General features: G+C 40.4%; 3 protein-coding genes across 4 annotated transcripts; 2 read left to right on the top strand and 1 right to left on the bottom strand.

Annotated features, from left to right (window-relative positions):
• The first annotated feature begins 12493 nt into the window (after nucleotides 1-12493).
• LOC139447099 (uncharacterized) lies at nucleotides 12494-27046 on the top strand. The gene is made up of 2 exons (XM_071228259.1): nucleotides 12494-12520; nucleotides 24037-27046. The coding sequence occupies exon 2, from the start codon at nucleotides 24047-24049 to the stop codon at nucleotides 27044-27046; it is 3000 nt and encodes a 999-aa protein (XP_071084360.1). The 5' UTR covers nucleotides 12494-12520; nucleotides 24037-24046.
• Nucleotides 27047-28585: 1539 nt separating this feature from the next.
• LOC139448175 (peroxynitrite isomerase THAP4-like) lies at nucleotides 28586-39460 on the bottom strand. The gene is made up of 6 exons (XM_071229696.1): nucleotides 39387-39460; nucleotides 37752-37793; nucleotides 33661-33814; nucleotides 31808-31917; nucleotides 29466-29569; nucleotides 28586-28870 (listed from the first exon to the last, which is right to left on the bottom strand). The coding sequence occupies exons 2-6, from the start codon at nucleotides 37762-37764 to the stop codon at nucleotides 28760-28762; spliced, it is 492 nt and encodes a 163-aa protein (XP_071085797.1). The 5' UTR covers nucleotides 37765-37793; nucleotides 39387-39460; the 3' UTR covers nucleotides 28586-28759.
• Nucleotides 39461-39763: 303 nt separating this feature from the next.
• On the top strand, nucleotides 39764-64714 carry LOC139447566 (cysteine protease ATG4B-like). Of its 2 annotated transcripts, XM_071228969.1 has the most exons (12): nucleotides 39764-39831; nucleotides 43642-43740; nucleotides 50445-50516; nucleotides 50870-50968; nucleotides 51272-51370; nucleotides 53093-53165; nucleotides 54134-54213; nucleotides 56064-56368; nucleotides 57593-57671; nucleotides 58691-58830; nucleotides 62829-62994; nucleotides 63622-64714. In XM_071228969.1, exons 1-12 carry the CDS (start codon nucleotides 39819-39821, stop codon nucleotides 63690-63692), a joined length of 1296 nt encoding a protein of 431 aa, XP_071085070.1. In that variant the 5' UTR covers nucleotides 39764-39818; the 3' UTR covers nucleotides 63693-64714. The 2 variants fall into 2 exon arrangements, with proteins under 2 accessions (XP_071085070.1, XP_071085071.1); XM_071228970.1 differs by lacking the exons at nucleotides 39764-39831; nucleotides 43642-43740 and adding an exon at nucleotides 49258-49273.
• Nucleotides 64715-72089: the final 7375 nt, after the last annotated feature.

Below are 72089 nucleotides of genomic sequence, written 5' to 3'. Positions count from 1 at the left end.
GTATCATCAAAATATTGTGAAGTAACCCTGCGTATTCGATTAGCAAATCAGCAACGTATTTTGAAATTATAAACGGGCATTCCGTCAACCTTGCCAAACACGATGACAGTTACATCATGATCATTTGCCATCACACTTTCTTGTGGAAGTATCGCGGTATGTTTGAGTCCTATAAAGCTCTCGAACCCACACGACACCAGTTTGCAGGGACTAGATGAATAGTGTTTTTAAATATTGAACTTATGAATAGTCAAGATAGAATTACTGATACCAAATGATTTTAAAATGCATGGGTAAAATACCCACAACACCAAAAGCTTATCTAGAGCTCTGCTGGTTGTAGGTAAATATGGCCGGGGTGTCTTAAAAAATATTGACAGGTGCAAGGTGGAAGTGATGAATGAGTACGCCTGTAGGTATGGTATGTGTGTGTGTGTGTGTGTGCGTGTGCGTGTGTGCTTATGATATGGTATGTATGTGTGTGCATGTTTATATTAAGTGTGTATATATTATCATATAGCCGTACGATCAGTGTGTCTTAGAGGCTACCAGTGACCCCGTGTTTTGTACATGGTGTATGCTGTATGACAAATGTCCGGGGCGGTCGGGTAGCCTAGTGGTTAAAGCGTTAGCTCGTCACGCCGAAGACCCGGGTTCGATTGCCGACATGGGTACAATGTGTGAAGCCCATTTATGGTGTGTGTCCCCCGCCGTGATATTGCTGGAATGTTGCTAAAAGCGGCGTAAAACCATAGCCACTGACTCATAAATGTCCTGTGGCCTTTCAAATAATCTGGTTTTATTTATTATGAGTTATTGGAATTCGCTCACATGACGTTGTTTTGTTCCAGGAATCTACTTCTCTGCCCCATGGTGCCCGCCATGCTGGGGCTTCACACCGCCTGACTCGGTTCTAGAACACAATGACGGACAGCGGCCGATTGGAGATTGTCTTCGTCAGCTCGGACAAGGATCAAGATGGCTTCGATAACTACTATCGAGAAATGCCATGGCTCGTACTATCATTCGAGGATAGAGAATAATAATAATAATTATAATAATCATCATCATCACCATCAATGTGGGAGTGGACTAGGATCATGATCGGGGCTTATTTGGGTTGCGAAAAGCTGATCATATCAAGACAGAATCAGCCTTAGAAATTGTGGAGAATTGTCAATAGAAGTTGTATAGCTATTCCTGCTTGACGAGACCAACTATTTGCTAGGTTTTCATTTTCTGTCAGTTTTATTTGGTTCCCGTTTGTAGAAAAAAAAACTAAGCATTGAGAACTGGTGCAAAATAATAGCTCTCAAACGCTACCAGTCAATGAGGACTACAACCACTTGTCCAACGCACAATTTGGTAGTCTCGGGCTAACGGGGAGCGGATTAGCGCAAATTTCGAAGGCTACCAAGGGACGCAATTCTGTTCAATGAATTGCGGGACCTTACACTCGGCAACCAGAGCAAGTAACTCCTCTGTCAGTTATTCAGATATAACCGCAACCAGCCACGTTTAACTGTTGCTTCCCGAGCGTATCACCGATAGTTTGAAGTAATATAGATGACTAATGTTTTCAATTTCTTCTGGAGGAAAAACTGAGCGAGAAATTTGACGCGACAGGGATGCCCTGCTTCGTGTTGTTGGACGGCAGCACAGGGAAACTAATCACTAAGGAAGGTCGTTAGCGTGTGGCGGAAGACCCGGAAGGTGCTGACTTCCCATGGAAACAGTAGCTAACTGTATACAGTGTCACTCCTGTTACTTTAAAGGAAGATGAGACATACACTTCTTTAACATTTTAATGGGCTTTACATATAGATCCTATTCACAAAAGAGGGAGCTGGGATTTTGCATGGAGACTATTTTATTCAGCTACAGCTGCAAAAGCAGATATATTTTTTTCAATTACGCCGAAAAATGTCGTTTTTCTTATTAAAAAAACCTTTAGAACTTTGTTTTAAAAAAAACACATCTTGCAACAATGTATTTTTGTGTGTCAGATAATTTCTTTTTTTCAGCCGTCTGAAGCATAATTGTTTTCAAGCATCAACTTGGACATTTTTTTTTCTATAAAGTACAACCCCCCCCCCCCCCCCCCCCCCCCCCCCCTTTTTTTTTTATAGTCTGCACATTGATGGCGGCTTTGCTGGTGGATGTATCGTTAAAAAGAATATGTACATTTACTTTACACATTTTACAATTGTTACTAATTCTGTGCATGTATCATTTTGTCTGAATTCGGTGTTTAAAAAATAACAGTTACCTATACCCTCTTTGAACTTTGGGGTAGCCTAGTGGTTAAAGCGGTTGCTCGTCACGCCGGCGAAGACCCGGGTTCAATTCCCGACGTGGTTACAATGTGTGAAGCCCATTTCTGGTGTCCCCCGCCATGATATTGCTGGAATAGTGCTAGAAGCGGCGTACAGCCATACTCACTCACTCTTTGAATTTTTGTACATTTTATACTTTATGTACATTTCTTGATACTCAACTTATAAACAGATACATTCTTATGTTTTAAAGATGTAACTTTAATAAAATTTGAAAATGTTTGGTTCGTCGTACTGTATTTTTGAATAAATATATATTCCATGCGGTGAATATAATAAGACATAAACAATGGCCTAGCTCTATTGCAGCTACATGTCTATCCTAATAGCCAACAAACCGGATGGGCGACATATTGAGCAACAATCCATCCACAGATACAGTGACACATTGACGGCCATGGAATATTGAGGAGTGCCAAGTTAAACAAACAATTACCTTAACACGTGACATGGGTTCGGACTTAAGATTCGCTCCGATTATGTTTCTTGGTTTGCCAGCACCGTACCGATAGGTATTACCGTTGTGGTAACATCTGCGACGTCTCTTTGAACTTTCGCCTCTGGCTGACATGTCGCCAAATACTGATCAAAATAGTGTTAAACACAACTCACTTTATTTAGATGAAATTGGCGAATTTACATAGCCCATAACCTAAACCTTGCTTAGCGAGAACTAAGATCTGATTTTAATGAGATTGAAGGTCGCGAGTTCGCGTCCGACGGATTCTCACCAAAACTGGTTGCTTGTCTTTGAGACATGTGACCTACAGCAGAGACCGTCCTCACGAGAAGTTGTGGTACTGTATTCTAAAGGTGCTCCATGACATGGTATTTAATAATTCCCGATGACCCCTGGCGTCACAGGGGATTGTTTCGCCGGGGTAACTGGCCACAAAATACTTCAAATTACGTCATAGAGTATTGTCACGTGTTTGAAAAGTTGGTGGTGCTGTATTCTAAAGGTAGGCCCTCGGTTTCACAAACCTTGTTGTATACTCACGTACAAGGGCTGTCAGTTTGTCAAGTCAGTATATGAGTAAATACTGCATTGAGCTAGGAACTCGACCTGGTTTACTTACTATGATGGCTACCACCACTCTTCAAATCTGAGGGTCTCCCGCGGTCATCCGCGGGACGACCAGCTTGAACCTTTCCGAGGACCTCCGGAAAGCTACGATCACTACACCATTATCTGACCATATACATAGCCCAGTTCAGTTGATTCCCGTTTCGTAATCATTGTTACGATAAGGTATTTGCAGCTAAATATTTACTCGTGCTTTCATTGCCTTTAATTTGTTTCATGTGGGAATTATCAAAACTATTCAAAACAAATTCTAGATTTTATTTCGGTCAAAATTCAGTTTCGTGTGTTATCATTGACATTTTGGCTGTGTCATGTAATAGCCTAGGAATTACATTTTCGTACTACCAGACACAATGACAAGCATATGAATTATGAATATAAGTGCATATGTAATGGTCCATGCAACTGATAGTTCACAACACAGCATTTTCATACAGAATTTCTCAGAAACTTAAATTTTCTTGCGTAAGTTGGTTGGTTTGTTCGTTGTTTTACGCCACACTCAGCAATGTTCCAGCTATATATCACGGCGGTCTGTAAATAATCGAGTCTAGACCAGACAATCCAGTGATTGATATCATGATCATCGATCCACGCATTTGGGATCGATGACCTGGATCAACCAAGTCAGCGAGCCTGACCACCCTATCCCGTTAGTCGCCTTTTACGGCAAGCATGGGTTGCTGAAAACCTATTCTACCCCGGATCTTCACGGGTCCTGATAATCTGTTCAGAAGGTAAATTCATAAGAGATTCATTGTCCTCCATTTAAACAAAAACACTGCCGTGTCAATATATGCACGAAATTAGTCAAAGAATACATTGACATCCCATAGACGTTATCTTGGTACAAATTTTCCAGAGCTCACTAGCTTCGCCCAATGCGTTTTGACAGCCGCCATCTTGTAGCAGACGATGTTTCATGGTGGGCGATACCGGTCCTTTCATTGGAAAGCGGAGCAAGAGGAGCGACACCAAGCGGAGGATCCGGGAACCAGTCTAGGAACTAAGCTGGTTCCCGGCTCCCTGTGCGCATCGTTAACTTGCGCCAAGCTAGGAGCCGGTACAGGTCAAAATTAAAAACACTCAGCGTGTTTATTTGACGTCACATCCGCCAAGCTAACACGAAAATATTATAAAAACATCCCTAAAACATTTCACGGAATGTTCTGGAAATGTTTAAAAAAATGTTTTAATCACGTGAATTTGTATGGTTCCAAAAACGTTTAAGAAACTTTTTCCGGAAACATTTGATTATAACGTAAGCTGTTGTTGTAAAATATTCCAGAAATGTTTTTAAATAACGTTTTATTCACGTGATTTTGTATGGTTCCCGAAATGTTTTAGCAACATTCTTTAAAACATTTGATTTTAACGTTCATAAAATGTTTTTGCTAAACATTTTGGAAGTGTTTGTTAAAATGTTTTATTCACGTGATTTTGTATGGTTCCAGAAATGTTTCAGAAACATTTTGTTATGCTGTTTTGAAAGCATCTTCATAAAACGAATATGATCAATGTTATAATGTTATGAAATGGTGATCCTAAAATGGTTTGAAAACATTATTACCATCTAGTTATAAATATTTTATGAACACAATTATAACAGGTTAACAACGAAAATTTACACCCATATGAAGACATTTGATTAAACCAGCCCATTGCTAAATACTGGCTGCCAATGTTTAAATACAGAACACAAACTAACTGTGACCCTTTGTCATGTTAACAGTGGTCCTTCCCTGTACAAAACCAGCAGATGTGGTGCACAGGCATAGCATTATGCCATGAGCAAGGGTTCAAATCCCAGATTGCCCTGATTGTGATTTATAACAGTGCTTGGTTTCTGTGTGTCACCTGCATCACTTTCTTCTTTCCTCCCTACGGTACATTAGTGTGATACCCCATTATCTTCTAGCAATATACGGGGCGGTCGGGTAGCCTAGTGGTTAAAGCGTTAGCTCGTCACGCCGAAGACCCGGGTTCGATTGCCGACATGGGTACAATGTGTGAAGCCCATTTATGGTGTGTGTCCCCCGCCGTGATATTGCTGGAATGTTGCTAAAAGCGGCGTAAAACCATAGCCACTGACTCATAAATGTCCTGTGGCCTTTCAAATAATCTGGTTTTATTTATTATGAGTTATTGGAATTCGCTCACATGACGTTGTTTTGTTCCAGGAATCTACTTCTCTGCCCCATGGTGCCCGCCATGCTGGGGCTTCACACCGCCTGACTCGGTTCTAGAACACAATGACGGACAGCGGCCGATTGGAGATTGTCTTCGTCAGCTCGGACAAGGATCAAGATGGCTTCGATAACTACTATCGAGAAATGCCATGGCTCGTACTATCATTCGAGGATAGAGAATAATAATAATAATTATAATAATCATCATCATCACCATCAATGTGGGAGTGGACTAGGATCATGATCGGGGCTTATTTGGGTTGCGAAAAGCTGATCATATCAAGACAGAATCAGCCTTAGAAATTGTGGAGAATTGTCAATAGAAGTTGTATAGCTATTCCTGCTTGACGAGACCAACTATTTGCTAGGTTTTCATTTTCTGTCAGTTTTATTTGGTTCCCGTTTGTAGAAAAAAAAACTAAGCATTGAGAACTGGTGCAAAATAATAGCTCTCAAACGCTACCAGTCAATGAGGACTACAACCACTTGTCCAACGCACAATTTGGTAGTCTCGGGCTAACGGGGAGCGGATTAGCGCAAATTTCGAAGGCTACCAAGGGACGCAATTCTGTTCAATGAATTGCGGGACCTTACACTCGGCAACCAGAGCAAGTAACTCCTCTGTCAGTTATTCAGATATAACCGCAACCAGCCACGTTTAACTGTTGCTTCCCGAGCGTATCACCGATAGTTTGAAGTAATATAGATGACTAATGTTTTCAATTTCTTCTGGAGGAAAAACTGAGCGAGAAATTTGACGCGACAGGGATGCCCTGCTTCGTGTTGTTGGACGGCAGCACAGGGAAACTAATCACTAAGGAAGGTCGTTAGCGTGTGGCGGAAGACCCGGAAGGTGCTGACTTCCCATGGAAACAGTAGCTAACTGTATACAGTGTCACTCCTGTTACTTTAAAGGAAGATGAGACATACACTTCTTTAACATTTTAATGGGCTTTACATATAGATCCTATTCACAAAAGAGGGAGCTGGGATTTTGCATGGAGACTATTTTATTCAGCTACAGCTGCAAAAGCAGATATATTTTTTTCAATTACGCCGAAAAATGTCGTTTTTCTTATTAAAAAAACCTTTAGAACTTTGTTTTAAAAAAAACACATCTTGCAACAATGTATTTTTGTGTGTCAGATAATTTCTTTTTTTCAGCCGTCTGAAGCATAATTGTTTTCAAGCATCAACTTGGACATTTTTTTTTCTATAAAGTACAACCCCCCCCCCCCCCCCCCCCCCCCCCCCCTTTTTTTTTTATAGTCTGCACATTGATGGCGGCTTTGCTGGTGGATGTATCGTTAAAAAGAATATGTACATTTACTTTACACATTTTACAATTGTTACTAATTCTGTGCATGTATCATTTTGTCTGAATTCGGTGTTTAAAAAATAACAGTTACCTATACCCTCTTTGAACTTTGGGGTAGCCTAGTGGTTAAAGCGGTTGCTCGTCACGCCGGCGAAGACCCGGGTTCAATTCCCGACGTGGTTACAATGTGTGAAGCCCATTTCTGGTGTCCCCCGCCATGATATTGCTGGAATAGTGCTAGAAGCGGCGTACAGCCATACTCACTCACTCTTTGAATTTTTGTACATTTTATACTTTATGTACATTTCTTGATACTCAACTTATAAACAGATACATTCTTATGTTTTAAAGATGTAACTTTAATAAAATTTGAAAATGTTTGGTTCGTCGTACTGTATTTTTGAATAAATATATATTCCATGCGGTGAATATAATAAGACATAAACAATGGCCTAGCTCTATTGCAGCTACATGTCTATCCTAATAGCCAACAAACCGGATGGGCGACATATTGAGCAACAATCCATCCACAGATACAGTGACACATTGACGGCCATGGAATATTGAGGAGTGCCAAGTTAAACAAACAATTACCTTAACACGTGACATGGGTTCGGACTTAAGATTCGCTCCGATTATGTTTCTTGGTTTGCCAGCACCGTACCGATAGGTATTACCGTTGTGGTAACATCTGCGACGTCTCTTTGAACTTTCGCCTCTGGCTGACATGTCGCCAAATACTGATCAAAATAGTGTTAAACACAACTCACTTTATTTAGATGAAATTGGCGAATTTACATAGCCCATAACCTAAACCTTGCTTAGCGAGAACTAAGATCTGATTTTAATGAGATTGAAGGTCGCGAGTTCGCGTCCGACGGATTCTCACCAAAACTGGTTGCTTGTCTTTGAGACATGTGACCTACAGCAGAGACCGTCCTCACGAGAAGTTGTGGTACTGTATTCTAAAGGTGCTCCATGACATGGTATTTAATAATTCCCGATGACCCCTGGCGTCACAGGGGATTGTTTCGCCGGGGTAACTGGCCACAAAATACTTCAAATTACGTCATAGAGTATTGTCACGTGTTTGAAAAGTTGGTGGTGCTGTATTCTAAAGGTAGGCCCTCGGTTTCACAAACCTTGTTGTATACTCACGTACAAGGGCTGTCAGTTTGTCAAGTCAGTATATGAGTAAATACTGCATTGAGCTAGGAACTCGACCTGGTTTACTTACTATGATGGCTACCACCACTCTTCAAATCTGAGGGTCTCCCGCGGTCATCCGCGGGACGACCAGCTTGAACCTTTCCGAGGACCTCCGGAAAGCTACGATCACTACACCATTATCTGACCATATACATAGCCCAGTTCAGTTGATTCCCGTTTCGTAATCATTGTTACGATAAGGTATTTGCAGCTAAATATTTACTCGTGCTTTCATTGCCTTTAATTTGTTTCATGTGGGAATTATCAAAACTATTCAAAACAAATTCTAGATTTTATTTCGGTCAAAATTCAGTTTCGTGTGTTATCATTGACATTTTGGCTGTGTCATGTAATAGCCTAGGAATTACATTTTCGTACTACCAGACACAATGACAAGCATATGAATTATGAATATAAGTGCATATGTAATGGTCCATGCAACTGATAGTTCACAACACAGCATTTTCATACAGAATTTCTCAGAAACTTAAATTTTCTTGCGTAAGTTGGTTGGTTTGTTCGTTGTTTTACGCCACACTCAGCAATGTTCCAGCTATATATCACGGCGGTCTGTAAATAATCGAGTCTAGACCAGACAATCCAGTGATTGATATCATGATCATCGATCCACGCATTTGGGATCGATGACCTGGATCAACCAAGTCAGCGAGCCTGACCACCCTATCCCGTTAGTCGCCTTTTACGGCAAGCATGGGTTGCTGAAAACCTATTCTACCCCGGATCTTCACGGGTCCTGATAATCTGTTCAGAAGGTAAATTCATAAGAGATTCATTGTCCTCCATTTAAACAAAAACACTGCCGTGTCAATATATGCACGAAATTAGTCAAAGAATACATTGACATCCCATAGACGTTATCTTGGTACAAATTTTCCAGAGCTCACTAGCTTCGCCCAATGCGTTTTGACAGCCGCCATCTTGTAGCAGACGATGTTTCATGGTGGGCGATACCGGTCCTTTCATTGGAAAGCGGAGCAAGAGGAGCGACACCAAGCGGAGGATCCGGGAACCAGTCTAGGAACTAAGCTGGTTCCCGGCTCCCTGTGCGCATCGTTAACTTGCGCCAAGCTAGGAGCCGGTACAGGTCAAAATTAAAAACACTCAGCGTGTTTATTTGACGTCACATCCGCCAAGCTAACACGAAAATATTATAAAAACATCCCTAAAACATTTCACGGAATGTTCTGGAAATGTTTAAAAAAATGTTTTAATCACGTGAATTTGTATGGTTCCAAAAACGTTTAAGAAACTTTTTCCGGAAACATTTGATTATAACGTAAGCTGTTGTTGTAAAATATTCCAGAAATGTTTTTAAATAACGTTTTATTCACGTGATTTTGTATGGTTCCCGAAATGTTTTAGCAACATTCTTTAAAACATTTGATTTTAACGTTCATAAAATGTTTTTGCTAAACATTTTGGAAGTGTTTGTTAAAATGTTTTATTCACGTGATTTTGTATGGTTCCAGAAATGTTTCAGAAACATTTTGTTATGCTGTTTTGAAAGCATCTTCATAAAACGAATATGATCAATGTTATAATGTTATGAAATGGTGATCCTAAAATGGTTTGAAAACATTATTACCATCTAGTTATAAATATTTTATGAACACAATTATAACAGGTTAACAACGAAAATTTACACCCATATGAAGACATTTGATTAAACCAGCCCATTGCTAAATACTGGCTGCCAATGTTTAAATACAGAACACAAACTAACTGTGACCCTTTGTCATGTTAACAGTGGTCCTTCCCTGTACAAAACCAGCAGATGTGGTGCACAGGCATAGCATTATGCCATGAGCAAGGGTTCAAATCCCAGATTGCCCTGATTGTGATTTATAACAGTGCTTGGTTTCTGTGTGTCACCTGCATCACTTTCTTCTTTCCTCCCTACGGTACATTAGTGTGATACCCCATTATCTTCTAGCAATATACGGGGCGGTCGGGTAGCCTAGTGGTTAAAGCGTTAGCTCGTCACGCCGAAAACCCGGGTTCGATTCCCGACATGGGTACAATGTGTGAAGCCCATTTCTGGTGTCCCCCGCCGTGATATTGCTGGAATATTGCTAAAAGCGTCGTAAAACCAAACTCACTCTCTCACTCTAGCAATATACAATCTATTTGTTTGTGCATACACCAGACTAAGAAAGGAAGACGTCATCAAGAGTCATTTAAAAATTCAACAGCACAAAATTCAAGACATAATTCAGTGAAGATTTTTAAAATATTTTTTTTAATATATATTTGATTTTAACTTTAGAATTATTCAGAGTCTTCGTCTTGTTGGTTCATCTGTTGGCGTTGTCCATGTTTCTGAAAGGAAAAAATGTAGATTAATTCTCTAAAGTTATTATAATGTCATTTGATTCTGCATGTTTTTTTGTGTGTGTTCATGATTAAGTAAGCAGTCTCTGGAGTATTTCATTGTTGCCGTATGTATTTATGAGAATAAATTCTTAATTTATGCACACTGTAACTGGAGGGGTGGGTGGAGCGGCATAAAATATATGGCACACTCAAATTTATTCTAAATATAGTTATAAATTTGAACATTATGCATAATACTGAAGTAAATTGTCAAAAATTTGTTGTGTTCAAGACAAAAATCCATCATCCATGTTCAGAGAATAAAAAATTCAATTAATTTTTTTTTTAAAAAGGCTGACCAGTATACCGACAGCTGGACTTTTGAGCTTACCTTCACATGGTTGCTGCCACCTGGCTTGTTGGGTGCATTACGCAAGACCTCTAGCATTTCAGCTCTGATCTCCCGAAATGCTAGGGTCTTGCGAGATGCCTTCCTTGCTGCTAAAACAAAAATGTTAAATATTGTAAGTATGTGAAAAAACAAAACATTATGGAATTCGTACACTCAAATAAAATATACTTTGGGACAGGTCATTTATTATGGTGGCCTGGGAGGGTGACTTGAAAAAAAAGAAAATGCGAAAGATGAGTTTGGGTGCAAATCTTCTCACTTAAGGATTGAAGTTGTATTTGTTTAGGTTCATCGGCTGAAGAAGACAGTGATTCAAGAAGACAGTAAGACAAATTCCATGATTCACTAATGAACGTCAACAAATACAACTTCAATCCTTATACTGACAGATACATAAATAAAAACAAACCAATCCAAGGCCTAGTATATAGAGGTAATCACGCGAGTGTGTGGGGGGATGGTAAATATCCTGCATTAGGAATAAACATTGTATTTAGCGAGCCTTGGCGAGCTAAATACATAGAGGTTATCACGCGAGTATGTTTGGGAATGGTAAATATCATGCATTAGGAATAAACATTGTATTTAGCGAGCCTTGGCGAGCTAAATACATATTGTTTATTCCTAGAAAAAGTTTCAAGCCGCAGGTCTACAAGCACAGATATGGCTACTGATCCCGCTTGGCTAGGCCTAGTGCCCTCGCAAAATTGTTTCGATAATTATATCTCCAAAGTTGCCAAAACTTATAAAATGCCTTAGCCACGCCACAGCTAGAAACTGATTTTAAGTATATAAGACTGTTTATTTGATAATGATAGCAGTTATCTCTGTAGTTTATCCAGATTCCCGATGGTTAATTCTGACTTCTGATTGCCGAATGACGACGCCATGTTTGTTTATAAACACTGAAAGTAGTCCCTACTTCACCTTTGATATCCGCATATGACCCCAACGGATATCGTTTTAATCCGTTGGCTTTATCCTGCTGAGAAACCTACCCATTATATGATAAAGCCGGTTCCTCGGTATGCACATTTGCAAACAACTAAAATTGATTTGTGGAATACGACTTAGATTTGGGGATTGTTAAGTTGGGCATTAGGATAATCTAGCGTTTTCCCACACGCAAAACAATCCGGTACGATCACCCTACCACGGAAACAATGTACTGTCATTGCTGGGTGACAGTCATGTAGGGTCAAAAAGGACCAGGAGCAGTGCTCTCAGCCAGATCAGACTAAAACTGATTCGTGCAAGTGGAATACAACATACAACAGGGGATTGTAAAGTAAAGACAATCTGTGTAAGTACAAATGCTCTGTGCAAGTGGGCTGAATATATTTACCAAAGTCTTGATGGCAGCTCAGTAACATTGTTGCAGAAAAATGACAATAAAAATAACCCTCACCCATAAATTAAAAACATTTGAAATAAAACATAAGCGTACGCCTTGTTTAAAATCATTCATAAAGTCAAGCTTACACATGATAATCTTACAGATGGGCTTGTCGATGAATGCCAGTTTCCCTTTTTGGCCAGTGCCGCTGTAGCCGCTCATCAGATTGTTCGTCATCAGTGCACGCATGGTTGTGCGGCATATCATGCCAGCATCACTGCCACCTTACATTGATGCAAGTGAGTTGATCTGAAAAAACAAGTACATTTTTGATACATAGATTACTGAAGGGCTTATCCCATAATGCATTTGAATCATTCTGCGCGATAGAGAATCTCACCCGAGTGTCTTTTGATATCAAATATATCAACACGAGTTGATAAAAGTGGAAAAACTCCGAGGCTTGCCGACTTTTTCCAATTTTATCAACGAGTGATATTTTATTTTTCATCCAAAACTGGCTCCCACAGGAGATACACTACACTGTAGATATCGCTGCAATGAAATTACATTAAATTTGCAGACCATTGTGACATCACTGGTTACCATGACGTCACAATCAAATGACATCACTAATGGCTCTGCTACTGAAGCTGTTAGCAGTACGTTTTACACTGAAGACACTGCTAATTACAAATTGAAAAAGTTGGAAGAATGATGTTGGATGATAAATAAAATCTTACCCTCGTGTCTTTTGATATCAAATATATCAACACTCGTTGATAAAAGTGGCAAATATCCTCGGCAAGCCTCGGAATATTTCCACTTTTATCAACTTGATATCAAAAGACACTCGGGTGAGATTCTCTATTTATCATCCAACATCATTCTTCCAACATTTTCAGTTTATAGACAGTAATAAGCAGTGTCTTAGTGCAAAAAGTACTGCTAACAGCTTCAGTAGCAGAGCCATTAGTGATGTCATTTGATTGCGACGTCATTGTAACTAATGATGTCACAATGGTCTGCAAAGTGAGTGAGTTTGGTTTTACGCCGCTTTTAGCAATATTCCAGCAATATCACAGTGGGGGACACCAGAAATGGGCTTTACACATTGTACCCATGTCGGGAATCGAACCCTGGTCTTCGGCGTGACGAGCAAACGCTTTAACCACTAGGCTACCCGACCGCCCCGTAATTTCTTTGAGGTGAAGGCCCTTGAACAATGCTGAATGAAAGCACACACGATCAATGTATCCAACTTTTTACATTTATAATTATTATGTAGATTTTGCATATCTTTCATACATTTTTTTACACATTTAATTTCACTTTGGATATTTGTCAATGTTCGATATGATATCATACGTAGATCTAGGCCACAACATGTATGAATCTTTGATAATCTTCTGTTTGTTTTAACATTGATTTCATAAGAAATTGATAAGTTTATAGTGTCGTATACGACATTTTTTTATCAACATAATCACTTAACACAGGTTTGATTTAGCATTGTGATGAAATTTCATTGCAGCTATACCTACAATGTAGATATCACTTGATCTCACCCGAGCATATCTCCTGTGGGAGCCAGTTTTGGATGATAAACGTAGTTACTGCAATCCTTGTTATTTGAATCTAAACATATATTTCACTCAATTGTTACTTTGTTTTAAAGTAAGACTTCAACAAGAGGCCCATAGGGCCTGTATCGCTTACCTGGATATTTACGCAATGAGGACAAAATATAAAATTTGCATTGAACATGTATATAATGCTGCAAATATTTCGAAATTTTGACTGTCAGCAAAAGTTGTGGATGGCAAATCTGACAGCATGAACGTGTACTTCTCTAGATACAAATGTAATATAAAGATATGAATCGTTTCCATGTTATGATGTGTGTGTGTTGGGGGGTGGGGGGCGGCCCCTCCATTTCTCCAATTTGAATCCCCACCATTGCTTCCAACCCACCAAATTACCCCTATTTGGCCCTGCCCCTCAGCCCCTGGGGGGTCAGCCCCACCATTTGTACAATTGTTAATCCCAACCACCCATGGATGCTTCCAGTCAAATTTCCTTAATTTCCAATTAGTGGTTCGACCCGTGAAGATTCCGGGGTAGAATAGGTCTTCAGCCACCCATACTTGCCGTAAAAGGCGACTATGCTTTTCGTAAAAGGCGACTAACGGGATCGGGTGGTCAGGCTCGCTGAGTTGGTTGATACATGTCATCGGTCCCAATTGCGTGGATCGATGCTCTTGATGTCAATCACTGGATTGTCTGGAATAGCTGGAATATTGCTGAGTGCGGAGTTAAACAACAAACAAACAAACAAACAAACAACAAATTAGAGGTTCGGAAGAAGTCGTTTGAAAAATTGTTGACATACAGACGATGGATGGACGCCATGGTATGGCATAAGTTAAGTCGTTAAGTACACAGAATTAAAATAATAAAATCGTTACCTTCATTTTTCAATGTCTTCATCCTCAGGTGTCTCACTGTCACTTGCAAACCTTTGGGGTCTTTTTCTCTTCCTTTAATTTTCATCATTTTCTGTATCGAGGTTTGAGGTTTCCTCAGCTCGTTTGCAGTGCTTGCGGGCTTTCGTGTAATCAGCATACTCTGTAAGGTAATCCAGTAACTATGATTTACAGTTGCATGGCTTGAGATATTATTCATATAAGGGTAACGCTATTTTTCAGGGCTTCTGCAAATGATAATGCTCTGAAAAATAGTGTTACCGTTATTATGGCTAAAATGGATTCAATTTGTTATCAAATAAAAAGAAACAACAATATCGGTTTTGAAACATTTACTGCAATCAACATATTCAACACGAATGACACTGACCCATTTTTACAAATATGGAAACGTCATAGAACAAACCAGATGACGTCACTATTCAACGTGACGTCACTTACCCCTATCCTATGACGTCACCTAACAACGGGCGTAATGATGGCCCATCGTCAAGCAATATGAGGGCATTATCAAGTTACAGTGGCTCGCTGACATCAGGGTAACGCTATTTTTCAGGGCATTATCATTTGCAGAAGCCCGAGGTCTTCCATTAACTGCCCGACGAAGGAGGGCAGTTGAAAAGACCGAGGGCTTCTGCAAATGATAATGCCCTGAAAAGTAGCGTTACCGTTATTATAGCTAAAATGGATGGAACTTGTTATCAAATAAATAGAAACAACAATATCGGTTTTCGAACATTTACTGCAATCCACACGAATGTCACTGACCCACTTTTACAAATATAGAAACGTCATAGAACAAAGCAGATGACGTCACTATTGAACGTTGCGTCACCTATTCCTATCCTATGACGTCACCTAACAACAGGCGTGATAATGGCCCGTGGTCAAGTAATATGAGGGCATTATCAAGTTACAGTTACCCGCTCATTTCTGATTACATGCGGGCGTTGTTATGATAATTCTATCCATTTCAGCTATAATTTCTGAACACATGCGGGCGGTTTAATGATAATTCTATCCATTTTAGCTATAATACAAAAAAGACGCCAGAAAATTCTTCTGGTCGTCATGTTATAACATGTCTGCCAGTTAATTTAGAAAACATCAACCAAATGTGTCAAATGCAATTGCAGTCTGTGCCAGCTAGTCTACGAGCCCAACCTTGTCTCTTGACATCATATTCAGTAGATATAAGTGTCATTGTATGGACTTTAAATAGAAAACATTACTTGACTGAAAGAAGTTTTGCCAGACTCAGGCTATGGACTGGTGGCTAAAATCACAGACATTAAGTAAGAGACAATTGGAGAGTTTTATACCATTAACATTGTTTAATGAATCTTATGTTGATATTATGACTTGATCATTTTAATCAAATACAGGATTGCTTCTTAAATCACAATAAACCCCCTCTGATTGAAACAGCTGGTTTGACGGCCGCATCACCGCGGAAGCTAATATTCATAGAATAGTACTATTTTCAGTCATTGTCGGTAGGCATTTTTAAATAATTATATCTACTATTACAGGTTACAAAATGCACAGATGCGGTTACTACAATATTCAAAGGATGTGTGGCAATACATTTCGTGTAGAAAAACACGACAGAAATCAACAAAGGGAATGTATTTAAGTTTTGAGACAACAGAGAACTTGGAATTTTGGCGCTTTTCTATATACGACTGTGACGTCATATTTTTTGCGTCACAGTGAGCGATATGACGTCATAATGGTGACGTGCGATGTAGAGCGAAAGCCTTGCAAAGCTTGCTTTGTTTTCTTTACGGATGCCCACCTCATATTAGCTTACCAAGTTGCCGTGCTTGTATGCTTTCAATGCCTGTCATATGTTCGAGTGAAGTATAACGCGCTGAAGTTGAAGTATAGTCGAGTGAAGTATAACCGCGCTAAATGTATCATTTGAAACCTCACGCTGCGCGTTCGGTTCCAAATTCAATTTAGCGGGGTTAAATCTACAGGTAACCTAGCACTACATTGAAAAAACAGTATGTTTATCTCCTACGCCAAGCGCTGTGGAGAGTTTTGAATATTTGTTTACTGAATATAGCCTGCGGCGGCGCATTTTATAGCAAGCGCTAGTTTACGAAAGCACTTTTACTTTTTTTATATTTTTTATTTCGTTTTTCTCGTAATTCAAGTGGCTAAAAGGGTTATAAATGGGAACTTATATACATATATTATTTTTTCGGTGCATTAATTTTCATTATTATGCACAAGAATGTAGTTTATTACGGATATTATATCGGCGCTGAACACGCTAGTGTTTGGGTAGGTTACCCCGAACTCTATCCTTAGCCCTTGATTCCCCTTCACGATCAATCACCCCATTTCGATCATTAGGGTTAGGTACCCGTTTAGTGGCTATTAGATTACCCGAACTCTGTCCTTAGCCCTTGGATCCCCTTTACGGTCAATCATCCCTTCACGATCATTAGGATTCGGTAAATCTACCCGTTTAGTTTCTATTATAGATTCGATCTATATAGCGGCTCCTAATATTCTTCACACAAAGACATCGAGTAAAAAGAATGAAATGGTTTTGTGTCGAATACTTTGGCAGCTGGAAACTGTCCTGGAACATTCACATAAGCCACTTTCGACCGCTACATTTATTCAGTACTGATTCAAAAGCGAACTCACCGTTGTGTCGTCACTAGCCATGCACATGCCTCCCTCGTTCCTTACTATTATCCACATCATCCTTACAGTGTTCCCTACCACACTTTTCTGTCACAAAAAACACCCAACGAATTATTAAATACCATGTCATTCATGCGTACTCGCGAGTTCGACGTCTGACGTCTGACGCCTTGACCGGTTTTCAGTTCGTGCCATATCGGATCATTCCTCGCCACTCGGTATCTTGTAGATTACGGAATGGGACGAGTGTGCCAAATGACATCGGCATCATTCGTAAGTGTCGATAGACTAAAGTCACGAGACACCATGCCTACCCGTAACCTTCGTAAGGGTCCGTCACCTATTCGACCCTTTTCGTTCAGTTCCGTAACGTCGTAGGCATGACTTGGTAAATTTGCGCTTTGTGTCACAGTGTGGACGTAGCTCAGTCGGTTAGCTGACGGGCTAACAATCCTAAGGTCGATAGTTCGCGTCCGACGGTTTCTCTCAAAACCTGGCTGCTTGTCTTTGAGACATGTCGCCTTCGTCAGAGACCGTCCTCACGAGAAGTGTCCCATTAAAGCATATACGATCCCTGATTAAACGAAGTCCCCTCGTAAAATCCCGCGTACTGTTGACAGTAAAGACGCCATTTTGTAAAAGTTGGTCGATCACCGGTAGTGATGTCATACTCCAACATTGTTCTACATATTTGGTAATTTCTTTGAGTGAGTTTGGTTTTACGTCGCTTTTAGCAATATTCAAGCAATATCACGGTGGGGGACACCAGAAATGGGCTTCACACATTGTACCCATGTAGGAAATCGAATCCGGGTCTTCGGCGTGACGAGCTAACGCTTTAACCACTAGGCTACCCGACCGCCCCGTAATTTCTTTGAGGTGAAGGCCCTTGAACAATGCTGAATGAAAGCACACACGATCAATGTATCCAACTTTTTACAGTTATAATTATTATGTAGATTTTGCATATCTTTCATACATTTTTTTACACATTTAATTTCACTTTGGATATTTGTCAATGTTCGATATGATATCATACGTAGATCTATACCACAACATGTATGAATCTTTGATAATCTTCTGTTTGTTTGAACGTTGTTTTCATAAGAAATTGTTAAGTTTATAGTGTCGTATACAACATTTGTTTATTAACATAATCACTTAACACACTTAATTTATGTAAATGGTTACTAAATACCATCCATGTTTAAAAGGCCCGTGAAGATTCCGGGGTAGAATAGGTCTTCAGCAACCCGTGCTTGCCGTAAAAGGTGACTCTGCTTGTCGTAAAAGGCGACTAACGGGATCAGCTGGTCAGGCTCGCTGACTTGGTTGATGCATGTCATCGATCCCAATGTGCGTGGATCGATGCTCATGATATTAATCACTGGATTATCCAGACTCGATTATTTACAGACCGCCGTCATATAGCTGGAATATTGTTGAGTTCGGCGTTAAACAACCAACCAACTAAAAGAAAATTGACACCTGACCGCACCCAGGTACAATCTTAGACTACATTACTACTATTGTACTATTTGTAACACTTTGAAAAGGAATGTCACCTTCATACTGCTGTCACTCAGCTACAACGTTGTACGAAGTGATGGCTGGGTGAATGAATAGAAACCATCCATTATGATTCTGCCCATGTGTTGAGTAACGGACATTGACTTATTTCGTTGGTATTAATAATTGTATTGTATTTGAATCTTGTTTAACAAAATATACCTAGAAAATATCAACATCGGCCATGGTTTAAATCTATTCTATTCCAATTTCAAGGTTTCGATTTTTCATTTTAAACGTAATCATCCTATAAATACATTGCAACCACATGCGAGTCGTACAACACATATCTATTTTTTCAGAAGAGTCACTTCATATATATCACGAGTTATGGGAGTGTATTCGAAAACCTGCGAAATGTCCATGCAAAGAATACGCAAGACTATGTTTACTATCATTTCTCTTACATATTGATATCATGTACGTAAAATGTATAAAGACAATAATTTTGGAAATTTAACTTCTTACAATTAAGTACAATTTAAAGTTTGAAGGCCCCAGATGGTGGCACACCTAACAAAATGACTTAAAGTAGTTTGTGACGTTTCTCAGTGAAGCTTTTGTAGAACGGCAGTGCGTCGTCTAAAAATAGCGACCAATGAAAATTACATAACATAGTGTATGTTTAATATTTCGAATGCGCTCACAGCCATCGTCTCATTGGCCTGTACCGGCTCATATATTCATTCGTCACCACTCGCCCCTTTCCGTAAACTGCTATTCGGCTTGTCCCGGAATAACACGAGTTGGTCACGAATGCTCGTATATTGTGATATTAGAGACGGGCCCAGCTTATCTAGGAACCAGCTTAACTTCATCACTGCGCGTAGTGTGTAAGATCGCTTTTGAAGAACGGGACCCTACGCCCGTTCTATGATTTACATGGCAACATCACAGCTGACGTCATGATATGTAACATGATGACGTCATCATTACAGCGAACAATGTGACGCCGTCATGATTGAACTTTCCGAGCTCACTTGTCGGAATTCAAACTCAGGCAGTTTTGGATTTATGTGGTAAGTATATTAATGTATTTGAAAGGACACATTAACTTGCTGAGCCTGTTCTTTTATATGCATGAAAATTACGATAATTTTATCGGGGGTTTTTATCACACAGTCATTGTAAATACTCATGATGACGGCTTGTTTTTAAGAGAAAATTGTCTTTTATTAGTGAATGAGATATTTTACAGTTGCTCATGTGATAGGAGAGAAAACTACGAATTTAAGCGTCCGAAAACCTAAAACACGGAGATAACGTCTTACAGTAAAATGCACTCGTTACAGCGCGAATATCCGGGGTATTCAGTAGCCCATGCTTGCCGTAATTAAGAGGCGACTAACGGGATCAGGTGGTCAGACTCACTGACTTGGTTGATGCATGTCATCATATCCCAATTGCGTGGATCTATGCTCATGATATCAACCACTGGATTGTCTGGTCCAGACTCGATTATTTACAGACTGTCGACATATAGCTTTAATATTTCTGAGTTCGGCGTTAATCAACAAACCAACACACGATATTGCATACTGTTGATGAAATCCCACACGGCTGGGTCCCGAATACCCTCTAAATAGACCCCCGAATCCCGCTTACCCAAAGGAGGTAGGCAGTCTCAAACCTTGGAATGGACAATATTAGTCACCTTCAAAGACGGACGCAACTAGGTTAACTTTATGTGTAAGCAAAACCAATGTTATAGGAGGGCCCGCTAGTTGGGTTTGGAGGCATGCTTGCCCCAATTTGTTAAAAAATAGAGGCTCTGAAACGCAATTTCCTGTTTTGGGGACCTTGTATGTTAGATTTTATTTTATATACGTAATATGTTTTACGGGTTCATTCGTAGTGATGTGATGGTTATTCATTTTTTCATATTTTAACGCGAGTGTTTGTGCAAAAACGTCCGTAAAAGGTATTATCTATAATTTAATTAATCTAAATTCAAAATAATGAGCGTAAATAATCACGAGTGCATCCATATTGAGGAAATATTTTGGCCCTTGGGTGTATAATAGCGGTGTGGTTTTAGCCGCTTTCAGCGAAATGGGCTTGGTGAACAAAAGACACAATTTATCAGTTGCCTTCTTTAACAAATGCATGACATAACTTTGTAATATTATTTTGGCCCCGTTCCACAAAGCGATCGTAGCGCTAAGACGATCGTAACTCCCATTCTTTAACATTAGCTTACGACTGTCGTAGGGCTACGATCACTTTGTGGAACGTGGCTGGCTTGTATTGCACTGCGAGTCTGCTGCATATCGAACGCAGTGAAGTGTGAGTGCGAGTTTTAATCAATTGCAGGCGTTTTTACAATGTATTTCAAACATTTCCATGAAACTTTTAAAGAATCAGGAAAAACTGAACCTACTGGCTGACTAAACATTGACGTCAGTCTTTCTTTTGTCTTTTTTTATGGAGGTATAAACCTCCAATGGACTGAGACGAGTCCAAATTTACCAACCGGGTACCCGACCCCCTATTACCCGACCCTACCCGGGTACCCACTGTAGGTCTCAAGAGTAAGGAACATATTGTCTGTTTGGGAATTGTTTTACCGCAGTCCTGGCAAAAACTATTCAAATACATGTATGAAACTATCAGATCATGCGTACACTGAAGTTGACTGAAGTTTTATCTTTACTCAAACATATACAGGTCAAAAGGAATGTTGGCATTGTCAGAAAGAAATGCGAACATTAGCGTGTTTTTGCCATTAAACAATATATCACATGACTAACGACGGGTCCGTTAGTACTGTGGGTACCTGGGTCCTACTCGGGACCCACCCGACCTGGATGAGTACCCGAGGTACCCGTCCCGGCCCTGGTATAAACACGTGACACATGGGAGCACAGTTTCAGTGTCTTAATTAGTACCTGGCTCGGCCGTTTAGCCGCGCAATTTGCATTATTTGTTTGTTTGTTTGTTGTTTAACGCCGCACTCTGCAATATTCCAGCTATATGACGCGCGTTCTGTAAAAAATCGCGTCTGGACCAGACAATCCAGTGATTAATATCATGAGCATCGATCCACGCAATTGGGATACGATGACATGCATCAACCAAGTCAGTGGGCCTGACCATCCGATCCCGTTTGTGGCCTCTGACAAGCATTGGTCGACACCACAATGAAAGCAATGGTAATGACTTACGCAATCGCGTTTCACCGCGTAAGGGTACCAGGTTCCATAGCTCCTTCTTTCAGACAAAGGGATGGCCTGGTCCAGATTTAATTACCACGCAATTGGGATACGATGACATGCATCAACCAAGTCAGCGAGCCTGACCACCCGACCCTGTTTGTCGCCTCCTACGACAAGCATAGTCGTCTTTAACGGCAAGCATGGGTTGCTGAAGACCTATTCTGACCGGAATATTCACGGTGGATTCGCATTAATTCTCTGCTATGAGTTTAGCCATAATTGCAAACGTGTCTGGCCTGTGTCCTTTCAGGTTTTACTCCCACTTAAGATAACCTTTTTTAAATTGACCGGAAGCCCTGACACGCAAGTACTATTAGCACACCATGTAGGGATTCCTGGTTAGAACAGGTTCCCATTACTTCAAGCTGAAATGGGGATCGTGTGGTCAGGCTCTGACTCATCTTCCCGAGGCAAGAGAGTTAACTGACTTTAAAAGTCCAGTTTTCCCCCTTGCCGAACTTGGCTGGAATCGATGGTAGCGCCACCAGCGATTATTATGAGTTATGTCCCTACTGAGCCTCTCCTCTGGACCAATCCGATTCCATCACTTGCATTTGTTTCAAACAAAATGGTGGCGCCCAGTCAAGATGATCTGATCGATAATCAAGATATATTATGTGATAAAACGGGTCTTACATCGCGAAGTGAATCAAATCACGTGAGCACCTTGATTAAAAACGTGAAAAGGTTCGGAAAATATATGTTGTCAACGAGTTGGTGGTGCACATGCTTTGCAAATCCTGCAATCGACCTAAATCTGCACGGTAGTTTACGAACCGGATTTCGATTTCGTTGCGAGATTTTGATTGGACTGTGCATAGACTCGTTAGTCCAGCCAAAATGTAACTCCATTATACCATCCTAGTTCGGCAAGGGTGGAAACTGGACTTTTATAGTCAGTTAACTCTCTTGCCTTGGGAAGATGGCTCTGACTTGTCTGATTGTGTTTCACTGTACTTACAAGGCGTGGACCGTTGGTCATTAATCAAAAGCTGGTTTGCTTGGCCCAGTATATACCTTACATATTACTGAATGCAGTAATGAAATAAATAAAACAAACTAAGGATACACACGCTAAAAACCAGAGAACAGAACACAACCATGACAAGTCAATCCCAGACATCCAGAGCAGGATAAATCTCCATAATGTCATGCTTGTCATAAAACTGAAACCGAAATTGGGATTGGTTGGTTAAAATGTGTGACCTGACCGATGGTGGATTATTAACCTCCATGGTTGCATTGTTTGCTCTATGACTCAGAGTCCCTGTGATCTTGCCAGCTACATTGATTCACTGACTTCTTGCATTCATTCAGTCCACACGAAATATTCAATTATGGGTAATGCTGATTTTACCAGTCAACAATTGATTCAGGCTTTATCATGTCGGCCTGTACATAACCATAGACTAAACCAGGCAGTTGGGGCACAGGTGCACCAGTCGTCTTAGGCGCTGCAATTTGCTGTGCAGAGTTGTGTCCCTTGAGCACGCCAGAAAACTATGATTGTGGTTTCGAATCCCGGTTCGCCCTGATTATGTTTCTAGGTTTGTCAGCACCATACCCGTGCTTGTGGGTTTCACCGAAGAAGTAAACGTCTCAGACTTGCATCACTTTGGCTATCCTCCCACATTCAGCCGTGATATAACTGGAATACTGTTATAAGCAGTGTTAAGTTAAACCCAACTCACACACTCACTCACTAAATCAGGCAAATCAATGGTAGATGGAATGAACAGCAAAACAATGCCATTGGAGAGCTTGACACATACTTATTCAGATTCCCATTAGTTTGTTATTATGCAAAGCATAGTTTATTATTACACAAAGCATGGGATATTTGGGGCCCATTTCAATTTTAATTTCTATCTTTTGTTCCAGAAACAGCGCAATGACCTCCGCAGAGAAACCCATCTGTTCTCCCATCACCATAGCAAGACAGGATCTAATATGTCCTCTCTGTAGGCTAGAATTCCTTGAGCCCAAAATGCTCCCATGTTGTCACACATTTTGTCGCATGTGCATCGCGACTGAGTGTGCCGTGCTTTACATGGACCACTACGTCTTCTGGTGCCCAACCTGCTATGATGAAAGCGAGGCCTATGATGTCACAGGATTCACTCTTCCACCAAACATATACATCACAGGGCTCCAAGAAGTGCAAGCCTGTCGAAAAGCTGACAAAGAATACTGTCTAGTTTGCTCTGTCAAAAAAAGGAAGTCATCAGCTGCCTATAAATGTCTGGACTGTGGTGATAAGCTTTGCCAAACTTGCAGTAGGGGTCACAACTCCTCCACGACCACTTCAAATCACTTCCTTGCTTGCCTAAGTGATTTGAGTAAAGGTCGCCACGATATGCAGATCATGAGCAGACAGAGAATTGCCTGTTTAATTCACAGAGAGAATTACAAATTGTATTGCACTACCTGTTCAATTCTAATCTGCGAACACTGTGCCCTTGAAGAACACAGAACACACCTTCACAAATCAATAGAAGAAGCTGTGCAGGAAAGAAAGACTGCTTTGGAAAAAGTGGTGCCCAAGAACTTCTCAGTCAGCCAAATTAAGAAAAGATTAAGCAACTTAGATAAGGAAGAAAAGCAATTTGATAAGAAGCTGATGGAGGAAACAACAGCCTGTGTGCAGCAAATTCAAATGGAAAGCAAACAGATGCGGAAAAAGTGTCACGAGTTCTTCCAAAAAGAGCGTGCGATGCTTAGTAATCACCTCAGCAGTTTGTCCACAGGGGTCTTCGGAATGTACAACAAGGTCATGGAGTGTGGGGGGTTGCAGGTGCTTGTTATGGGGGATGCCTTAGAGGCAGGTATGAAGTCTCTGCCAGACGATGTAGTGAACAATCCTTTGCTCCACCACAAGAAACTCAGGCTAAATATTGCAGGGTATTCTCCGGGGTCAGATGTGTTATCATGTACAGAAGAACTGGATGAAGAAGAGGTGGATTTAGCCGTATCCAGTGCTGGTCAGAATGGAGTTTTCTCATTCATAGCTCCGAAAGTCAGTGTTGGAAACAGCAGCAAGACAGGAAGTGTTGTGGTTCTGTCAAGGTTTGATTCCACAAAAGCTCTTAAACAAACTAAAGGTAGAAAAACAGTATGTGTTGATGGTAAGACTAATGATGAAGAAAGCGACATGATCGGAGATGTAATAGTGGCTGATACGAAGAAAGACCCTGTCGATAACATCATGATTGACAAGGCTATAGGCATGGTTGATGTCACAACTGAAGATACAGAAAATGGCAAGGCTAGAGATCCAGAAGATGACAAGGATACAGACATACTTGATGCCAAGGTCAACGACAAAGTTGATATTATGCCTGAAGACAGAGCTAATGCCCAGGCCAAAATCACAGATGATGTCAAGGCTGAAGATGATGTTGCCAAGGCTGATGTTGATGTCAAGGGAAAAGATACAGTTGTTGCCATGAGCGATGACATGGTGAAAAATAATGACGAGGACATGCCTGCTACAGTCTCAGAAGCAAATTCATCCGATGATGGAGATGGAGAGGATTGTACGACACATATTGATATGCCAGAAAGAAACGCAGGATGTGCAGTGAAGCCTTCCAAAAGTATCACAGACAACTTATCAGAACTTCACAATGAAAAAGTTTCACCTTCAGATGGAACAGGCACAAGACAATTTCTTCAGAAAGATATGCCACATGATGATAAAGTTGCTGAAAAAACATGTTTATCTAAAGACATCAAGAAGAGCGGCTTAGCCACCAAGAGTACAGTCGGAGACACAGAAAAGGGCGATTCTGAATTGCAATTGGTCCTTGAAGATGATAAACAAGAAAGTCTATGTGTGAAAGACATCCAACATAAGGAAGATATGGCACTAGGGACCAACATAAAATCAGGTAAAACCAAGAAAAAGGATGATGAAGCAGACTGCCTTAAAGATGAAGTGGAAACTGCATCCATGGCAACCTGTAAATCCAGTTCAAGCCAAGGTTCCTGTTGCAGTACAGATGTTGAGAACGGTGGAAAAACTGTTGCAGAGAGAGAGCGAAGGACAGCACAGACAAATACGAGGAGATGTAGGCAGACGATCAAAACACTGATCTACATACACCACTTCTTCACACGACTGCACAGTGACTGGAACATCCCCAACATCACCTGCATGGTGTTCGGCAGGGACGACAGCATATACTTCATCGATGAAAACAACTATAAGATCGAGATGGTGAACAAAATGGGAGATTTTCTGGCAGGTGCTAGAAAAAACGAAACCACTTTTTTCAACCATATGACAGCATATTACAAAGGATTTGCTGCAGTGCACGGCAATGTCCTGTTGTACTACAACTATGACATGATTGTCACCCAAACAGCCAGTCTGTCTAAAGACACGACACCCATTACGTCATTTCCAGTCGTCTCAAACTTTCAAGACGGGATCCTCATCGGCAACTTGCCGCGGAATGAAATGAAGCTGTTCAATATATATGGAAGCTTGAAGCGATGTTGGACAAGTAGGGTACCAGGTCCGGTCATGTCCATGAAGTATGTTCACAGTGACAGGGTCATCATGGCCACGTGGGCCAATAATGGAGCTGTGTACATCGAGTCAGAGTCTCAGGGTATAGTGCTGGAGATATACCGACAGTTCTCCTCGGGGGACAACGTAGTTGGGTGGCACCCCTGGGACGCCTGTGTCACAGTGGATGGGCGTGTCATTGTGTCCGATAGTCTACGGAATGAGATATCCATCTTTGATCAAGAGGGCAATTTGTTGTATTCACGGAACACTGCAGAGCGTCATCTTCTGGAGCCAAGATGCCTACTGGTGGACAAAACTAACAGAGTGTTCGTGTCTGGAAAACATGGAACCATACTTCAGTATGGTTTTATATAGAAATACATTAATTAACTTCATGTGTTGTCATATTATTACTTATGGAGCAGGGCGTGGAGTCATCCCACAGATGACATCCTTACCTTGTCAGCTTGCTGACAGGGTTAACCTCTTTGGTCATGTGGACAAGGCGTCCGACCTCTGATCATAAGGTCCGTGGTTCGAATCCCATCACGGTACTCGGAAATTTTATGGCCGCTACACAAACAAATGTGCTGTTTCACTTTACATTTTCAGGACCAGAGTATAGGAAACGCTGACTAAATTATTTCAAACATTGTCTTCTCATGGGAAAAGAACACTTTCAATATAAAAAGAAATCTTTCTTGAAAAATAAAGTAAATTATATTTCCTTTTTTGCCTATTCGCTGAAGTCAAACAGAAGATGAGATATTCAGAAGTTTGTTTATTATAAACATGTTCAAATCAGATATTTTTCATCCATCCGACTACAGTACAGACTGTTTTTAAAAAAAAATACTTTTGGGCTTTCCTTTTCCAAATCATGTAGATCCTTTTTCATGATCCATTCCATGAGACAACGCATTTGTAACATGCAAACTGAACAATATTATGTAAAATATATCAGCAAAATAACCATTCTTATATTTTCATAAGGCTCCCCAATATTGTGTACCATTTAGGTGAAGAATTATGTTTTTTTCCAGATTTGCAGTTAATGAATATTCAGTGCCAAGAATGGGTGCTGCATGGAATATACAAAAACATCGGGAAAATATGTAAATGCATCAAGTTGATGACTTTGTAACAACTAAAGTTACATGTAATTATCTGTAGAATTCTCTTTCTACAAACAGTGAGACTTACACTAGGTCATTCTAAAATGCCATGATATTATGATACTACGGTTGGCATAAAAACTGAACCAGGGTGTGGTTCAAAATCACATATAACAAAAGTTTGAACCAATGAGATTGCGGGACACATGCTCATTTGTATCAGAGTGAGTGAATATGGTTTTACGCCGCTTTTAGCAATATTCCATCAATATCACGGCGGAGGACACCAGAAATGGGCTTCACACATTGTACCCATGTCGGGAATCAAACCCTGGTCTTCGTCGTGAAGAGCAAATGCTTTAACCACTAGGCTACCCGACCGCCCACATTTGTATCAGAACTCGAGCTGCTGCGTTTCAACGTGTCATGCTTTAATATGCACCTCTTCGTTCATCTCCAGTCCGACACGTGAAGATCCGGGTTAGAAATGGTCTTTACCAACCCAATCCTTGTCGTAAGACCCTACACACGATCTGGGCCCACTTGCACAAAGCGATCTTAACACTACAACTATAGTAAGCCTATGTTAAAGTATGGGATATACGATCATCTTAGCGCAAGATTGCTTTGTGCAAGTGGGCCCTTGTGGTCAGACTCGCTGACTTGGTTGATGCACGTCATCACATCGCAACTGTTTATTATTATATTTTATTTTTTTTATCTTTCAACTTGTTGTTTTCAGAGTTGTAAATAGAATTTGGCAGTGTTTAACAAAAACAGAACAATCAGTTACCCAATATTGATTTTATTAAGTTTATAAGGCCAGTCTGAATGCAAAAGCAAAAAATCTACAAAAAGATATAAAATAAGAAACCAATGCCACTTTTTTGTCTATAGAAATACTTTGTTCTGAATAAATTGTAAATCAAACACATACCCGCATGAATAAATCAGAATGCGAATTAATTACTCCTTAAATCTTCTTGTACTCTATACGCAGGTGCTCTGTCATAGCAGTCTTTTCTGTTGCCATGGAAACAACTTGTACAAGGCTGTCACCAGATCTTTTGAATTCTCTTATTATCTGAAAAAGATTACAGAGTTTATCCAAAGTCAAACACTGCACCTATTAAAAGCATTGTAGAGTTTTTGTTGGTTTAGGAAGGAGAGAGTGAAAGCAAGTGAAAATCCCGTGTAGAATAGGTCATCATCAACCCATGCTTGCCTTAAAAGGTGACTATGCTTGTCGTAAGAGGCCACTAACAGAATCGGGTGGTCAGGCTCGCTGACTTGGTTGATGCATGTCATCATATCCCAACTGCGAGGATCGATGCTCATGATGTCAATCACTGGATTGTCTGGTCCAGACTCAATTATTTACAGACCGCCGTCATAAAGCTCGAAAATTGCTGAGTGCAACGTTAAACAATAAACAAACAACAAATTTGAAGTAGAATTATTGCAATGTAAATCTGCTCATACACATTCAACTTATTAAAACAAAATCGGATTTAAATGAGATTGAATGTTACTCAATGTTTGCTAATAATCATCTTTAGACAAAGATGTGGTCTATTTGAGTCGCATAATACTGTCATGTTTCATTTTTCCAGACATATATTGTACCTAGACAGCAATTTGAAATTTAAATTACACATTTCTATGTTGAAGGTTCTCACCTGTTTTGTCTGGGGTGGCTTCCCAAATGTCAGTCTTCCTAGAGTATGTGAGGTTGTCTTCAGAGATTCCCCAGTTACCTCCCCTTCTTCAATCTCACACAGTCCTGGCAGTAAAGATATAGTTACGTTATTAATCATTCTAAAAAGTGTCTACATTGCAGATTGTAATATACCAATCTCATTAAAATCAGATCTTAGTTCTCGCTACCGCTAAACAAAGATCTGAGGACATACCATTACGGGTCACTTCAGACCTTGCGCGAACTTTGACCAACCAATGGAATGACCAACCAGAAGGCAGCTTTCTCGTGCTTTACGGCACTAATTTCAAATTGGTGACTACGCTTCGAAACATATTATGACAAATTCTCGATTACATATTTGAAACCTGAACAAAAAAACATTCTGGAATGACTAATAGATGGTCCAGATTGTAAGGATTCAGTCGTTAAACCCGCAACTATCCTTCGGAATACCCCATGTTAAAGTTTTCGATATTGCATGATTAGAAATCACATTCCGACTGTCACTTTCATGATCTGGTAAGCGACGCACTGATTGGTCGGATGAAAGGTCGTATTGACGTGACCCCTAATGGGATGTAATCAGATCTTTGTTTAGCGGTAGCGAGAACTATTATGAGATTGTAATATAGAGCCTTCAGACCATCTCCAATGTAATCAATGTATTCAAGTCTGTGTTGTGAGTACTTTTAGAAGAGTCATCACAAATCCAGTCAAATTCATATTTTATAATGCAAACATATCGTGGAAAGTTATCTTAATCTGTTGAAAAATGGCCACATGCTTTTTTTTTCGAAATAATAACTTTCCAGAATTTGCAGGCTTCAATCTCTGCGTTCCTTTTGGTACGTTGAAATGATATGATGGAAGTATATGAATTGATAAAATTAAGTCATCAGAACAACAGACACACTTCAGTGATAGATTCTTTGCAGGTTTGACATTTTGTCCACAATTCCTCATTTTTGGATGACATGACAATATGTAATACTATAAGGGTAACGCTATTTTTCAGGGCATTATCATTTGCCGAAGCCTGAGGTCTTCCATTAACTGCCCGATGAAGGAGGCAGCTGGAGGAAGAGGGCTTCTGCAAATGATAATGCACTGAAAAAGAGCATTACCGTTATTATAGCTAAAATAGATGGAATTTGTTATCAAATAAAAAGAAACAACAATATCGGTTCTGAAACATTTACTGCAATCAACACGAATGACACTGACCCACTTTTACAAATATGGAAAGGTCATAGAACAAACCAGATGACGTCACCTATCCCTAACCTATGACGTCACCGAACAACGGGCTTGATAATGGCCCGTCGTCAAGCAATATGAGGGCATTATCAAATTACTGTTGCCCGCTGATTTCTGATAACATGCGGGCGGTTTACTGATAATTCTATCCTTTTTAGCTACAATGCAGAATAACCAACTTGAGACACAAAACTACGGACTGTTAAACCCCCTTGAATGAATAGGGTAATACCCCGTCCACATGCACAACATTTACTAACGTAAGTAATTTTACCCATGTGTAACTATACATACACTTTGTATATGTAAATTTACTATGTGTTCACATGAAAAGCATCTTAGCTGTGTAAATAAAGTATGTAAATTGTGTAAGGCACACATATTCGTCAGTCTGTTCACGGCTTTCAACACAAAACAGGTTGTTTTCCAATCAAAGTTGAATGAGAAGAGAGTTACTTCACCAAAAATATTCGTATGAAGCAACATTTGTTTGATTTGAGGCACACGTGAGCGGGGTATAAGTCCCTCACCCCTCTCCAAAAGCTTGGTACTTATAATCCATTACTAAGGACAGAAAACCTACAATCCCTCACAGCTCGTTGGTTATTTTCTAAATACAGTCGTGCCTCGTTTATACGGACACTTGCGTCATTTCACAATTCGTCCGTATAAACGAATTTCCGTATAACTGAAACCAGCTTCTTACTGGAAGAGTTACTTCCCTTCAATTATGAAACTCATGACAGATGAGAGAGCAAACAGATACATCCACTCAATCTTTATTCATACACGTTTCAAAAAGTCTGTAATGGAAGTTTGAACTGTCACCAATTGTCCATTTTCCTATGGTATGTCCGGATAAGTGAGACAATTTTGTGTGCATTTCAGTGTTTTGTGTATGAAAATGACCGTCTGGTTCCGGAAACTGAATTTCCGGATATACGGGTAAATTTATATAGTAATTATTTCGTTTTGAATGAAAATCGTCGGGGAACCAAGGTTTCCATATATCTGAAGTCCGTATAAGCGGGGCATGACTGTACATGTTTATTATGCACTCACCTATATTTTGAGCAAGTACAAAGGCCACTTGGTTTGTGCCGGGCTTGATACGAACAAATCCAAGTTCTCTATGGAGAGGCTGCTTGGTTTCTGAATGCCAAGAGTAGGCACTGAAGATGAAAGACGTTGACTACAACACTCGTAGGTCTTGTATACATACAATTATAACAGGACACAAGCGTATCAACAAACGTAACAAGAACTTTAGATTCATATTCATTAATAACAGGGTGGGGTGGGTCAGAGGAAATATGGGGAGAGTCACCCCAAAAATATGACAGTTTTAGGACAGGGTCATAAAAAATAATACCGTATTTTCTTGAGTATAGTGCACTTTTTTTTCCAAAAAAAGGGGGTGCGCATTATACACGAAATAATGAGTTTTGATGTTTTCCCCCCATGGAAAGACATTACTGTGAGCACGTAACACCGGAAAAACCATGTCAACAAATCCATACTGAAGTATGCAAATTAATCATGAAAAAACACTGTCTGGCTATACAAAGTGTTCTTATCTTATCTGGACTTATGTTTGTAACTTATTTCATTAATTTTATTCAAAATTTCTTTTAATATTGTTTTAATTAATTTTGGCGAAATCGTGTGTGAAGCGATTGGAAGATCGCACAACTCACCGTTATGAACAGCAACCACGGTCAGATTACCGCTATTGACGCCTTAAAACAAACTTAAGTTGACAGAGAACGGATACATGTATCATAAATGCCATACTTTGACTCATTAAAAGTCATATTTGTTATTGTTTGACGACTCTATGTCAACACGTAGTTCACACTTATTTGGGCAGGGTCCTGCAACAATGAGCATGATATAATAAAATATGAAATGCAATTGCCTTTTTGGGAAGGGTCATTATTTTAAGTAATTTAGTTACGCCACTGTATAAGAAACAGGTTTCAGTAATTACTATACTGGCTTCTGTCACTGTCCGACTGACACATCAGTTACCCTCTGACGTGTTATATATTAATGCACACTTTCCAAGAAAACTTGCAATGTGTAGGTAATGTTTGTAAGAATTGAAGAATGACATTATATGATAAATAGATTATCCCGCTTGTGTGTTTGGGGATGGTAAATATCCTGTATTGGGAATAAACACTATGTATTAAGCTTGTCAAATCTCATTAAATACAATGTTTTTGTTCTAATAAAGGCTATTTACTATCTCCAACACACCTGTGTGATAACCTCTATATATTACTCAAAAAAAGTTAGGGGCCAGCCATTCTTTCATATTACTATAGTTAATCTGCACAACAGATTATCTATAGTAATATGAAAAATCACGTGGTCGGTATCATACCTGCGACACATATCGCGATATATTGGGAGTTAAAGTGTTGAACACTGATTGAACATGCAGATACCATTTTCTACATACTAAACATTCAAAAGTCAATATTACGATGTCAAAGTCAGCACGGATAGCTACCGGTGAGAGAGAAAAATTATTTCGGCATTTCAGAAATTTTGTTTTTCAATTTTGAAGACAAACATCATTTGTGAATACATTTCTGTGTACATTCTATGTTAATTAATACAAATAATAATACCCAATATATCGAAACACAGAAAAAATAATGCAATACGTATCGTTTGAAAAGTGTATTGCAGTATACCGATAGTGAGTGAGTGAGTGAGTATGGTTTTACGCCGCTTTTAGCAATATTCCAGCAATATCACGGCGGGGGACACCAGAAATGGGCTTCACACATTGTACCCATTTTGGGAATCGAACCCTGGTCTTCGGCATGACGAGCAAACGCCTTAATCACTAGGCTACCCGACCGCCCCCATACCGATATTGACGTGCAGTCCTATAACTATACCTGAACTGTAAATTTGGTTGTCCAACATGGAAAAACTCCACCTCTTCTCCATACTTGAAGTCTTTCATGGTTGGGTATTTTCCCTTGCCATCGTCCGATCTCCACTTCCCCAACAACCACCCCAGGGGCTTGACGATGTCATGAAGCGCAGCACCTACAACACAACAGACCCATGAAGATCCGGGGTAGAATAGGTCTTCAGCAACCCATGCTTGCCGACTACGCTTGTCGTAAGAGGCCACTAACGGGATCGGGTGGTCAGGCTTGCTGACTTGGTTGATGCATGTCATCGTTTCCCAATGGCGTGGATCGATTCTCATGATATTAATCACAGGCTTGTCTGGTTCAGAATTGATATTTTTACAGACTGCCGTCATATAGCTGGAACATTGCTGAGTGTGGCATTAAACAACAAACAAACAAACTAACAAACAAACAAACAAAACACTTACATGGAGAGGGGCACCTACAACACAATAAACAACCACCCCAGGAACTTGAATCAGTCTCGAAATGTGCGCTGAATTGCTATTTTTAATTTTGTTATTTTAAGCCCCTAGGCGACGCATGAGGCGAGCAACCTCCGCCATCTTTCTTGCAACAAATTTTGTCTTAAGTCTACTCAAGGGCAGTCATAGGACTTAAGATCACATTTTGATCTTAGACTTAAGATATTCTCATAGATTGAGCTTTGTGATCCCCGATTTAAGACAAAATATTGTCTTAAGTATAGTTTCATGATCCCGGGGCAAGGTCATGGTCACCGACAACACAACACTGATTCTAGTAATTTATTGTCTGTGAAAAGATCAGTATGACATTACATTGTCATTTTCTCATCTGGCCTACACTATAACTCTACCGACAATTCAACCAAATCAGCCAATCAAGTCTTTTGTAATATATTGTTTTCTGGATTTTGTTTATTTTAATCTCAGCAGAAGTTATGTTTGGACTGGTCCCTTTTTGGAAAGGTTGACAACTGTTCATAGACACCAGCCCAATCCTGGCACAAATTTTCTATTGTTGTTTTTTTAAATAGAACTGTTCATGTTTGACTGTATAATAAATGCTTTGTCTAGAATGTCTTGCACTACCGTATTCAAAGTAATAAGCGCCCAGGGCGCTCTCAAAAGTAGAAATAGGGGGCTCTTATTAGAATATTATTTTGGTGAAAAAAAGTAGAAAGATAGTTTATTTATGCTGACAGCCTGAAATGTTTATATACAACAGATATATTTTTCCAGAATTTAATTGCCCATAATTAAGGGTGCATATACCAGTGAGTGTTATACGAGAAGAAATAAGTCTTGTGTACATTGATCAATCGGAAGAGGTGCTAATTGGGATTGTTCACTAGCCAATATATCAGCAAATATCTCCGTGGGTGCTTATTAGAGCGGGGCGCTTATTACGTCCATTATGGTATATATGGAGTTGATTTTAAATTTAAAAAAGGTCACACATGGAAACTGATATATAATGTGTGTGTTTGCTTAATGAACAAACCACTAATCTGATTATCTGATCAGAGTGCAAAATCTTATGAACATATGACCCCAATAACAGACATGACCTTTGACCTGTACAAAGTCAAGGACTACTAAACGAGAGACCAGTTATCGGTATATAGGTTACAATGTTCAGAACACAGACACACAGGCAATTAATGTGTTCATTTTATATGCACAATATCGTAAATGACAAGGACAATTAAATTTACTTTGATGCCACTGTGTTTTCCGTTTGATGTCAAGCCATAAGGTGGTTGGTTATTAATACCATGAGTTTTCTGAATGAATTCATATCTTATAAAACTCTCTGACAAATAAAAGGTGTTCTATTGTAGGAAGATTTTCTTTTCCTCTTAATATTCCTCAGAATAGGTCCCCAGTACCTCAGGACTAGTCAGAAAAGCATTAATATGAGAAAACAACTGTAATTGAGGAGTTCCAAATGCAAAAAAGTATAAGCCAACTATATGCATCATGAGCACCTCAACTTCCACACCCACAACAGTGTACTATCAAGGGTCTATTTTTGTTCCTTGTTTCTATTGGAAAGATACACAAAGACGTCTAGACCTATCTCAGAAATAGATTAATACTCAGAATTCAGACTAGTGGAGATCTTTAAATCATTCTATGAAATTGTGTTTTCATGATGTTTAAATACGCCCATACACAAGAGCACATAGTTTCATATTGTTGTGTTCGCCAGATCTGAACTACGAGCATATGACACCTGCTATACCTGTACGGGTGGCACAGTCGTCTAAGGTGTCGCATTTTGCAGTACAGAGTTGCGTCCCTTGGGCACACCAGAAACCTGTGATTGTGGGTTTGAATCCCGGTTCGCCCTGATTATGTTTCTAAGTTTGTCAGCACCATACCCATGCTCGTGGGTTTCATCAAAGTGGTAAATGTCTGAGACCTGCATCACTTCGGGCTTTGCTCCCACATTAAGCTGACACGCCGTGATATACCTGGAATACTGTTAAAAGCGGTGTTAAACCAAACTCACTCACTCATATTGATGGGTCTGTATTATCAGTGTTTCTGCTAGCATTTGATACTGCCAGTCCCCTCCAATTTTTGTCAGTTCGGAATATCAAAAAGTAAAACAACTCATGAAATTTACCTGCTTTCAGTTCTTTCAACATTATTTTAAACATTTCATTTTGGTTCAAGATTAAGTCTCTAAAAATAGATATTTAACCTCAGAGCAAAATGTTATTACCTTGCACTAAAAATGAGACGACGGGAAACCCTGATGATGAAAGACAAAATCACTAAATTTTTGGAAAATATACTTCATTGATTATCACCAATGTTTTTTTAACAATTTCATTTATGTACCAGGTAGAGAAGGAACTGTCGATGCTCGTCCAATGATACAGATCTGATTCGTGGGTTCTGCACGACGAAGCGGCATTTGCCTGTTATAGTCATCAGCATATCATTATAATGATATTTGGCTCGATGTCATAACATGCATTGCAATCTACAGCAAACATTTTGTGGTGGAAATCGTCAAACTCTGTCGCAAATAATGATGCAGATGAGAGACTCCTTGGCCAGATGACAAAATGGCTATCAAGTTTACAGCTCTTGTCTGATTGATCAAGAAAACACCCCAAAAGGGGACCACTTACATCAATCCAATCTATTGTCATCAAAGGTATCTAGAATTGGCAAAATTGTATTATTGTATTCAACGTAATAAGACCCCGCTCTAATAAGCGCCCACGGAGATATTTGCTAATATATAGGCAAGTGAACAATCCCAATTAGCACGGCTTCCAATTGATCAATGTACACAAGACTTATTTATTCGTGTATAATATGCCCTCATGTGTTATATGCACGCTTAATCATGGGCGATTAAATTCTGGAAAAATATATCTGTCGTATATAAACATTTAGGCCGAGCGCTTATTACATCAAATACGGTAATATGACTGCCATGGTGAAACGTTTTAACATATCATTGTTCGTTGAACACTATGTCAGACATAAGTGAAACAACTTTTATTATCACACATCTTCGTCCGATTTTCAAATGGCGTTTGTTACAATCTTTTTCAACATCAATCAGAAATGGAAACCCTAAAAGGCATATATATATGACCCCACTCAGCAATATTTCAGCTATATGCCGATGCACCAGGCTAAACTCTTCGGAAGGGGACTGCCTCTGTAACCTAGTGGTAGAGCGTCCGCCCGGAGAGCGGAAGGACCCTGTCTGTGTCATACCCAAAGATGCTTAAAGATGGTTCTTGTTGTTACCCTGCCTGATGCTCGGCACTAAAGGGCTAAAACGAGCACTGGTTGTCTCGGAGCCAGAATAATCTGCCTGAGTGTGGTATTCATGTTAAACTACGGCATGGTATCTCAGTGAGCTAGCACTATAAATCGGCATCAGTCCGGACTAGTACAAGCAGCCACACACACACACGACATGACCCCTAATGGGATGTCCTCAGATCTTTGTTTAGCAGCAGCGAGAACTAAGATCTGATTTTAATGAGATTGCACAAAATATTACAGGCATGACATACTTTTACTTCGTTTAGTTTTAATGAGTATTACCTGTCCCTGCCATGTCTTCTGTACTGTAAAACTTCCAGAACACTGAAACAAGAGATAATCTAATAACCATTATCTATAACAGAATCTATAAATATTGTCAATGTTCTGACGTTGCAAGATAGAGACTAAATTCTTTACAGCTGGTTATTAACTGAACTTATTTACAACCTTATTAACAGGCTACATGAATGAGAATCACAGTCACAAATTATGTGCCATTCAACAATATATATAGCTCATGATAGCTGTTTAGACTTACAATAAAGTATTTCAATACAACTATCATTTTCATACAGTTTCATAAGGTAATTCTAAATATAACTTTGTGTGCTGGTGTTTAGGTGCCTCACTCTGAGAATGTGGGTTCCAGTCCCTGATGGAACTCAAACCAAATAAAAAGAACTAGAATTTGAACATTATTAAGAAAGTATACTCCCAAATATGACATTTGTTACATTTGAACACTTTCTAAAAGGCATTGTGTATTCAAAGCTTAAAAGATTCGGCCATTGGAGCCGTGCCAATTCACATTTGTCAGAGAGGTACACAAAGTACTGTATTCGACGTAAGAAGAAATAGGGGCTCTTATTAGAATGGTATTTTGGTGGGAAAAAAAACAAGAGTTGAAAGATAAATTTCGTTGTTAATGCTGACAGCCTGAAATGTTTATATACGACAGATATATTTTTCCAGAATTTAATTGCCCATAATCAAGGGTGCATATAACACACGAGTGCGTATTATACACGAAATAAATAAGTCTTGTGTACATTGATCAATCGGAAGGGGTGCTAATTGGGATTGTTCACAAGCCGATATATTAATAAATATCACCGTGGGCGCTTATTAGAGCGGGGCACTTATTACGTCGAATTCGGTATGTGATCTTGACTTCTATGCCTCAAATGTCTAAGTTGGTTATTCCAATACCACTTTCTAAAAGCCATTGTGTATTCACAGCTTTCAGCCTCGGGGGGTTGAGTGGGTTATTCCAAATACAACATTTGTTACATTCAATACCACTTTCTAAAAGCCATTGTGTATTCACAGCTTTCATTGCAGCCTTGGCGGTTGAGTGGGTGATTCCAAATACAACATTTGATTCATTCAATACCATTTTCTAAAAGCCATGTGTATTCACAGCATTCAGCCATTTACCAATTTACAGCTACTTGTCAGACGGGTACACAAGGCGTGTGACCTAGACAACCAGTGGTTGAACTTCCATTTTCAGGATCCCTCAGTGGCCGAGAGGGTTAGATCGCCAACCTTGTGTTAATTAGGTGTCACTCTGAAGTTGTGGGTTCGAACCCGGATGGGACTCATTGAAAACAAGTACTGGAATGTTGTAGCTTACTAAGAAAGTCTAATCCCAAATATAACATTTGTTACATTAAACCATTTTCTAAAAGACACCGTGTCTTCATAATTTTTAAGTGTTGTTTAGACGTTTTGCTGAAGACAGTGAAGCACATGTCGTGTTAGCGATATCACAATACCGATTCTTTTCGAACCGGCTAGCCGTTGGTGGCTGACGGGTATCGCCACTGCGATCGATTTCTTTGCAACACTTACAACTCTGAAAACCGATTCAAGTATTTCCTTCATGCAAAACAAACGAAAAAATACTGTTACCTTTTTCACCCGAGCGACCTGCACCCACGCCAACAAATTAATGTCAACAACGTGTTGCATGAAGGGAATTCCCCTTTTTGGAATATACTGTTTTCTGTCAAGGTAGAAAGCACTCACATATGCGGGGAAAATATCATGGAACAACAACACTTTACGTCAGTTTACAAATGTTACTACATTAACTGTTAATTGAAAACATATAGTCTATTACCAATATCGCAATATACAGAAGTTTAAAATTATACTTTAGTAAACAACACAAATGTAGTAGTTATGCCACCTAAAAATAAATAGGCTCTACCATATTCCTTTACACTTTACCCAGCAGTTCATTGGATAAGGCGAATCGGATTGACCAATCATCGGAGTTATCACAAAAGTAATACAGTTATCCGGTCATGCGTAGAACAAATGTTATGATTTTGCAAGGAAATGGAGTTTGATGGTAAGTTATAGATCAAACAGAAACTACGCCCATACGTTGTTAAATATAGAGATTCTGATGGTTTGTTAATGGAGAATGTTCAACTAGTTTAATAGGAGGTCATTCACAATTCTTAAGAAATCGGCTGTCATTTATTTTTGGAAGAGTTCACTAGCAACAGCTGACGTCTCAGTGACTGACGAGAATATGGGGAAATGACAGGTCATCTGATTGTGAGTGAGCAGTCCCGAGTTTAAGCAATTGTTACTTAATTTACATACCCTTTGTTACAAGTACAAGCCCCGACCTCAGTAAGGACGTATAATGAGGTAAAACATTACGACGGAAATCATCTGCAGCATTGTTGATAAAGTGCGTCATCACTATTTACGTGCATAATTTCGATTTGCAAAAAAAGATACATGTAACGTGTCGTGAAGTCAAGTCGTTCTGGACAGTGTAGAATGTATACACGAAGCATGTGGAAACAATCAGACGGGAGTAAACACTGACTGATGAAAATGTGCCAAGATTTTGGGAATATGTCCACGTATTTATAGTATTTAGTTTCAATGTCTTACATTTATTGGCCCATTTATTTAGTAATATGAGTTAGGCATCATATGTGTATTTGCTAACATTACATAATCATGATAACAGAGCATCATCCATATTCCCTCTGTTTGCACCTGTTGGACAACTAAAACCAGTGATTATGATAATACTGTTTGTGGCATAGTACACCATGACCACTACGCAGTTGGATGCAGCATGTCCATCCTGATGGTATCTGCATAGAAGGGAGGGAGGCAGCAGTTGTGACATGAAGTTGAATTGCACAGACTGTGGCTGGAACGTTTTCAGGATGATCTTTGGTTTTGTTTGTTGCTGATATAATTATTCATACTTCATTGTTTTAACATGTTTAGGCCACACTTTTTTAATTTCATGTTTCACCGATTTATTCAAGCTTTTGCACGCACTGTCGGTCGAAATAAATATGAAAATAAATAGCTATATCATGTATTTATTTATATGAAAGTCATTCTGCCAGGGAGTTAAAACTGCAGATGGTTTTTTGAATCACTGATAGTGATGTAGACATGGAATTTTTACCTAACATTTGTATTGTATGAGAAGGACTATATTACCAGCAGAATACATAATGAAAATAGATATTTTTGTGTTTAATTTATTTCTTTTCCAGCTGCTTTTCAGTAGGGGCAGCGGGCCGTTGAAGTGAAAAATAAAAATGTGTGGCCTTAACATGGTTTAAATTTATCATCATTATCATAGATTATTGATATTTTTGTGTAAATTTATGGATTGCAAAAATAATTAAATAGAAATCATTGATTTGGTTTTCGTTAATGATGTCACAAAAGACTATGATCATGAACTACAAATCTGAATTGAATTGAGGACTGGCTGGAGTTAAAATTTGTTGCATCTACTTTTACTTTGTCAATCCTATTTCATGTGTATCACCACCCATGACGATCCGGGGTAGAATACGTCTTCAGCAACCCATGCTTGTCGTAAGAGGCGACTGGCGGGATCGAGTGGTCAGGCTCGCTGACTTGGTTGGTGCATATGTCATTGATCCCAATTGCGTGGACCGATGCTCGTGGTATTAATCACTGGATTGCCTGGTCCAGACTTGATTATTTACAGACCGCAGTCATATAGCTGGAAAAATGCTGAGTGCTGCGTTAACGAACAAAACAATCATGTGTATCATGTTTATTCCTTCATCATCATGATCTTGTGAAGGTTGATCATGTTGATACAATTTGTTTCAAGTGTATCCAGTCCAGAAGGACATGTTGACATGTCTTAACTGTTCAAAAATAGGGTATGTGAAGATTTGAAGGCGGATGCCTCGATGCACACGTGACCCACCAGTCATGACCTTGGGAGGATTGGGGGTTCTTTCGGTAGTGGGTGATTTTACATAGCGCTTTAATTACTTTCGCGGAGGTAGTGGGTGACAGCACAGCCACAGTGATTGAATTACTTAGTATCAAGCACTTCACTGAGTACTGCGGACAGCACCCGTCTCTAGTACAAGAGACAGCGGAGCCGTCACGCATACACGTTACGTCTGCGACTGATGATTAACAATTCTGGTTTCCATGACTACCATAAACCCGTAATGAGTGTTTGGTGTTACATCATGTTGAAAGTTAAATTCATCTGTTAAAAAACTCACTTACAAAAAAAGAAAGTTACAATGATATGTGAAGAAAACCCTTTTCTTTTTTAGCATGTTCAACTATCTCTGCATGTGCTTTCATCATAATCAGTGCATTAGACATGAATGATAATTCAACCGTTATGAACTTTGGTAGGGACATGTACCACATGCTAATGCTGAAGGCACCATATCACAGGGCACTGATCATGTTAGTGATCAGTTTTCAATTAGTCTGTCAATGACGAGGCTGTGCAGTGTGTGCAGATGCATCAGATTGTAGACATGTGGCATGTATTATGTGTATAGTAAAGGCCGTTATTATGTTCTTATGTCATATCTGTAGACATGGTATTCATGCACATGGCTACGTGTAAATTGTCTCACTCAGAGCTCCAGATAAGCTTTTGGTGTTGTGGGTATTTTACCCATGCATTTTAAAATCATTGGGTATCAGTAATTCTATCTGGGTATTCAAATTTCTGTTACCCACTAGTTTTTACACATGTGGGTATTTAAGTTAAATATTTAAAAACACTATTCATCTAGTCCCTGCAAACTGTTGTCGTGTGGGTCCGAGAGCTTTATAGGACTCAAAAATACCACGATACTTCCACAAGAAAGTGTGATGGCAAATGATCATGATGTAACTGTCATCGTGGAGATTGGCAAGGTAGGTTGACGAAATGCCCGTGTATAATTTCAAAATAAGTTGCTGATTTGCAAATCGAATACGCAGGGTTACTTCACAATATTTTGATGATACACACAAGTTTTATTTTTGTAGGGTATCTGTAATGTTCGTTGCGTATTTGATACGCTTGGATTTGATTTTACTGCATATTTCTGCATTTCTGATGCGTATTTTACGCAGATACGCAGCTTATCTGGAGCTCTGTCACTATAGGATTACCCCAGTCTGTAGGGGTGTCATGATAAATTAAAATATCAATGTATTGCTATTGGTAAGCACTTAAAGTCAAGAAATTGGTCGTAAAAAGTCAAGAAATTGGTCGTTAAATCAGTTTCCGATCAATAGTATCGATTTCAGTTAGGAATATTTACCATATCAATTTACACATATGTGGTAATATGGAAGTTTCTTTTTCTTCAATTATTAGGGTAAAGAAAAACAAATCAGTAATATCTCACACTTTACTTTTATTTGTTGTTATGGTGATCACATCGAAAAGGAAACTTCAGTTCCAAGGCTTAATTCAACTCTAAAATCCATCTAAAATGATACACTGAAAACTATTGATATTTATCGCAATAGTTGCTTGCAATATCAATAGTTATCACAATAATGATTTCCAGACCAAGAGTCACCCCTACCAGTCTGTGCAAAAAACAGTTGAAGTCCACTGGCCTGATTTTGGCTCTTAGCATCATTTTCAGTACATTTTTATTGTTTCATTAGCTGATCAGTATCAGATAGGTATGGAAATAAAATAAAAAACACATTAGCTTGTCCATGGGAGAATATATGCTTTTAGTCTCAAGTAAAATCACTGTTTAGTGTTTGGTAATTGATTGTTGGACTGACACAGTGACGGTGTTTCCAGATGCGATGTGCATGATCATGATGTTTTTTTCACTTTTGGTGATTCTTTGTAAATTTTCAGTTTTTGTTACAGCAACGTTCACGTATGAAAGTGGTCCCTTGCAGTATGTGGAGTTTCCCAAGACAGAGGAACCCCTGTACATCCTGGGAGAGAAGTACAGTACACTGTACGGTAAGTGTTGGTGTGTGGGGGAAGAAGTACAGTACACTGTACAGTAAGTGATTGTGTCTGTGTGGGGAGAACTACAGTACACTGTATGGTAAGTGTTGGTGTCTGTGTGGGGAGAAGTACAGTACACTGTATGGTGAGTGTTGGTGTCTGTGTGGGGAGAAGTACAGTACACTGTACAGTAAGTGTTGGTGTCTGTGTGGGGAGAACTACAGTACACTGTACAGTAAGTGTTGGTGTCTGTGTGGGGAGAAGTACAGTACACTGTACGGTAAGTGATTGTGTCTGTGTGGGGAGAACTACAGTACACTGTATGGTGAGTGTTGGTGTCTGTGTGGGGAGAACTACAGTACACTGTATGGTGAGTGTTGGTGTCTGTGTGGGGAGAACTACAGTACACTGTATGGTGTGTGTTGGTGTCTGTGTGGGGAGAACTACAGTACACTGTATGGTGAGTGTTGGTGTCTGTGTGGGGAGAACTACAGTACACTGTATGGTGAGTGTTGGTGTCTGTGTGGGGAGAAGTACAGTACACTGTATGGTGAGTGTTGGTGTCTGTGTGGGGATAACTACAGTACACTGTATGGTGAGTGTTGGTGTCTGTGTGGGGAGAACTACAGTACACTGTATGGTAAGTGATTGTGTCTGTGTGGGGAGAACTACAGTACACTGTATGGTAAGTGTTGGTGTCTGTGTGGGGAGAAGTACAGTACACTGTATGGTGAGTGTTGGTGTCTGTGTGGGGAGAACTACAGTACACTGTATGGTAAGTGTTGGTGTATGTGTGGGGAGAAGTACAGTACACTGTATGGTAAGTGTTGGTGTCTGTGTGGGGAGAACTACAGTACACTGTATGGTAAGTGTTGGTGTCTGTGTGGGGAGAACTACAGTACACTGTACAGTAAGTGTTGGTGTCTGTGTGGGGAGAACTACAGTACACTGTACAGTAAGTGTTGGTGTCTGTATGGGGAGAACTACAGTACACTGTATGGTGTGTGTTGGTGTCTGTGTGGGGAGAACTACAGTACACTGTATGGTAAGTGTTGGTGTCTGTGTGGGGAGAACTACAGTACACTGTATGGTAAGTGTTGGTGTCTGTATGGGGAGAACTACAGTACACTGTATGGTGAGTGTTGGTGTCTGTGTGGGGAGAACTACAGTACACTGTACGGTCAGTGATTGTGTCTGTGTGGGGAGAACTACAGTACACTGTATGGTAAGTGTTGGTGTCTGTGTGGGGAGAACTACAGTACACTGTATGGTAAGTGTTGGTGTCTGTGTGGGGAGAAGTACAGTACACTGTATGGTGAGTGTTGGTGTCTGTGTGGGGAGAACTACAGTACACTGTATGGTAAGTGTTGGTGTCTGTGTGGGGAGAAGTACAGTACACTGTATGGTAAGTGTTGGTGTCTGTGTGGGGAGAAGTACAGTACACTGTATGGTAAGTGTTGGTGTCTGTGTGGGGAGAACTACAGTACACTGTACCGTAAGTGTTGGTGTCTGTGTGGGGAGAACTACAGTACACTGTATGGTAAGTGTTGGTGTCTGTGTGGGGAGAACTACAGTACACTCTACAGTAAGTGTTGGTGTCTGTGTGGGGAGAACTACAGTACACTGTATGGTGAGTGTTGGTGTCTGTGTGGGGAGAACTACAGTACACTGTATGGTAAGTGTTGGTGTCTGTATGGGGAGAACTACAGTACACTGTATGGTGTGTGTTGGTGTCTGTGTGGGGAGAACTACAGTACACTGTATGGTAAGTGTTGGTGTCTGTGTGGGGAGAACTACAGTACACTGTATGGTAAGTGTTGGTGTCTGTATGGGGAGAACTACAGTACACTGTATGGTGAGTGTTGGTGTCTGTGTGGGGAGAACTACAGTACACTGTACGGTAAGTGATTGTGTCTGTGTGGGGAGAACTACAGTACACTGTATGGTAAGTGTTGGTGTCTGTGTGGGGAGAACTACAGTACACTGTATGGTGTGTGTTGGTGTCTGTGTGGGGAGAAGTACAGTACACTGTATGGTAAGTGAATGTGTCTGTGTGGGGAGAAGTACAGTACACTGTATGGTAAGTGTTGGTGTCTGTGTGGGGAGAACTACAGTACACTGTACGGTAAGTGAATGTGTCTGTGTGGGGAGAACTACAGTACACTGTATGGTAAGTGTTGGTGTCTGTGTGGGGAGAACTACAGTACACTGTATGGTAAGTGAATGTGTCTGTGTGGGGAGAACTACAGTACACTGTATGGTAAGTGTTGGTGTCTGTGTGGGGAGAACTACAGTACACTGTATGGTAAGTGTTGGTGTCTGTATGGGGAGAACTACAGTACACTGTATGGTGAGTGTTGGTGTCTGTGTGGGGAGAAGTACAGTACACTGTACGGTAAGTGATTGTGTCTGTGTGGGGAGAACTACAGTACACTGTATGGTGTGTGTTGGTGTCTGTGTGGGGAGAAGTACAGTACACTGTATGGTAAGTGAATGTGTCTGTGTGGGGAGAAGTACAGTACACTGTATGGTAAGTGTTGGTGTCTGTGTGGGGAGAACTACAGTACACTGTACGGTAAGTGAATGTGTCTGTGTGGGGAGAACTACAGTACACTGTATGGTAAGTGTTGGTGTCTGTGTGGGGAGAACTACAGTACACTGTATGGTAAGTGAATGTGTCTGTGTGGGGAGAACTACAGTACACTGTATGGTAAGTGTTGGTGTCTGTGTGGGGAGAACTACAGTACACTGTATGGTAAGTGTTGGTGTCTGTATGGGGAGAACTACAGTACACTGTATGGTGAGTGTTGGTGTCTGTGTGGGGAGAAGTACAGTACACTGTACGGTAAGTGATTGTGTCTGTGTGGGGAGAACTACAGTACACTGTATGGTAAGTGTTGGTGTCTGTGTGGGGAGAACTACAGTACACTGTATGGTGAGTGTTGGTGTCTGTGTGGGGAGAACTACAGTACACTGTATGGTGTGTGTTGGTGTCTGTGTGGGGAGAACTACAGTACACTGTATGGTGAGTGTTGGTGTCTGTGTGGGGAGAACTACAGTACACTGTATGGTGAGTGTTGGTGTCTGTGTGGGGAGAAGTACAGTACACTGTATGGTGAGTGTTGGTGTCTGTGTGGGGAGAACTACAGTACACTGTATGGTGAGTGTTGGTGTCTGTGTGGGGAGAACTACAGTACACTGTATGGTAAGTGTTGGTGTCTGTGTGGGGAGAACTACAGTACACTGTATGGTAAGTGTTGGTGTCTGTGTGGGGAGAACTACAGTACACTGTATGGTGAGTGTTGGTGTCTGTGTGGGGAGAACTACAGTACACTGTATGGTAAGTGTTGGTGTCTGTGTGGGGAGAACTACAGTACACTGTATGGTAAGTGTTGGTGTCTGTGTGGGGAGAACTACAGTACACTGTATGGTAAGTGTTGGTGTCTGTGTGGGGAGAACTACAGTACACTGTATGGTAAGTGTTGGTGTCTGTGTGGGGAGAAGTACAGTACACTGTATGGTGAGTGTTGGTGTCTGTGTGGGGAGAAGTACAGTACACTGTATGGTAAGTGTTGGTGTCTGTGTGGGGAGAAGTACAGTACACTGTATGGTAAGTGTTGGTGTCTGTGTGGGGAGAACTACAGTACACTGTATGGTAAGTGTTGGTGTCTGTGTGGGGAGAACTACAGTACACTGTACAGTAAGTGTTGGTGTCTGTGTGGGGAGAACTACAGTACACTGTATGGTGAGTGTTGGTGTCTGTGTGGGGAGAACTACAGTACACTGTATGGTAAGTGTTGGTGTCTGTATGGGGAGAACTACAGTACACTGTATGGTGAGTGTTGGTGTCTGTGTGGGGAGAACTACAGTACACTGTATGGTAAGTGTTGGTGTCTGTGTGGGGAGAACTACAGTACACTGTATGGTAAGTGTTGGTGTCTGTATGGGGAGAACTACAGTACACTGTATGGTGTGTGTTGGTGTCTGTGTGGGGAGAACTACAGTACACTGTATGGTAAGTGTTGGTGTCTGTGTGGGGAGAACTACAGTACACTGTATGGTAAGTGTTGGTGTCTGTATGGGGAGAACTACAGTACACTGTATGGTGAGTGTTGGTGTCTGTGTGGGGAGAACTACAGTACACTGTACGGTAAGTGATTGTGTCTGTATGGGGAGAACTACAGTACACTGTATGGTAAGTGTTGGTGTCTGTGTGGGGAGAACTACAGTACACTGTATGGTGTGTGTTGGTGTCTGTGTGGGGAGAAGTACAGTACACTGTATGGTGAGTGTTGGTGTCTGTGTGGGGAGAACTACAGTACACTGTATGGTAAGTGTTGGTGTCTGTGTGGGGAGAACTACAGTACACTGTACAGTAAGTGTTGGTGTCTGTGTGGGGAGAACTACAGTACACTGTATGGTGAGTGTTGGTGTCTGTGTGGGGAGAACTACAGTACACTCTACAGTAAGTGTTGGTGTCTGTGTGGGGAGAACTACAGTACACTGTATGGTGAGTGTTGGTGTCTGTGTGGGGAGAACTACAGTACACTGTATGGTAAGTGTTGGTGTCTGTATGGGGAGAACTACAGTACACTGTATGGTGTGTGTTGGTGTCTGTGTGGGGAGAACTACAGTACACTGTATGGTAAGTGTTGGTGTCTGTGTGGGGAGAACTACAGTACACTGTATGGTAAGTGTTGGTGTCTGTATGGGGAGAACTACAGTACACTGTATGGTAAGTGTTGGTGTCTGTGTGGGGAGAACTACAGTACACTGTACGGTAAGTGATTGTGTCTGTGTGGGGAGAACTACAGTACACTGTATGGTAAGTGTTGGTGTCTGTGTGGGGAGAACTACAGTACACTGTATGGTGTGTGTTGGTGTCTGTGTGGGAAGAAGTACAGTACACTGTATGGTGAGTGTTGGTGTCTGTGTGGGGAGAACTACAGTACACTGTATGGTAAGTGTTGGTGTCTGTATGGGGAGAACTACAGTACACTGTATGGTGAGTGTTGGTGTCTGTGTGGGGAGAACTACAGTACACTGTATGGTAAGTGTTGGTGTCTGTGTGGGGAGAACTACAGTACACTGTATGGTGTGTGTTGGTGTCTGTGTGGGGAGAACTACAGTACACTGTATGGTAAGTGTTGGTGTCTGTGTGGGGAGAAGTACAGTACACTGTATGGTGAGTGTTGGTGTCTGTGTGGGGAGAACTACAGTACACTGTATGGTAAGTGTTGGTGTCTGTGTGGGGAGAACTACAGTACACTGTATGGTGTGTGTTGGTGTCTGTGTGGGGAGAAGTACAGTACACTGTATGGTAAGTGAATGTGTCTGTGTGGGGAGAACTACAGTACACTGTATGGTAAGTGTTGGTGTCTGTGTGGGGAGAAGTACAGTACACTGTATGGTAAGTGATTGTGTCTGTGTGGGGAGAACTACAGTACACTGTACAGTAAGTGTTGGTGTCTGTGTGGGGAGAACTACAGTACACTGTACAGTAAGTGTTGGTGTCTGTGTGGGGAGAAGTACAGTACACTGTACGGTAAGTGATTGTGTCTGTGTGGGGAGAACTACAGTACACTGTATGGTAAGTGTTGGTGTCTGTGTGGGGAGAACTACAGTACACTGTACAGTAAGTGTTGGTGTCTGTGTGGGGAGAAGTACAGTACACTGTATGGTGAGTGTTGGTGTCTGTGTGGGGAAAACTACAGTACACTGTATGGTAAGTGTTGGTGTCTGTGTGGGGAGAAGTATGTTAGTGTTTAGTAAAAGAAAACAGCTGGAGCAAAAACATTGTTCATGATCAGCTCGAGTCATTCTTCATGTGTCACAGTATCATGATCATTCCATGATTTGTGTCAAATATGTCTTTGAGTATTAGGGGTGGATCTAGCCATGTAAAAGTTTTAAAACATGCACAAGTGCAACCTATTATTGAAACATGCAACCTAATATTTATGCATCAGATGCATGTCAAACATTTTCACATTTGTCTTTGGCTAACCCTTACTGGACCACACAAAGTCAATCATTGAACACACCCAGTACTTCCAAAAATCACTTGCATTTGCTTCAAATGAAATGGTGGCGCCCAGTCAAGACGATCTGACCGATAATCAAGATCTATATTGTGATAAGATGGGTCTAACCCCGCGGAGCAAATCACATCGCGTCAGCACCTTGATTAAAAACATGAAAATATTTGGGGAAATATCTGTTAACGCTTAGTAGATGGTACACATGCTTTGTAAATCCTACAAATGCAATCAACCGAAATCTTCTTGCCAGTTTATGCACCAGATGTCGAGTTGATTACGCGATTTTCATTGGACGATGCATTGACTCGTTAGTCCAGCCAAAATGTAACTCCATAATACCAGCCAAGTTTGGCAAGGGTGGAAACTGGACTTATATAGTCAGTTAACTTCCTTGCCTCGGGAAGATGTACGTCATCAAACCGGGATACTTCAAGATTATGTGCACATGTTCCTGTTACGTTTTACAGGAATTAATTTATGTGACACTGGCAGCAGACCAGCCCATGTTTTAAATGTGATGGGACAAGTGTGCAACTTGGTTTTTGTGCAGTGCAACAGGTGCAACTAGGTTTTCATGGCTACATGTACCTGGTGCAAGTTAAATCAAGTTCCTTAAATGGGCCCTGCATAATCATTTCAGCCGTGGGAATTATGGAATGTTTTTATTGTTTTCAGACATGGAGGACCTGAAACATGACATTGTGACAAGACTGTGGTTTACATACAGGAAGAACTTCGCACATATAGGTAGTAGTTGTTGTACCTGTAGTAGTTGTAGCGGTTTTGTCTGGAGTGATTTTCCTTTTGCAATAGTAAAAGAATGCTCTTTGGGATTCCTGGTTAGAAATGTCCCCAGCAACCAATAATGGTCGTTAGAAAATCATCATCATCATCATCATCATCATCATCATCATCCCTCATCCTTTGTGCTTGCAATTTATTAGCTTGCTAGGTCTAAAGGTAGCATGGTCTGTTGCAGGTCTTCATAAATACATTAAAAAAATTCCCCAATTTACCTGCCAAGTTTGGAATCCTAGATACATTTTCCATTCTATTGCTGCCTGCTACCTACGTTGTGCTGACTGTATGTTGTGTTTCAGGTGGTTCCGGCCCCAACTCAGACCAGGGATGGGGATGTATGCTGAGATGTGGGCAGATGATGCTGGCTCAAGCCCTGTGTAACCGACATCTGGGCAGAGGTACGTACTGCTGTGGGCAAAATTATCGGGATTCACAGGGCCCTGGAGTCATGATGAGGATTTCGCCTCCAGTATTTGAATCTCAGCGATAGAAGCTAACAGTTTTAGCCCACTAGTCCTTATAATGATAACAGAAATCCAGGTGCCGCCTGACTTGCTCGGTGCAGGTTATAAGAAATTTATTCCCCTGCAGAGAAATTTATTCCCCTCCGAGGCGTGATACACAGTATTTTATCCAGATCACATGGACCAATCACATCTCTTCATTCTGACACAGTGGTATGATAATTTCATCTGTTGCAGCATGGCGATGGGAAGCCAAGGAAGATAACTCTGACTACTGGCGACTACTTCAGATGTTCCAGGATAAGAAGAGTAGCGTTTACTCGATACATCAGATAGGTAGGCAGGGGACAGCCCCTGGGGACATGTCCAAGCTGGCTGACATACTTCTTGATGGTGGTGGGGGCGGGTGAGAGGGAAAGGGAATTATATCTTTTAAGATTTTGTACTCCCAGTTCCAGTTTCTGAATTTTTGTACATGTGACCAGTGACGGTCGATGACAGCTCCAAGTTCATTCCTTTGTTCTAGCAGCTTGATAACTGTTTAGTTTTGGTCAGTTTCATTTAAATATGAAACAAGTTTGAGGGGATGCAGCAACATTATAATTCGCTACATGTGATTGAATTATGAATGTTATTCTGAACTCCGACCCGTGAAGATCCGGGGTAGAATAGGTCTTCAGCAACCCATTCTTGCCGTAAAAGGTGACTATGCTTGTTGTAAAAGGCGACTAACGGGATCGGGTGGTCAGGCTTGCTGACTTGGTTGATGCATGTCATCGATCCCAATTGTGTGGATCCATGTTCATGACTTCAGTCACTGGATTGTCTGGTCCAGACTCAATTATTTACAGACCGCCGTCATATAGCTGGAATATTGCTGAGTGGGGCGTTAAACAACAAACCAACCAACCAGACCTGGTTGATAGTGTGACAGTACTGGGTTTTGTTGCTCATGCTATTGACCACTGATGTGCTTGACCTAGAATTTATTTACTACAGGCCACCATGATATGGTATGAATGTTTCAAGTAAACCAACATCAACTTGCAAACATTCATCTATTTAGCCATCTTCCTGAGCCAAGAGAGTTAAATGACTTTTAAAAGTCCAGTTTCCACCCTTGCCGAACTAGGCTTGACTTACTGGGCTCTATCGTAGCGCCACCAGTGGCTGTTACAAGTTATGTCCCTTCTAAGCCTCTCCTTTGGGGAAATCAGATTCCACCTCTTGTATCACTATCAAATGGCGGCGTCCAGTCAAGACGATCTGATCGATAATCAAGATCTATATTGTGATAAAACGGGTCTTACATCGCGAAATGTATCAAATCACGTGAGCACCTTGATTAAAAACATGAACAGATTTTGAAAATATCTGCTGACAACAAGTTGGTGGTGCACATGCTTTGCAAATCCTGCAATCGACCGAAATCTGCATGACAGTTTACGAACCAGATTTTGATTTCGTTGCGTGACTTTGATTGGACTATGCATGAAAAACATGAAAAGATTTGGGGAAATATCTGTTAACGCTTAGTAGACGGTACACATGCTTTGCAAATCCTACAAGTGCAATCAACTGAAATCTGCACGCCAGTTTATGCACCAGATGTTGAGTTGATTACACGATTTTCATCGGACTATGCATTGACTCGTTAGTCCAGCCAAAATGTAACTCCATAATACCAGCCAAGTTTGGCAAGGGTGGAGACTGGATGTTTATAGTCAGTGAACTCTCTTGCCTCGGGAAGATGCTATTGAGCATGTTTAGGCCACACTTTTTTTTTTTAAATATTTATCAGAAATCAAGTTTACAAGGATGGAAAAAAGTTTAAAGCCTGTTCAGATTTTTTGTTAGTTCTTCAATGGTGACTTTCAGATTATGTTTCTCCCCTAATAATGTAGGGTCGGTTGGAGTCCCTAATTATTTTTTATTTAAGTCCAGTTAAATTTCGAAAGGAAGAGATGAAATGGTGGTGGTTAAATTGAATTTTTTGGCCATTGTATAATAAAAAACACAAAACAACTTACAAACTCTGATCTTCTGTTATGTTGACAGCCTCCATGGGAGAGTCCGAGGGCAAGGCTGTCGGGCAGTGGTTCGGACCAAACACAATAGCACAAGTACTCAAGTAAGCATCGACATACCTAATTGGACTTCCCACACTGCGTGAGTGAGTGAGTTTGGTTGTACGCCGCTTTTTAGCAATATTCCAGCTATATCACGGCAGTGTACACCAGAAATGGGCTTCACACATTGTACCCATGTTGAGAATCGAACCCAGGTCTTCGGCGTGACGAGCGAACGCTTTAACCACTAGGCTACCCCACTGCCAGGACTTCCCACAGAATACTGATATATTTGTGTAGGATATTTCTATGGCACTGATCCTAGTATTGACCTGTACCTCTCTCATCATATGGAACTTGTTGACTATTGAGTGAAGTCCCATTTTATGTAAAAACGTTTAATTTAATAATGGATAAGAGATACATTTATAAAATCAAGTATAATAGAATATTTTTTCATAAGAACCTAAATAGTGCTTTTTAAGTGCAACTATCCTAAATGCATTAACCACGTTGACACTAGATTTAGTTATTTTTTATTATTTACACATTCAGTAATTCTTGTAATGTAATTATTAGGCTACGAAGAGTACCGTATTCGACGTAATAAGCGCACTCTCGAATTTAGAAATAGGGGGCTCTTATTAGAATTTAATTTTGGTGAGAGAAAAAACAGAGTTGAAAGATCGTGAATTTCATGGTTTATGCTGACTGCCAGAAATGATACTAAAGAAAAGTCTGTGCATATCATACACGACAGATATATTTTCCCGAATTTAATTGCCCATAATTAAGGATGCATATAACACATGAGTGCGTATTATACACGAATAAATATGTCTTGTGTAGATTGATCAATCGGGAGGGGTGCTAATTAGGATTGTTCACTAGCCAATATATTAGCAAATATTGCCTTGGGCACCTATTAGGGGGCACTTATTACGTCGAATACGGTAAGCACAATTAAATTCCTGGTGTAAATGGTTTCCGATTGTTTTGACCATGTTGTCTGCCATGTTCTGTGTTCCAGAAAGATCGCTGTGTATGATGACTGGAGCTCGTTAGTTATCCACGTTGCTATGGACAACACTGTGATAGAAGATGATATCAGTAGGTACCTGTTATCTCATCTCGGTGTTCTCTTCTGTCATGTGGATTACATATTGCTAGTGAGGGGGCCTTCCCCCCTCCTCTAGGCATCTGGCATGCCACTTAATCTGCTTGACATCCAATTAAAGAACTCTTGAGTCGTATCAGTGTACACAGCTGGTACAAGTAAATTAGACTGGCATTTTCATATAGAATGCATGGCCAGGAGTGCTAATTAGCTTAGAACTAAATATTTTATTCATTTGACACTCTTTTCCTATAAAAAAAGACCCAAAAAAACATTTTAACATTGAAATATTGAGATCCTCGTACCAGATAAACATGTCATGGCATCCAGCGTACTGCACCAGAATCCCGCTTAACGGGGATCGGCATCCAAAGTACCAAAATGGGGCAAACTCACTCACTCACTCACTCACTCACGCACGCACGCACGCACGCACGCACCCACCCACCCGGGGCAAGTGTGTCCACTGGCCTATATGAAAGCCTAGTTTCTACTGTTGCCACATTAAGGCCATTTTCCTTGGCTCACACCTGCTGCCACCTTGCATAGATCACGAGTTGTGCCCCTTGTAATGAAAAGAGATATCCGATCAGATCGCTGTCCTTTTCTCGTATAACTTCATAGAGAACGCAACTTCCATAGGCAACAACCTAGTCAATCAGATAATGAAAACATTCATGTTTTCATCCCTGACCCAAAAACACTAGGGGGTTTAAAAGATTAAAAAGACATATTCATGTCAACAAAGACAGGCAGCGGTAAATCACTTTCATGCGAAGGTGTACCAGTCGTGGATGTTGATTTTGTGAAACGTTCTCTGATTGGACTATCGATATGTGCGATAGTCCAATCATATTAAGCACAGGAAAGTGAGCTTGATGTGGTAAGGGTGGAAACAAGACTTTTATAAAAAGGCTAGTGGACGCTCTTGCCTCAAGAAGATGCGGTACCCAATTCATGACCAGAAATAAAAAGGTCTTGTAATTAAAGTCATTATCAGATTTGACAGTACAGTACACTACACCTAGGGCTGGGACGAGTCCAGATTTACTACCCGGGTACCCGACCCCCTATTACCCGACCCTATCCGGGTACCCACTGTAGGTCTCAAGAGTTGGGAACACAATGTCTAATTGGGAATAGATTAACTGTAGCCCTGGCAAAAACTGTTTAGATACATGTATGAAACCAGAGACCATATAATAGAAATATGGTCTCTTATGAAACTAAATCAAGCTTACACTGAAGTTGACTGAAGCTTTATCTTGACTCAAACATATGTCAAAAGGAATGTATGCATTATCTGAAAGAAATGCGAACATTAGCGACTTGTAGTGTAACCACCGACCTACAGTGAGTTTTCGTCATTAAACAATATGTCACGTGACTGACCACGGGTCCGGGTAGTCCTGTGAGTAGCCGGGTCCTACTCAGAATCCACCCGACCCGAGTACCCAAGTTACCCGTCCCAGCCCTAACTACACCATAACATTACTTTGCAGGATCCCCATATTTCCTGTAACAACTCTTGAATTAGTTATGGGGGTCTGCTGGACCACTAGTTTTGAAGGTCAAGGTAAAACTCTGAGACATGGAAATCTGTCACGTGACTGACCACGGGTCCGGGTAGTCCTGTGGGTACCTGGGTCCTACTTAGAATCCACCCGACCCGAGTACCCGAGTTACCCGTCCCAGCCCTAGCTACACCATAACATTAATTTACAGAATCCCCATATTTCCTGTAACGACCCTTGAATTAGTTATGGGGGTCTGTCTGCTGGACCCCTAGTTTTGAAGGTCAAGGTAAAACTCTGAGACATGGAAATCTGTCTTTTCTCTACAGGGAAGTTATGCAGGCGTCCACAAGAAAATGGCACGGAGTATGTTGACATGAACGGCTCAGACTCCAATGTGTTTCCCTCATCTCGAAGTTCACGGAAAACACAGCCATTCACAATAAGTGGCAGTCTGCAGACCCAACCGTTCGCACGAGACGGCAGAACACATTCCCCAGGGAGCAGTCATTGTTTTGGTCGGTCGCCGCCCTGGAAACCCGTCAACTTGGACAAGTGGAAACCCTTACTCCTCATCATCCCCCTCAGGCTGGGGCTGACAGACATCAATCCTGTATATTTTGATAGTTTAAAGGTACGAGGAGTGTGACGATGCAGCATGCAACAGAAAAGAATTGTGTCAACTTTATTATGAGGAACATAACGTTTCGGAGTACATACTTACTCCATCATCAGATGAATTCACCTGATGAAGGAGTAAGGAGTGAGTATATACTCCGAAATAAGTTTCTCATTGCAAAGAAGTTGGCGTCCATAGATTTTCTCTCTTGTGTGTATCACTTCTAAATGCTGTTTCAAGACTAGAAATGAATTGTATTTTCTAGTGTGTCACAGGGCCCCATCAGGATGTAAAAGAGCCAGACCTGCTCCAGGTCCGGTATTCAGTGCCAAGTCTGAAGCAAATGTCAATAAATATTCTTAATTCATGTTATATAGTAATAGCTAATGTTATGGTTTTATACAGGTGACTTTCATATATCACTGACCAATTTGAGCAAAATAACAATTTCTTTCCAAATGCTTTACTTACCGCTAGTCACAATTTAAGTGAGCTCACAACCAAATACTGTTAACTCATCTTGGAAATTGATGACTGTCTTGTCACTGTGAGCTGGATAATAAACAGTTAAGATTGAGAATATGTACCATTCCCTCCTCAAATTCTGAATCGCTACACCCGTGGAGATCCAGGTAGAGAATAGGTCTTCAGCAACCCATGCTTGTCGTAAAAGGCGAATAACGGGATCGGGGGTAGGCTAGCTGACTTGGGTGATGCATGTCATCGTATCCCAATTGTGTGGATCGATGCTGATGATGTCAATCACTGGATTAGCTGGTCCACTCGATTATCTACAGGCAGCAGTCATAAAGCTGGAATATTGCTGAGTGTGGTATTAAATAACAAAGAAAGAAACAAATCTGAATCCCCAGATTAATTTTATCAGTTATTTTGTGCATGTTCCCATCTTCATGTCCTTGTGTTCCCCCAGTTTACATGGTTTTGCTGTCACTGGCTTCATACAATAAACATTGTTGCATGACAACCATCGTTTCTTAATGTGCCTTTTCAGGCACAAGGAACCCATTTTAACTGTGACTTTATGACTCTGACCATGGTACTACAAGGAATTTCAAACCCTGCAAATGATCAGAATCTATTGATGCATCACAATTGTTCAGACCTAGTGGTAGTATATTTGTGACAAGTTTGTGAGACTCCAAATTTTCTGAAACTTGGTAATTTCTTGAATTTACTGTTGAACATTTGGTTGAAGATGAAGATGTTTACTTGTTTCAGAGCTGTCTTGCCTTGAAGCAGTCTGTGGGTATTATAGGAGGCAAGCCGAATCACGCACACTGGTTCATAGGATATCTCGGTAGGTGGAAGGTCTTGCCGGGTATCGTCTGTGAAATCATTGTAATTGCATTTGGTAAATTTAAAAAAAAAAATTTGTAGTAAAGGTTGGCGTTTTGTGTCCTGAATTGACTATCAATTGAACAGCTGATGATACAAAGACGACCACATTATGTATAAATGTGCATAAGGCACTGAAAATCATATAAAAAGGTTCAAAAATAAATCTTATGAAAATGACAGTTGCCTGAAAGTTAAATCCATACATGCGAAGTAAAATATCTTTGATCACAAAATTTATTTGATATGACATTAACAGGGAACAATGCAATCTAAATATATCCAGTTTTAAAGAATGAAAGTCGAGAGGTCTTGTCATAACCCTTGTGTTAAATTTAGGGGTTGCCCAGATTCAAATACTAGAGGAGCATGCGAGCAAGTTTAATTTCAAGCACTGGTTAGCCGCAATATAACTGGAATACTGTTAAAAGTGGCATTAAACCCAACTCACTCACTCAAGCACTGGTTAGGAATTTCATTATATTAATACTAGGGCTGGGACGGGTAATTCGGGTACTCGGGTCGGGTGGGTACTGAGTAGGACCCAGGTACCCACAGGACTACCCGGACCCGTGGTTAGTCACGTCATATATTGTTTAATGGCAAAACATATCTAGAACTCTATGGTTGCACTATAAGTGATAAATGTTCTTTCTGACTATGCACACATTCCTTCTGACTTTATATGTTTGCATAATGATAAAACATCAGTCAACTTCAGTGTATGCATGACCAGATCGGATTATACGTGTATCTAAATGTATTTTGACAGTAGTACGGTCAAACTATTCCAAATCATACATGTTTTACCTATCTCTTGAGACCTACAGCGGGTACCCAGGTAGGGTCGGGTAATTGGGGGGTGGGTACCCGGGTAGCAAATTTGGACTCGTCCCAGCCCTAATTAATACTGTAATCATGGTAACAGATACTGGCATCTCCACATTTTGTGACTGATTAGGATTACCTCCCTTGTTCCAGGTGAAGAGCTTGTGTATCTTGATCCCCACACAACACAACCCTACACTGACCTTGACCCCCGACTGGCCAACGACGATTCCTACCACTGTCCTTTCCCCAGCCGGATGCGACTCAGTCAGCTTGACCCGTCGGTAGCTGTGGTGAGTTGGATGTGGGCTTTAGCATACTGTACCTCACCGCTAAGGCTCAATAAATAAAAAAATTGGTTCAGTCAGCTTGACCCATCGGTAGCTGTGGTGAGTTGGATGTGGGCTTTAGCATGCTGTACCTCTCCGCTAAGGCTCAATAAATAAAAAAATTGGTTCAGTCAGCTTGACTCATTGGTAGCTGTGGTGAGTTGGATGTGGACTTTAGCATACTGTACCTCACCGCTAAGGCTCAATAAATAAAAAATTGGTTCTCAGGCAATGGCTTTTGAAAATATAGTGTGTTTAATTATTTGGGTTGTTCAAACTAGAACGTAACCAAAGAAACAGTTGTGTACAATCAACCTGGGAAAGAACGTCCCTACATAAATCTATTCCTTGAATTCCTTCCTATTCTGGTTCTCATTGTTTTTAAATATTGTCGTATTTCACGACACAGTATTGTTAAGGTATTGTTGTTTTTTAAAAATAAAAATAAAAGGGAATGCGTAGCTGCCACTGATCTGAAGCCTGTGTAAAGAAGAATCTGGTTTTATTTTCGTCTTTAGCTCAGGTCATAGTTGGTATGATAACACCAAGATCTGAAAATGATGCTGCAGGGTTTTACCTTGACTTACTGGGGCGGTCGGGTAGCCTAGTGAAGGAAAAGGAAGTAATGTTTCAGATGTATATAACTGTTCTAAATATAAAGGGTTGACTTGGAAAGTAAATTAGCTCATAATTATGTTTCGGAAATTAGCTACTTTGTACGTATGCTGGAAAAGCTTTATTGGGTATTTACGCGTGCTGTTCTCATACATTTGAGTTTTTCATTTAATGCATGTGTTTCTGTACGCAAGTTAATTGAAAGTATTTGGGTTTAGAATATTTTTGGGGGTGTAGGCTGCTTATCTGTAGCTATGAATACAACAAAAACACTGTCCCCGCTGGCTTTTGAATATGTCAGGTCTGAAAGTTTATTTAAAACCCTGAATACGTTTTAAATGGAAAGTGATTGTGTAAAACGAGTTAGACATCGCACATACGTAATGTGCCCTAGGGACCACGACGTCCAGTTTTGATGCATTAGATATTACAATAATGCGTCCATGTCGTGGAAACGCAGCCTAGATCTGACCCTGTAATTGTTCCAGAACTATGTATAACTGTTTGTGATTTTATTAGTATATTGCATATATGTGGGTACACAAGTCTATCATGTTTATTATTTGTGGCCATTAGCATGGTTCGTCATTACATGGTGCTATGCGTTATTATGTCTCCCCCAGAATGGAGGGAGACATATTGTTTTTGGCACGGTTCCCGTCGGCGTCGGCGTCGGCGTCGGCGTCGGCGTTCCCACCATTTCCGGACCATAACTCAGAAACCGTTTAATATTTTTTCGCGAAACTTTGTATACACATTAACCCAGCACTGAAGTGGTGCCTTTTGCTATTTAGAGATTTTTGACATTTTTATTTTTTCTCGTTTCCATGCAGATAAGTTGAACATAGGCTCTGAATGGGGGTAAGCTTTGTTTCCTGACCATAACTCAGAAACCGTTTAATATTTTTTCGCGAAACTTTGTATACACATTAACCCAGCACTGAAGTGGTGCCTTTTGCTATTTAGAGATTTTTGACATTTTTATTTTTTCTCGTTTCCATGGAGATAAGTTGAACATAGGCTCTGAATGGGGGTAAGCTTTGTTTCCTGACCATAACTCAGAAACCGTTTAATATTTTTTCACGAAACTTTGTATACACATTAACCCAGCACTGAAGTGGTGCCCATTAGTTGTTCGAAATTTCTAGGAGTTCTATTTTTGTCTCTGTTATTTAGTAATGGAGGGTGGGAATGAAGAGATGGGGTTTAACGTGAAGTAAACGAATGAATGGAGGTTAGGGGAGTGGAGGGAGACATATGTTTTTACGAGTAAAAACACTTTCTAGTTTCTTTTTGGTTTGAAAAAGCTACATGGGTAATTTGATAAGAGCAATAGTTGTAACCAATGTTTTAGTAAAATCTTTATCCGTCTCACACATGTATAATGGTATTTGTAGATACAAAAAACATAAATCCTTATGTAAATATTTTATTAAACATTCTTAACTGTAAAGTTTTACCTTACCTGATGCTACACTGTGCTTTAGCTTCCCTACCTTATACAAACAGACAGTACTGGAACGAAGAGACTGTTGAGACAGGCTATCTCTTTATAATTGCTAAAGCACTGTGAAGTGTCAGGTAAGTATAAAAACATTGCATTTATCCCAAAATGCTCGGGCACAATGATCAGAGGGAGGCTATCGCTGCCCTTGACTGGTTTGCCTGCCCTTGACTGGTTTGCCTGCCCTAGACTGGGTTGTCTGCCCTAGACTGGTTTGCCTGCCCTAGACTGGTTTGCCTGCCCTAGACTGGTTTGCCTGCCCTAGAGTGCTTGCGCTTCTCGTGTTCAGCCGCTTGGAGGCAAAGGGAAGGGTACCAGTCCAACTCTCTCTTACTTACCGTATATGACCTCAGATAAGCTGATCCGTAGATAAGCCAAGGTGTTAACTTGACCATTGAAATATGAAAGAACATGATATGACCCGTAGATAAGCCGAACCAGGAAGTGAAAGGCAACGACACACCGCAAAGTCAGACTGCAAGACTGTACCGGTACTTGCAGATATTCAATAATATAAGAAGAAAAAAGTTATGGGTTTCAATTTTAAAAATATCTGCATGACTTAACTGATCTTAATCATTATAAAATAATATTACAACAATGTAACTATTACTTAAAAATTATAAATTATGAAAAAATATTAATGACTGTACCACTGTAGATATAAATGTCAACAGCAAAATTCACGTCATTTCTAATTTTAGATATGACCACATGTTTTGTAGAGTCAGCATTTTTTTTAAGCGCATATATTTAACATGTATACCAGTGTAATACCACTTTGATTGTGTCAAACCTCTTTGTATCTTGAAACAATAAAACATTTCAGGAAGTAATTGTTGTGAAAACATACTCCCAGTTTTGTTTTTGTGATGTTTGTTTTCTACTTTATATTACATATTAAAACTGACGTGTGTCATATTCTCATTCCTGATTCTGAAGGTACCACGAGCAAATTACAATTTGTTTTATCTTCTGGGTCACACACGTTCGTTTTATGACTATATAGGTACTTGTATCAATAGGAAGGTATGCTGCAAAATTTCCAATCTCATTAAAATCAGATCTGAGTCTTCGCTACCGCTAAACAAAGATCTGAGGACATCCCTTTACGGGTCACGTCAGACCAACCTTGCGCGAACTTTGACCAACCAATGGAATGACCAATCAGAAGGCAGCTTTCTCGTGCTTTACGGCACTAATTTCAAATTGGCGACTACGCTTCGAAACATATTTTGACAAATTCTCGATTACAAATTTGAAACCTGAACAAAAGAGCATTCTGGAATGGCTAATAGATGGTCTAGATTGTATGGATACAGTTGTTAAACCAGTAACTATTGTTAGGAATTAAAGTTTTCGAGGCTGCATGATCAGAAATCACATTCCGACTGTCACTTTCATAATCTGGTAAGCGATGCTCTGATTGGTTGTATGAAAGGTCGTTCTGACGTGACCCGTAATGTCCTCAGATCTTTGTTTAGCGGTAGCGAGAACTGATGTCTGAATTTAATGAGATTGCAAAATTTCTTTGTGTTGATACTCTCGATCAATGTTATCTTGTCAGGTCTAGTGACCACTTAGACATAAGCTCATAAAATATTGATCCATCCTTTTAGGTACTTTGTGTGCTATGAAATGGTGCAAAGTTTCGCAATATTTTGTGTTTTCCTGATTAATGTTGATCATATGTTTTTGAGTGAGCTAATTTTTAGTGGCCAATGTAAGTGTATATTCATTTCATATCGTTCAGAATTAATGGGATATGCTTTCTGTTTGAAATTTGAACATATAGCTGTTGGTGTTCTTTCAGTCATATTCTGTATGCTGTTCTCTTGGACAGGGTTTTTACTGTGGCACAGAGGAAGAGTTCAGTGACCTGTGTCTGACGTTCCACAAATTCATCATCAAAGCCAGCAAGACACCCATGTTTGAGCTGCACAAAGTCAGGCCGCTCCACTGGCCGCCCCTAGAGACACCATCACGCAATAGGACCACGTCAAACTCAGGTGGGCTTGTGTTGGGCTTGTTTTGGCTTGTGTTGGGGTTGTGTTAGGCTTAAGTCTGGTGTGAATCAATGCTTGCATCTTTTGTGTTGGGGTTCTGACAATCGGACCGATATTGCTGACAATAGACAATGTTTTTCTGAAAACAGACAAGGTGTTTCTGATAACAGACAAGGTGTTTCTGACAACAGACAAAGTGTTTCTGACAATAGACAAGGTGTTTCTGACAACAGACTAAGTGTTTCTGACAATAGACAAGGTGTTTCTGACAATAGACAAGGTGTTTCTGACAACAGACAAAGTGTTTCTGACAATAGGCAAGGTGTTTCTGACAATAGAAAAGGTGTTTCTGACGATAGACAAGGTGTTTCTGATAATAGACAAGGTGTTTCTGACAATAGACAAGGTGTTTCTGACGATAGACAAGGTGTTTCTGACTATAGACAAGGTGTTTCTGACGATAGACAAGGTGTTTCTGACTATAGACAAGGTGTTTCTGACCATAAAGGTGTTTCTGACAAAAGACAAGGTGTTTCTGACGATAGACAAGGTGTTTCTGACGATAGACAAGGTGTTTCTGACAATAGACAAGGAGTTTCTGACAATTCACACACTGTATCTTTTTCCCAGATTTCACAGTGCTGGACAGCGCAGAAGGAGGGGCCAAGTTCGACAGTGAAGAAGAATTTGAAATCTTATAGGGGTGTTTTATCCGCAACAAAGCAAAGTATTTTATGGAAAATCTTTATGTGGAATATATGTATTTTATGTGGCACCATGGTTACATAAATCTTTTATTATTGCATGCAATGCGAAAACAGCCAAATGTTTACTGTAGATGGAAGAAGATAAAATACCATAGAAGGCACTGGTACATGATGCAAAGAAGCTGCCGGACATGCCACCTATCACAGATGTTTTTCAGTTGCAATTTTCTAGTGGGACTTTTTTAATGTTAAAATCTGGAGTTCGTTATGATTCTCCAAGCTCAATGCTTGTCCAAAGACAAAAGACTCAGAGGGTGCTTTAGAAACTTCTCTAACACTTTGTATGTAGCAAGAGGTGTGAAAAGGCACACAAGATAGCGGTGTTTAAGAAGTATTGTTATTACCTAACAGGCTTGAATCATAAGAGGATTATTCTTGTCGTAAGAGGCGACTAACGGGATCAGGTGGTCAGACTCGCTGACTTGGCTGATACATTGCGTATCCCAATTGCATGGATGGAACAATCACTGGATTGTCTGGTCCAGGCTTGATTATTTACAGACCGCCGTCATATAGCTGGAATATTGCTGAGTGAGGCGTTCAACAACGACCAAACAAACAAACACGCAAAACAGCTTGAAAACACTACTATAAGGGTAACGCTATTTTTTTCCAGGGCATTATTATTTGTAGAAGCCTGAGGTCTTCCATTAACTGCCCGATGAAGGGGGGTAGTTGAAAAGTCTGAGGGCTTTTGGAAATGATAATGCCCTGAAAAATAGCGTTATCGTTATTATAGCTAAAATGGATGGAATCTGTTGTCAAATAAAAAGACACAACAATATCGGTTTTGAAACATTTACTGCAATCAATACGAATGTCACTGACCCACTTTTACAAATATGGAAACGTCATAGAATATACCAGATAGCGTCACTATTCAACGTGACATCACCCATCCCTGTCTTATGACGTAACCTAACAATGGGTGTGATAATGGCCCGTCGTCAAGCAATATGAGGGCATTATAAAAGTTACAGTGGCCCGCTGATTTCTGATAACATGCGGGCGGTTTAATGATAATTCTATCCATTTTAGCTATATGATGTCCATCATCACCTGTGAATGCGACCCAGTCAGCTTCTTTAGCCAATAGTCTGAAGCCCGAGGCTCAGCTGATAATGGTCCATATTGTGACCCACATTAAGCTGACACGCCACGATATAACTGGAATACTGTTAAAAGTGGTGTTTAATCCATCTCACTCACTCACCCCATACAGTGACACTAAGGTCTGAAATGATGTTAGGAGCTTGTTCGGTGAGCAGACACTAAAGTCTTTGGCACAGACAGCAGCCCAAGGGGGGATTCCTGGTTGGAATAGGTCCCCAGCTATCTATGCTTGTCACACAATATGATATGCTGCTCGAATCAATCACTGATCACTGGCTTGTCTGGTCCAGGTTTGATTATTCTGACATATTGCTAAGTGTTGTAGTAAACAAGGAAATATATACTGCTATAAATGGAGTGGTAATATTACTTACCTACAAATGAAGGCAGAACCTGCCTCCAGTCAAGAGTTCAAACATTGATATTAAATTTGAACATTTTCTGAAAGCGCATGTGCTGATAAACTAGTATCTTCGTCATATTGGGTGGTATAGAAGTGCAGCAGTTGCTTTATCACTATTTGAATTTTTTTTAAATTTGATGTGTACAGTTACATCCCATTCTTTCGGATGTACAGCAAGAATTTGTTTCGGGTGGGGAATGTCTCTACTTGTTCCAGAGCAGAGTGATGTATTTTCAGGCTAGCAATTAGATGGATACAAAACAACAACAAAAATGTTTACATGGGCTGTAGATGAGGGTATCTATTAGATACTGTAAATCTGGAAAGTTTTGTGTCACTCACAGGTTTTGCAAGACTATCCTGCTCGCAAAACTTTCTAGATTTTCAGTATGGTTATATTATTTGTTTAATTCTGACCTGCTGAGCGAATGCAAGCAAGCTGTAAATGCTTGTATGTGTTTAGTTATTGATCCATAGGACATTTGTGGAGATGTTGGGATATATTTGTTTTTGTTTTGCCTCAAGATATTTCATTGTTAAGACCCTACATCTTCCTGAGGCAAGGGAATTATATTTTGGCTGGACTATGCATAGTCCAATCGAAATTTTGTAAAGAAATTGACGTCTGGTTCCTAAACTGCAGATTTCAGTTGATTACAGGATTTGCAAAGCATGGGTACTGTCAACTTAGCGCCAACAGATATTTTCAAAATCTTTTCATGTTTTTAATCAAGGTGCTCGCTCGATTTGATGCACTTTTATGACATGTATGAAGTAAGACCCGTTTTATTACAATATAGATCTTGATTATCTATGAAATAGCCTTCACTGGGTAATCTGAAGCAATGCATGTGATAAGAGAGGTGGAATCTGATTGGTCAGTAGGAGAGGCATAGAAGGGAGATAACTTGTAACAGCTACTTGTGGCCCTGCGATTGAGCCCTGAAACTCCTGCCTTGTTTGGAAAGGGTGGAAACTTGACTTTTACAGTCAGTTAACTCCCTTGCCTCGGAAGATGCTTCATTTAGGTACAGACAGATGTTGTCATCGTCATTCACTGAGGGTAAGGAATAGTGAATGTTTACTGATGTTTGTTGACAACATTTGAGCGCAAACGGACTTTGATTGATTCCTGATGATTGATTCCTGATATTCAGTTACAACTATGAACAAATTTAGGTATAAAACAAAATACAATCAGTTGATGTTTTATGATTGGCTTGTAAATATTAGGAGCCGTTTATCTCAAATGTACTTGTGATAAAATCCTCATGATCCAGTTCTATTTTGATACACTACTGATCCTTACCATATGACAAGTGGATATCTAAACAGAATGACATATCTGATCATCCCTATCAAAAGTTGACTGGTATATTCACCCTGTACCCACCATTGCTTCAGTTTGAGTCTGGTTAGGACGCCACAATGCTAGAAACAGACATCCAAATAAAACTCCACTATTGTTTCTAAATTGAAACAGGTGGCAGTATCACCAGTACTGGACTCGACATTTGCGAGACAAAGACATCTGGGACCGCTTGCACAAAGCAATCTTAGCGCTAAGACTATCATAAGCGTATATTAAATTAGGGGAGTAATGATCACCTTAGCACTAAGATTGCTTTGTGCAAGTGGGATCTGGAACGTGTTGTGGCAAAAGGACTTCACTCCTGGTCTTAGTGCCCAGGAAAACACCTTTTCAGGATTAAGGCTGAGGCCACACTTTTTTCTCTTGCTTAACAGTTTTTAGAGAAAAATACCTGTCGGTAGGTGGGGATAACAACAAAGCAAAGCGGTGAATCCGTAAAGCAAGTAAAATAAGAAGTATGGCCTAAAAGATCCTTTATAATTATAGTTCTGATTCTGTTAAATATGTCGAGGACTTGTGAGTTTGAATGCAGATCTAAAGAGAACTTCGGTTCAGCGAGACATTTTGATTGGTTGTTGATGTCAGGGTCATGTGACAGTGATCAGGGAAACAGAGATGGGGACGCCACTTCAGAAATGAAACTAGGGTGTGTCCAAGGTATTTATCAGGACAAGATTGAAATATTATACCCTGGATAATAGAGGATGATGTGATAATTGTAATCATGTCATAACAAGTGTATCATAACTGCTAGTCATATTGAACCTCTTTGAGAGGCATTTGCAAGTTGGAGAACTAAGTACGGATAAGATATATGGATGAACACCTTCTTTGTTACATTTAGGAGCGACGTTTCGACCTAGGTTCTAACACCAGATAGATTGAAACTTCACTCCTTATTGTAATAAAGAGGGGTGGTCGGGTAGCCTAGTGGTTAAAGCGTTCGCTCGTCACGCCGAAGACTCGGGTTCGATTCCCCACATGGGTATAATGTGTGAAGCCCATTTCTGGTGTCCCCTGCTGTGATATTGCTGGAATATTGCTAAGAGCGGCGTCAAACTATACTTAGTCAGTGTAATCCATATGTTTATCCTTGCTAGTCATATTGTTCAACACTGAGTTTTCATTTTGTGAGTGCATCATTGATTTGTTCGGTGCCACAAGTCTTTGCATTGTACTGCTCCACATTTGCATCTGACGTCTACTGGTAGATAACAGCTAGAAATCCTTCATTTTGCAGCTTTTTATAGAATTCTGATGCTGATATTGCCAGTCCCTTAGAAACACTGGTAGAATTATCTAGCCCAAATTGAAAGACGTTCAAATATGGTACTTGTTGTTGTCATGCCAGGTGCTCGGCGCTCAGGAGAGAAAACAATGACTGGATGGCTCAGAGTTGGTATACTGTGTATCAGTGGGGTATCCATGTGGTATATGGTGTCATAGCCATACCGTACAAGGAAAGAGGGAGTATATGGGCACACACACACACAATTGCACACACAATTGCACACACATGCACACACGCACATACATGCACATGCACACACACATGCACACACTCGCATGCACATTCACACTCGCACACACATGCACACACACACACACACTCGCACAGACATACACACACACACATGCACACACAGACATGCACACACACTCTAATGCACATGCACACACACGCGCTCGCACACACACAGGCACATACACATGCATGCACACTCGCACATACATGCACATGCACACACTCGCATGCATGCACATTCACACTCGCACACACACACACTCGCACAGACATGCACACACGCACATGCACACACTCTAATGCACATGCACACACACGCGCTCGCACGCACACATGCATGCACATGCACACATACTCGCACACACATGCACATGCACATGCACACACATGTTATTTAAGTCTCTCCTTATGTACAGCAATATAATGAACATGTAAGAATGTATTCTCCACATGAAAGTTTGGTTCTTTCTTGTTTAACGCCAATGTCAGCAATATTCCAGCAATATGATGGCGGTCTGTATATAATCGAGTCTGGACAAGACAGTCCAGTGATTGATATCATGAGCATCGATCTACGATCATTGGATTGTCTGGTCCAAACCCGATTATGTACAGACTGCCGCATAAAGCTGGAATATTGCTGAGTGCGGCGTTAGACAACAAACAAAACTGTATGGTCGATGACAGCAGAGCAGTGCACTGCTACCACTTTGTAGTTGGTTCATTTTCATTACCTACACTACATCACAAGAACATATACTGTATTCGACGTAATAAGCGCCCAGGGCGGTCTCAAAATTCGAAATAGGGGGCTCTTATTAGAATATAGTTTTGGTGAGATTAAAAACGAGGTTGAAAGAATGTAAATTTTGTGGTTTATGCTGACAGCCTGAAATGAAATAAAAGAAGAATCTGTGCGTATTATACACGATAGATATATTTTATGCTTATAATTAAGGGTACATATAACAAATGAGTGCGTTTTATACACGAATAAATAAGTCTTACATTGATCAATCGGAAAGGGTGCTAACTTGGATTGTTCAATAACCAATATATTAGCAAATAACGCTGTGGGCCTTATTAGAGCGGGGCGCTTATTACGTCGAATACGGTAGTAACATTTTATTGCACCTATGAATAGGTGGTAGTCTCAATGAGAATAGACGCAGCATTGGTTATAAGTAGAGATGGGCGTTTTGTGTGAATTGTCTGAACTTGAGTGAATAGCCTTGACACTGAATGGTGTCTTATGAATATTTGTGAAAAGATGCCTGTTATGTTACTACGTGTTAGTTGCAAGGGTGATATTCACATGTGAATAGTCTTGTATTATTTCACTTAACATTATTGCGAGAATTGTCTCTGAATCAATGGAGTCATGTTCATGTGGAAGGGTGGGGTGGGGTGGGGGGGGCACGGGTGGCCCAGCCGTGTAAGGCCCCGAGATTCGCTGTGCAGAGTTGCGTCCCGTGGGCACGCCAGAAACCTATGATTGTGGGTTCGAATCCCGGTTCGCCCCGATTATGTTTCTAGGTTTGTCAGCACCATACCCGTGCTCGTGGGTTTCACCGATGTGGTAAACGTCTGAGACCTGCATCACTTCGGGCTTTCCTCCCACATTAAGCTGACATGCTGTGATATAACTGGAATACTGTTAAAAGCTGCATTAGACCTAACTCACTCACTAACTCATGTGGAAGGTATAGCTACCATCAGGTACTTCTCTCCTTGTGCTTCGTCCATAGCGATCTTAGCCGTAAGATGGTGGTAACTTATACTTTAACACGGGCAAAAGACAACCATAGCACTGATATTGCTTTTTTTGCCTGGTGCTAGGTCCTTGTTCCAAGAAGCAATCTTAGGCCTTATTTTTTATAAGCTGGGGTCGAACATATTTTCTCAAAACCTTTCATTGGTGGTCAAAATATAAATAAGAGGATATCTAGCAATTATATTATATTATTGTGTTGTTTGTAGGATTATACACGTTGTAGGGTCTTCAGGACAAGAAACTGTATTTGAACTTCCCCGGCTTTCTTGTGACAGGAATGTTCATATGTTTTATAAAGTTTCCATGGGAACCAAGTCGCTCACTGTTTGGAGTGTCAGTGAAGCTGTAACACATGATACCTGTGTTTGTGCAAACCATTATTGGTCACTGAAAATGTGACATTAATTCTCAGTCAGTTAGGGGAAAGATTTGGCATCTTGTAATGCTAGGTTATCAGACCGCCGTCATATAGCTGGAATATTGCTTAGTGAGGTGTTAAAGAACAAACCAACCATCCAATCAAACAAACTATATCAGTACAGATTTTGAAAGAAGATTCATCTCTACAGTTATATATAATTCACAGGGAGACCCTCACTCCAGGGTTATTATGCCTGACTCTTGGCTGATATGTTTATGTGACAAATTTATTGAAAAATGATAGAGTGAGTGAGTGCGTTGGATTTAACGCCGCTTTTAACAATATTCTAGTTATATCGCCACGTGTAAGCTTAATGTGGGAGGAAAGCCCGAAGTGAACCAAAGTGAATCGCTGCGCTCTATACGACTTAGCCACCTGTGCCCCCGGTAAATGGTAGAACCCATCTTCAAAGGATAAAAAAAACTTGAGTGAGGGGTGCACCAGAGATATGACTGCTGAAACTGTTCCCTCAAGACCATGCATGGTCTAAAGCAGGTCAACTAGTGGTTAATAGTGTAAGCATCATGATATGGTACTCTAAGTCAACAAGGTCACATTTGAAAGTTGGTCCTCCCAGTTCATCACCCTAAGCAGTGGCCATGATAGGTAGCCATTTTGACCATCCAATGCCTTTGTAGCAGCACCGTTCAAGCAGTGTTGGACATTTAGGGGTTCTTTGAGTCATCTGCTCTATTGTATCAATCTGGGGACCCATTATTTCAGTCTGTATAAGTTCTAAAATTAGGGTAGTGACAAGGACCAGTGTAATTGTGTATTCATCATTCATTATGCTATCGTACAGTGAAACAGCCAGACAAAGTGATTGAAGTCAGGTCTTTCACTCAGATGTGATACCTCTCAGTGTGAAGATCTGACATCAGGGGTTGCAGCAGTTGAACTTTCTTGTCAGCCAAACAGAGGCAATGCTTTTGAAATCTCTATGAATGAGCCAAACATTCTGACCAGTATATATGATCTCCAAAATAAACTTAAATTAACAGTTCTGAATGTAAAAAATAAAGGCCAAGCTTTTTTGTTGTTGAGGATAATTTACACCATGGCAACTACCCTCCAAAGGGAGTACCATCAAAGGAATGTTTATGTTCTGTGTGGGTTTTGTTTTTGTTTAAAATTTAAATTACTAAATTGAAGTAGTGAAGAAATGAAGACAAATCGTTTTAGAAAGCGGACATCTAATTGGGTTCCAAGATTCATTTAGATTGGGCGGTCAAAGTTCACTCAGGGTCATATTTGGACACAAAGAGGTGTCAAAACAGTAAACGATGTTGACAGCCGTGGGTGTCCTTGACCAAACACTGAAACCTTCTGCAAGAGTGAGTGAGTGTGATTATAAGTTACCACCGATTCTAGCCATATCCCTGCAAGAGCTTTGGAAACTCTGACATTCTCGAAGATATTGATATTATATTCCTCATGTCAATCCACTATATTGTATCAGATATGTGCATCTTTCTGTACAAAGGATGTGTTCAAAGGGCTTCGCATATATTTGTTTCTTGTTTGTAAATAAGCATGTCAGTGATGAATGTGTCAAGATGGTAGAATACTAGTAGATTGTGATCAGCTGATCTTGACAAGTCAGGGTCGAAAGTGAATAAGTGCACATATTATTTGCACCCACAAAGTAGAATGTTTTACTTGACAAGCTCCAAGAAAGAAATTATAGATGGAAAGAGAAAAGAAAATAATTTTTGGCATCGTT

This window comes from Haliotis cracherodii, unplaced genomic scaffold (genome assembly GCF_022045235.1).
Source record: "Haliotis cracherodii isolate W230 unplaced genomic scaffold, xgHalCrac1.p SCAF_7, whole genome shotgun sequence".
In the NCBI taxonomy this organism is placed as follows: Eukaryota; Metazoa; Mollusca; class Gastropoda; order Lepetellida; family Haliotidae; genus Haliotis; species Haliotis cracherodii.
Note: the sequence above shows the minus strand (reverse complement) of the source record. Positions and strands in the feature narration are given on the sequence as shown.

Coding starts and splice junctions, on each gene's coding strand:
- LOC139447099 (XM_071228259.1), top strand. CDS start 24,047: ATGACCTCCGCAGAGAAACCCATCTGTTCTCCCATCACCATAGCAAGA.
- LOC139448175 (XM_071229696.1), bottom strand. Junction 31,918..33,660: donor CAACCAAATTTACAGTTCAG/GTATAGTTATAG, acceptor TTTCATCTTCAG/TGCCTACTCTTGGCATTCAG. Junction 28,871..29,465: donor AGCCACCCCAGACAAAACAG/GTGAGAACCTTC, acceptor AATCTTTTTCAG/ATAATAAGAGAATTCAAAAG.
- LOC139447566 (XM_071228969.1), top strand. Junction 43,741..50,444: donor GAAGTACAGTACACTGTACG/GTAAGTGTTGGT, acceptor TATTGTTTTCAG/ACATGGAGGACCTGAAACAT. Junction 58,831..62,828: donor TTGACCCGTCGGTAGCTGTG/GTGAGTTGGATG, acceptor TCTCTTGGACAG/GGTTTTTACTGTGGCACAGA.